The sequence below is a fragment of the Hevea brasiliensis genome, chromosome 6 (genome assembly GCF_030052815.1).
Source record: "Hevea brasiliensis isolate MT/VB/25A 57/8 chromosome 6, ASM3005281v1, whole genome shotgun sequence".
In the NCBI taxonomy this organism is placed as follows: Eukaryota; Viridiplantae; Streptophyta; class Magnoliopsida; order Malpighiales; family Euphorbiaceae; genus Hevea; species Hevea brasiliensis.
In genome coordinates, this window is record NC_079498.1 from 35,356,953 (window position 1) to 35,429,041 (window position 72,089).

At 34.1% G+C, this 72,089-nt stretch overlaps 2 protein-coding genes and 1 pseudogene across 2 annotated transcripts; 1 reads left to right on the forward strand and 2 right to left on the reverse strand.

Annotated features, from left to right (window-relative positions):
- Nucleotides 1–23,904: 23,904 nt before the first annotated feature.
- LOC110640990 (rust resistance kinase Lr10) lies at nucleotides 23,905–52,449 on the reverse strand. The gene is made up of 4 exons (XM_058148544.1): nucleotides 51,703–52,449; nucleotides 25,522–25,551; nucleotides 25,370–25,411; nucleotides 23,905–25,170 (listed from the first exon to the last, which is right to left on the reverse strand). The coding sequence occupies exons 1-4, from the start codon at nucleotides 51,893–51,895 to the stop codon at nucleotides 24,047–24,049; spliced, it is 1,389 nt and encodes a 462-aa protein (XP_058004527.1). The 5' UTR covers nucleotides 51,896–52,449; the 3' UTR covers nucleotides 23,905–24,046.
- Nucleotides 52,450–54,253: 1,804 nt separating this feature from the next.
- Nucleotides 54,254–56,676, forward strand: LOC110640998 (rust resistance kinase Lr10-like). Its single transcript, XM_021792586.2, has 2 exons — nucleotides 54,254–55,048; nucleotides 55,387–56,676. The coding sequence occupies exons 1-2, from the start codon at nucleotides 54,352–54,354 to the stop codon at nucleotides 56,526–56,528; spliced, it is 1,839 nt and encodes a 612-aa protein (XP_021648278.2). The 5' UTR covers nucleotides 54,254–54,351; the 3' UTR covers nucleotides 56,529–56,676.
- Nucleotides 56,677–58,154: 1,478 nt separating this feature from the next.
- Nucleotides 58,155–61,047, reverse strand: LOC110640999 (LEAF RUST 10 DISEASE-RESISTANCE LOCUS RECEPTOR-LIKE PROTEIN KINASE-like 2.4; annotated as a pseudogene).
- Between the last annotated feature and the right edge of the window lie 11,042 nt (nucleotides 61,048–72,089).

Consider the following 72,089-nt stretch of genomic DNA (forward strand, 5'->3'; position numbering starts at 1 on the left):
TGAGGTTTCATACTGGAACACACAACATGAAGTTCTTTTAAATGCTTATGTGGATCCTCACCTGCAAGACCATGAAACTTAGGCAACAAATGGATTAGTCTAGATTTCAACTCAAAAGCAACATTTAAAGCAGGGTATTGAATACACAAAGGCTGTTGGTTTAGATCAGGAGCAGCCAACTCCTTCAAGGTTCTAGCAGCCATGGTTTTGTTTTCAGAATTTGACTCTGAATCCAAATCCGAACTTAGCTCCTTTGGAGATTGGACTCCTTCAGATGTACTCGGAATCTGCTTAGCCTGCTTAGCCAATTTTCTCAACTGTTTAACTGTTTTTTCTACTTCTGGATCAAAGATCAACTCACCAGATTGAGAAGTTCTTGTCATAAACAAAAAGAAATTAAAGTAAAAATAGAAAAATGCCTAAAAACCCTAGAAAATAATCGAATTTGGCCTTAAGAGGGTGGGGCCATAGAATCCTAATGATTGATTGGTCTTGATCAGAGCGTCGTTTCCTTCAAAATAGGTATGGGCCGCCCTCCAAATTCAACCAAAATTCTTTATGAATAGTAACACCGTAAATTTTTTTTTTCAAAAACCTAAAAATAGCAACACTTCACAAACAAAATTAATAACAGAATACACAAAACACAAAATCCAATAAATTCTAGTCCCCGGTAATGGTGCCAAAATTCTTGATGGTTGTTAAATCCACCAGAAATTAAATTAACTGAAACTACCAATTATGAAATATTTTCTGTAGCAAGTGGTAAATCCAGGTCGAACCCTAGAGACTGAATTATTAAATTTCGTGCACTTGTATAATGGAAAATGAAAGAAACAAAGATTGGTTGGGGGGGAGGGGAGGGGTTGTAACACAAAATCCGAAAAAATCAGAAATTTAAGAACTAAATATGAAAATTTCAATTTAAACAAACTTCAATCCAAGGTAATTCGCATTCCAATGCATTGATTTGATCATAGACAAAAGAAAAACAATTATCTCTTATAGAATACTTAACGTAGATTTACCAAATAGCGAGGTAAACCCCTGACTTACCTATACTCATCAATTCGAGCCCATCACTCTTATTGACTCTAATTATTAACTGAGTTGGTATTAAGTAATCCTCATCAAATTAATAACTGCTTTAAGAAAAGGAAGTAGTTAAGCTGAACAACAATTTATGAAACATAAATCATTTAATCCACCCTATTGTTTCTTTAGATTATTATCGAAAACTGGGATTATAATCAATAAAACCTAATTGCTACTCATGTTCAATCTTACACAACAATTACAGATTATGAAGATGAACTAGCAATTGATCTCATTAAATAATTAACTAATATGCCTTTTTAGCAAATCATTCAATAGATCAAAGACGAAGAAATCAGAAAACAATAGATATTCAAAAAGATATAAATTAAATTAAGAACCTGGTCTCACAAATCAAGCAAAAGAACTTGAATCCCTTTAACTGAATTAAAAACTTAGTCACTCATGTTCATGGCTTACAGAAAAATAAAGGAAAAAGAAGAATTCTAAAAGACAAATGAAGAGGCTGCTGAATGGGGATCCTTGAGTCGGCTGCTGCCTCTTCTATTTATAATAAATGGTCTAGGGTTAGGTTTTTAGAGTCTCTGTCAAAAACTACAACTGGAGCAAAATCAGGAAACTGATTGTCGACGGATACACGGCCCGTGTATCACTACATGGCTCAGGGCCATGTAACCGACTGGAGCTGAATGGGCATGTTTTGCATTGGCACAGAAGGTTATATGGGTCTCCAGGATTTACACGGGTTAAGTTACACAGCCCATGTACTTCGTTTCTTCCTCGGTTCTCTGGATTTCTTCTGGCAGAATATTACACGGGTCCATGGTTGTGCTAACACATCCCGTGTACTTTGTATCTACAACGCTTCTCAATCCTTTGACCTTTCCAAGCTTCCTTCCACACTTCTATGTTCTAGGGCTTCACCAAAACCCTGAAAAAATACAGCAAGAGTCAAATTAATGCAAATGCTAATAATTTCTCCATTTAACACAATTATTTCAACAACTCTCTAAACATATGCTTAATAAATAATTATACTTTAATCAGCTGAACTAGGCATAAAGATACCCTAGAAACACTAAAAGTGATGGAAGTAAAATTAATAAATTATGCACTTATCATTGATGAAATCTGTAAAATATTCTTGCCTTAGAAAAACTAAGTAAAATAATTTTAATTAAGATAAGGACGATGTGGAGGACCTCCAGAAATATTTTCATAATTTTTAAAGTGTTAAAAATAATTATTTGGACTATAGAGGAGTTAGAGACCTGAGCTAGAGTTTAGAAGATTGAACCCATATTAGGTTTCTTGTAGGCCTCAGATTAGAGCTATAATTGTTGTACTGGGCCTGAGTCCCTGTGTGTTGTTATTGCGTTTTTCTTGCAGGAGCGTTAGGTCCAATTATAAGGAATATTCTGCCAAAATTTGGGCAAAATCTTAGGAAATTATTTTTTTTTCTTTGATTAAATTAATTAATTAATTATGTCAATAAATAAATTTAATAGAAGTTAGTGTGTCTGTCTAGGTAATTGGTGTCGATCAACCTTTCTTCTCTCTTTAGCTGGACTAGTTATAATGGAGTCGATTAGTCTGTGAGTTTGATATTGATTATTTTTGTAATTTTAATATTAATCATATATATTTGACATGTTCATGCATGTTATAAATATTTAATTATGCACATACATAGTTAGTGTATTAGGGGTATTTTGGATTACTGCATATTTATTTATTGTTATTATTAGTAGTATGCCCTAGAGCATATCATTTAGTATGTATCTTGTACATATTTTATTAATAAAAAGCATTTCCACTTTTTCGTTTACATAATATATTTGTGTGTAATAGAAAAGGTCCATTGATATTTTGTTAAAAATATTATTCTTAAGTTGTTAAGAATATGAGTGACAATATTTCTAGTACAAAGTATCATAAATAGGTTCACAATCGAGGATACTTCATAATAAGGACATGACTTATCCAGAAAGATTGTATTCATATTTGTTCCCAAGTTATTTATATGAGATATAAATAAGATGGAATGGTGAGTCTCATGCCATATAACAAATATGATAGGCACTTATAAATGATAAGTAGGCCGAACCAGTGACACTTATGACAAGCACATGGAGTTTACTCTTATCAATGTTTTGTCATAAATCATATCGTGCATATAATCTTTAGACACGAGATAGCACAGTTATCTTGTATATAGGTAGTTTGAGTTTGATACTGCTTTCATACTTGTACTATGTATGGGTATATGGGCATGTGTTGTCTCCTACTAGTTATATATGGAGGTAGGTGTTGATCAAGATGGAATCTGTTCCTCTAAGTAAATAGAGATAAAATCCTATGTTCATTTAATTGTTCTTGATGTTTTAAGTTCCTGGCCAGGACAGATAGATTTATTCAGAAAAGAGTTTCTGATGAGAAAATCTTTTTAATCAAGAATTGGAATTAAAAGAGAACATAATATTCATAGCAAATGGAGTTTGACATAAACCATGACTCCAGCTTGAGTTGGGATTTTGTAACAGAGAGATTCTAGTGCATGGTAACATATGATTATAGGTTCATTTAAGGTAAACCTTATTACTAATTGGGTGGCCATGGCATGCTATGCTAGGTGTTAACCATGGTCTATGAGGTTCATAAAATGATTTAGAGAAATCATTTATGGTAAGAAAGAGTTCTGATGATATTAAGAGTTGATATCATGTCTCATTGCCAATTAGTGATGAGCCTAGTAAGTCACACACATACACAAGTTATCATCTATTTAAATATGATTTAATTAATTAATTAAAGAGTTTAATTGATTAATTAAATAGGTTTGGTTTGCAATTAAATTGCAAAGTCCCTAGCATGACTTGAAACCAAATCTAGATTATTGGATGTGTAGTATAAATTAAATTTATATTTAAAGTGTTTAAATATGAATTTAATTAATGAGAAATTAATTAATAGAGATTAATTAATTAATTTATATTTGATATAAATTAATTAGAAGAAGAAAAATAATTATTTTGGGTTAAAAACTCAAAATTAAGACACAGGGGCATTTTGGTCATTTCACAGTGTGACACATGGCACCATGAGATGGTGACAAATGGGATTACACATAAGCTTGCCAAATGTTTTTAATCATGTAAGATGATTAATATTAAGATTAAATATAGGTTTGACACTTGGCACATTGTGATTGGGTCACTTAAACCTAGAGCTAATCAAAGGGTGACATGTGGTAAGGGTTTAATGTGTTAACCTAGCTATATAAGTGTTGTTATGAAAAGGAAAAACAACCAGCAGCCACTCCTCTCCTTTGTCACGCCATTTTGAGGTTCGCCATCTATTCTTCTTCATCTCTCATCAATTCAAAGAGATTAGCCATCAATCTCTTGAATTAAGAACACTAGAAATTATTTCTAGTGTCCTGTTTACATCTCTAATCTCTTAAAAGACAGAACTTGAATTTCTAATTAATAGAAAAAGCTTTAGAAGCTGTTCAAGGGCTTCCATAGGTGTTCTTGGTGTGGACAAGCTAGAGGAGCAACATCTGGTGTCTTGAAGACGAATCTCAAAGGCGCAGACACGTTGCAGTGCATCAAGGGGTTAGTGTAATCGTTCTTGATTTAATCTAGGGTTCTAAAATTAATCTGATTAATTTTAAAATCTTAAATGACAAATACAGATCCAAAAACATATTAAAAGAGTTTTAATATGTTGTTTATCATTGAAATCAAATAGATAAAAATAAATCTTGCATGATGCATATGACCCTAGGTGAAATTTTTGAATTCAATGGTATAAACTTGTGTTTTTCACGCTTCCGTTCCTTCAATTGGTATCAGAGCCACTATATTTGCCATTTAGATTGATTTTTATGTGATTTAATTGTGTGTTTGATCATGAGATAAAAAATTTCATTGCTGGTTGCAAAGCCAAGGTGGCGGCACAAATGATGAACACCATGGTGCGCATGGTTGATGCACCACAATGGTGTGCAAAGGTAAATGGATGGTGAATGTGCAATTGTTGTATGATCTAAGATCCATTTTATGTCTAATTAAATTGTTTAATTAGAATTTTTTATCACACAATTAAATTATGATTCAAATCAGAATTTTAAAAATTGTTTGAATGTGATTAAAATCTGAATTTTAAAAGTTGTTTGAATGTGATTCAAATCTAAATTTTTAAAGTTGTTTGAATCATATTTAAATCTGATTTTTTAAAATTGATTGAATAAAATTCAGATCTGATTTTTTAAAAAATGTTTGAATGTGATTCAAATCAGATTTTTTAAAAAAATGTTTGAATGTGATTCAAATCTGAATTTTTAAAGTTGTTTGAATGTGATTCAAATATGAATTTTTAAATTTGTTTTAATGAGATTCAAATCTGGATTTTTAAATTTATTTGAATCATATTCAAATATGGATTTTTAAGTTGAATATGAGATATTCAATTTAATTTAAGTATGTATGTTTTATTTAATAGTTAAATAGTGATATGCATGATGGATGATCATGGACTATAAAAGACCAGTGTGATTGGATTTATTTCTTTTATGTTTCTTTGGGATTGTAAATTAATTAATTTATTTTAATTTATTTTGGGCATGTATTATTAAGTTTGTAATAATTTTTGGGTTGTAATTTCATTTATTTAAGTTCTTGTAAATTCGCCTTGGTATGCTAAGGATTACTATGTAATATTGGATTGCAAGAAGTTTAAGGAGGTCAAGAGCATTGGTGGGACCAGTGGGAGGAATTCAAGATCAAGTATTGATTATGTACTCCTTCAGCAACTCTTGTAAAATGAATGAATGAAATAAACCTAGGAATGCCCTGATTCAATTCTTGGTGGCTCAGAATTGAATCCCTTAGAAAGTCCATGATCATACCATATTTATTGCTTATCCATGAATGCATGAGATGTATGGGAATGTATGCTATTATATGATATATGCATGCTAATTGGATAACGTGCAAAGTGAAACCTTAATAGTAATTAGAATTACCATAAAATCTTCCAAACAAATGATTAAGTTGGAAATATTATAATTAAAGTAATTATAACATAGGCCCTCCATTGGGGCAATTATTTTAAGAAATTTTAAATAGTTGCATAAGATGCAATTAATTTAAGAGATTTTCTTAAGAATAATTATTAAGCATGAGATGTTGTAAATATGTAAATGGTTTAGTGGCCAATATTGGATGTACCTGAGGACATTAAAATTATTTGCATAATTCTGGCTCAATGGGATCAACTTAACTAATGCAAGATAAGTCAATAATGGATGTACGAGATTTTGAGCATTAGGGGCTAGGTAAAGTTGAACCTCACATGAGATGTGATGGGCAAGGAGTTGCTCACTTATAGTTTATTGTAATTCCAATAATGGATGTACCTGAGGATGATCAATAGAATTATAAGAATTCAATCACCCACTAGAAATCCATCCAACTAGGATTTCCGTTTTCTACTTTGGAAGTGTAGGATTCGCTAAGTTAGTGGGAGGACCAATTTGATTAAAAGACCATAATCATTTTGGTTAATTACATGATACATTTACTAATTAATCTGGTTATTTTCTGTAATTAATTTTCTGATAAAAATGAGCACGAACAACCACCACCATCCAATATCCTTGCAAGCATACTTGATCGCAATAGGTTGACAAGAGACCTAATCATGCGATTGGCTAAGAAATTTGAAAATTGTCCTGAACCTTGAACATATAGGATATGTTCTAGATTCAAATGTTCTGGTCCCTTACCTCCAGAGGCCACTCAAGAGGAACATGAAACTTTGGACAAGTGGAAGGAGCATGATATGAGAGCTAAGTGTTACATGCTTGCTTCCATGAGTAATGAGTTCTGAGTAGCATGAAAACATGCAGTGCAAGTGAGATCCTCCTTCACCTACAAGAGTTGTATGGTGAGCCACAGCGAGAATGCTAGGTATGAGATATGTAGGCAGTATTCAGTATGAGGATGTTTGAGGGACATAATGTTGGGGATCATGTCCACAAGATGATTGGTGATTGAGCGGTTGGAACATCTTGACTTCAACATGGATTTCCAACTACAGACGGATTTGATCCTTGATCCTTCACGAGTCTTTTGGAAATTTTGTGACAAATTTCCATATGACTCAACAGAATGCACCTTAGCTGGTTTACTCAACATCTGGTTATTGCCCAAAAGAATATGCCGAGCAATAAAGGAAAAGAGGTAGCTTTGATTGCGTCTTCTTCTGCTGGAAAGTCCAACAAGAAGAAGGGCACTAAGAAAAAGAAACCTCAGATTCCTAGTCCTTCCAAGAAAATAGCTAAGCAGAAAAGGAAGTAAGGCGATGGAGGCAAAGGAAAGTGTTTCCACCGCCAAAAGGATGGGCCTTTGGAAAAGGAACGCCAGTATCTTGTTTCTCTTAAGGACAAGAAGGATACACCTTCGGAAGGTATGTCCATATCTTGTTATTTAGATTCGGATGATACTCATAGTTCATCTGACTTAGGTTTTAGATACTAGTGCGTTCTCACATTTCTAATGATATGCAGGAACTAGCAAATAGTAACAGCTTGCGTTCTCAAGATATTAGAGTCCGGATTGGCAATGGCTCAACTGTTGAAGCTTTAGCCATAGGATCTAAATCTTTTTACATGTTTGGACATGTTTTGTGTTTGGATAATATTTTATATGTACCTGATGCTTTTAAGAACATCATTTCTATATCTAGTTTGACTAGAAATGGCTATGAATTTCAGTTCACAGATGATGTTTGCAATATTTATTTTGGAAATAAATATGTTGGATCGAGTTATATGAATGATGGTCTTTATTATTTGGATAATAATGACAAACACAAATTGAATGCAAGTGATCTAAAAGAATGCAATGCCATGGTGAAAACCAACTCAAGTTCAAAATATATTTGGCACTTAAGGTTATGTCATGTTGCAGAAGATAGGATTGCAAAACTGGAGAAAATGGGGATTCTATCCTCATTGGGCTCTGAGCCTACTTCAACTTGTGAATCTTGCCTTCAGGGCAAAATGACTAGATCACCCTTTGTTGGACAAGGGCTAAGAGCTGAAAATATTTTGGAGCTAATACATAGTGATGTATGTGGTCCATTTAAAGAAATGGCTAGAGGGGGCTTTCATTATTTTATTACCTTTATTGATGATAAATCAAGATTTGGGTATTTGTATTTGATAAAATACAAACATGAATCCTTTGAAAAGTTCAAAGAATTTAAATCTGAAGTAGAAAATCAAACAGGAAAGAGTATTAAAGCTCTTCGATCAGATCGTGGATGTAAATATTTGAATACTGAATTTGATGAATACTTGAGAGAGCATGGCATTGTTTCTCGGTGACTCCTCCGAGAATGCATACGGTGAATAGTGTCTCTGAAAGGAGAAATTATACTGTATTGGATATGGTACGTAGTATGATGAGCTATACTGATATGCCAATCTTCTTTTGGGGATTTGCATTATAATAAGCTTTGTATATTCTTAATAGGATTCCATCAAAATCAGTTTCTTCCACACCTTATGAGATATGGCATGGAAGAAAACCAAGTCTTAAGCATGTTAAGATATGGGATTGTCCGACTTATATCAAAAAGTTGAACAACGATAAATTGGAGACGGATCGGAAAAGGTCGATTTGTTGGATATCCAAAAGATAGTTTTGGATATTATTTTTATTTGCTTACTTCACAAAAGGTTGTGATAAGTAGAGATGCCACATTTCTTGAACAACAGTTTGTTCAAGAAGGAGGCAAAGGAAGGCAAATAGAGTTAGAATTGGAGAATTCTGACCAACCAATAGATCAAATGGATATAGATCCATCTAGTCAACCTATACCCGTTGATGAAACATCTACAGCTGTTCCTCGTAGAACAACCAGGGTATCTCGCCCACCAGTGAGATATGGTTTTCTTCATGAAGAAGAACAAGAGTTGTCTACTCATGAAGAAGTAGATCATGGAGATGATCCACTTACCTATGAAGAAGCTATATCAGATATAGAATCTTCAAAATGGATTGATGCTATGAAATCCGAGATTGATTCCATGTATAAGAATAAAGTTTGGGATCTTGTTGACCCACCTGAAGGTATCGTACCTATAGGGAACAAATGGGTTTTCAAGAAGAAAATTGGTTCTGATGGAAAGGTAGAGACCTATAAGGCAAGGCTAGTAGCTAAAGGGTTTCGCCAAAGGCAAGGAATCGACTATGAGGAGGCTTTCTCACCTATTGCCATGCTTAAATCAATTAGGATTCTATTAGCAATAGCTGCATACTATGATTATGAGATTTGGCAGATGGATGTCAAAACAGCTTTTCTCAATGGATACATTGAAGAAAACATTTTCATGGAACAACCTAGGGGTTTTGAATCCCAAGATAGTTCCAAGGTATGCAAGCTAAAGCGATCCATTTATGGGTTGAAACAAGCTTGAGGAGTTGGAACATCGTTTTGATGAAGCCATTAAATCCTTTGGTTTTATCAAAAATGAGGATGAGCCATGTGTATATAAGAAGGTTAGTGTGAGTGCTATCACTTTCCTTGTCTTATATGTGGATGACATCTTTGATGGGTAATGACACAAGTATGTTGACAACTATAAAGGTATGGTTGTCAAATACATTCTCCATGAAAGACTTAGGGAGGCAACCTATATTCTTGGGATTTGCATCTATAGAGATAGAGCGAAAGAATAATTGGTTTATCCCAAAGTCTATACTTGGAAAAGGTGTTAAAGAGGTTTAACATGCTTGATTCCAAGAGAGGATTGCTACCAGTGAGACATGGTATCCACCTTTCTAAAGAGATGTCTCCAAAGACACCTGAAGAAAGAGATAAGATGGCCAGGATTCCATATGCTTCGACTATTGGAAGTTTAATGTATGCAATGTTGTGTACTAGGCGGATATCGCATATCTTTGTTAGTTTGACTAGCGGTATCAATCCAATCGGGTTTGGAACAACTGGATAGTATCAGAATATCCTTAAGTACTTGAGAAGAACTAAGGATTTATTCTTGATTTATGGAGGTGGAGACTTGCAATTGGATGGTTATACTGATTCTGACTTCCAATCAGATATCAATGATAGAAAGTCTACCTCTGGATATGTGTTCATTTGTAATGGAGGTGCGATCGGTTGGAAGAGTTCTAAGCGAGCACGATGTAAATTCCACTACGAGGCTAAGTATATTGTTGCATCGAATCTTGCAAAGGAAGTTGTTTGGATAAAGAAGTTCGTGATAGAACTTACAGTAGTTCCTTCCATTGAGTTAGCGGTTCCACTACCTTTGTGACAACAATGGAGCGATCATACGAGCTAAGGAACCAAGGTCTCACGGAAATCCAAACACATAGAAAAGCGCTACCACATTATCGAGAAATAGTTGGGCGGCGATGTAGCCATGCGAGAAAATAGCATCGGTGAAAATCCGTGAGATCCATTCACTAAGCCTATGTCACAGACTTAGTTAGACCGACATCTTGAGAAGATAGGTCTAAGATATTGTAATGAATAGCTCTAGTGCTAGTGGGAGATTGTTAGTAGTATGCCCTAGAGCATATCATTTAGTATGTATCTTGTACATATTTTATTAATAAAAGGCATTTCCACTTTTCTGTTTACATAATATATTTATGTGTAATAAAAAAGGTCCATTGATATTTTGCTAGAAATATTATTCTTAAGTTGTTAAGAATATGTGTGATAATATTTCTAGTACAAAGTATCATAAATAGATTCACAATCGAGGATACTTCATAATAAGGACATGACTTATCCAGAAAGGTTGTATTCATATTTGTTCCCAAGTTATTTATATGAGATATAAATAAGATGGAATGGTGAGTCTCATGCCATATAACAAATATGATAGGCACTTATAAATGATAAATAGGCCGAACCAGTGACACTTATATGACAAGAACATGGAGTTTACTCTTGTCAATGTTTTGTCATAAATCATATCAGTGCATATAATCTTTAGACTGAGATATACGATTATCTTGTATATAGGTAGTTTGAGTTTGATCGCTTTCATACTTGTACTGTGTATGGGTATATGGGCATGTGTTGGCTCCTACTAGGTATATGTGGAGGTAGGTGTTGATCAAGATGGAATCTGTTCCTCTAAGTAAATAGAGATAAAATCTTATGTTCATTTAATTGTTCTTGATGTTTCAAGTTCTGGCAGACAGATAAATTTATTTAGAAAAGAGTTTCGATGAGAAAATCTTTTTAATCAAGAACTGGAATTAAAAGAGAACATAATATTCATAGCAAATGGAGTTTGACATAAACATGACTCGGCTTGAGTTGGGATTTTGTAATGAGAGATTCTAGTGCATGGTAACATATGATTATAGGTTCATTTAAGGTAAACCTTATTACTAATTGGGTGGCCATGGCATGCTATGCTAGGTGTTAACCATGGTCTATGAGGTTCATAAAATGATTTAGAGAAATCATTTATGGTAAGAAAGAGTTCTGATGATATTAAGAGTTGATATCATGTCTCATTGCCAATTAGTGATGAGCCTAGTAAGTCACACACATACACAAGTTATCACCTATTTAAATATGATTTAATTAATTAATTAAAGAGTTTAATTAATTAATTAAATAGGTTTGGTTGCAATTAAATTGCAAAGTCCTAGCATGACTTAAAACCAAATCTAGATTATTGGATGTATAGTATAAATTAAATTTATATTTAAAGTGTTTAAATATGAATTTAATTAATGAGAAATTAATTAATAGAGATTAATTAATTAATTTATATTTGATATAAATTAATTAGAAGAAGAAAAATAATTATTTTGGGTTAAGAACTCAAAATTAAGACACATGGGGCATTTTGGTCATTTCACAGTGTGACACGTGGCACCATGAGATGGTGACACATGGGATTACACATAAGCTTGCCAAATGTTTTTAATCATGTAAGATGATTAATATTAAGATTAAATATAGGTTTGACACTTGGCACAATGTGATTGGGTCACTTAAACCTAGAGCTAATCAAAGGGTGACATGTGGCAAGGGTTTAATGTGTTAACCTAGCTATATAAGTGTTGTTATGAAAAGGAAAAACAACCAGTAGCCACTCCTCTCCTTTGTCACGCCATTTTGAGGTTCTCCATCTATTCTTCTTCATCTCTCATCAATTCAAAGAGATTAGCCATCAATCTCTTGAATTAAGAACACTAGAAATTGTTTCTAGTGTCCTGTTTACATCTCTAATCTCTTAAAAGGCAGAACTTGAATTTCTAATTAATAGAAAAAGCTTTAGAAGCTGTTCAAGGGCTGCCATAGGTGTTCTTGGTGTGGACAAGCTAGAGGAGCAACATCTGGTGTCCTGAAGACAAATCTCAAAGCGCGGACATCTTGCGATTGCATCAAGGGGTTAGTGTAATCGTTCTTGATTTAATCTAGGGTTCTAAAATTAATCTGATTAATTTTAAAATCTTAAATGGCAAATACAGATCCAAAAACATATTAAAAGAGTTTTAATATGTTGTTTATCATTGAAATCAAATAGATAAAAATAAATCTTGCATGATGCATGTGACCCTAGGTGAAAATTTTGAATTCAATGGTATAAACTTGTGTTTTTCATGCTTCCGTTCCTTTAGTTATTTGTTTGTGATTGTTGCCCTGAGAATAATTTGGAGTTCTGTGTGTGTGTTGGCATGAGTATGGTGTGGATGTGGACTTGGGTAGGACGGGTAGTCACAGCTGAAGCTTGACTCGCTGGGACTCGATCCTTATATATGGATAAGTCGAGGTGAGTACGGCTTTGAGTTGATCTCGCTGACCTCTGTACTTGGATTATTAAGCGAAAGTCTGGCTTGAGTTGACCTCGTTGGCACGTATTGGATTAAGAGAGTTGTATAAGGGATCAGCTCCCATATATATATATATTGATGTGATACACTAGGTGTGTGAGTAACTCCTAATTAACTTCTCGATTGAATATTGGGTGAATTATTTATTTTATGTGTTGGATGTGCATTTCATGGTAAGATTGTACTAGTTTTAGATAGTTATAGAAATTACATCTATAATCGATATCTAAACTCTCTAAGTCGAATGCTTATTCCTATTTAAATATTTTTTGTAGGTTGTAGGAGGAGCGAATTTATTTCTTGAAGTTTAACCTACATTTTCCACAACAGGTTGTGCTTCTTAGTTAATAATTTATTGTGTCTATTTATTTATTTGTTTAATATCTAAAACTCTGCTGTGACATTGGGTTGTGTATATAATGTATTAATTAATGAAAAACTTAAGATCTTAAATATTTTGCACATGATAGGTATCAGGGTTGAGCTGGGTTCCTCTAGTTTTAGTTTTCTAATAGAAATTGGGTTGAGTTAGCCCCAAATAAATTTATAACATTTTATTTTATTTTTTTTTGTTTGCATGTTGGGCCTTGATTTTAGTCCTAGTTATGGTGTTAGGAATAGTGAGGCTTACTATGGGCTTTGGGGGTTTTATGCCTATCCAGATCCTAGTGCCGGTCCAGCCCATAGAATCGGGTTGTGACAAAGTTGGTATCAGAGCTTAGGCTCTAGATTCATGGGAAAGTGTATACCTAGAGTTGTCATAGGCAGAGTATAAGATTCTGTTTCATTTTCTTTCGTAATTCCTTGTTTCTAGACTCTGCGTTATTTGTTGGGTAGTATAAGAGTACTTCAGTTTAGTGTCTTGATTTTTGTGGAGTTACATGGTGATGTGAACTAGAGTTAGCAAATGTGTTGAGGTTTGCCTTAGGAATATGTACTCCAAGAAATATTGTGTATCCATCATGGTGGAGCTAAATGGTTTGCCTATCTAATGTAAGGCACGAGTGCATAAAGGTAAGTTATGGCAGTGTAGTTGCCCTAAATAGAGGTGAGGGTATCACAACTGGCAATCATCAGTGCATAGCCAAGTCAGAGTAAGTTTATGGTATTAGTGAGTTCAAGAGAGATAAGAGATTTGGAAACCTGGTCTGTTGGGACGTACAGTTGTAACTATGCAATATTCTCAATGCTTGTGCTGTAAGCTGTAGATTACAATACCAACATAAGATTATTGTGTAGAGCTGTGTGCTTCCCCATGGTGTTCCATGATGAGAGCATTTGTAGACGGCCTCTGTTTTGGTATAGTTATGTCAGAACAGAGTTTTATTTCTGTAGAAGAGTTTGAAACTTCTAGTTAGGGGTTTAAAACCCTTGAGCTAGAATGTCAAATGTCACAGTTGGGTGGTAACTAGAGTTAGTGACTCGATTACCCTAGCATGAGCTAGAGTTATATCAGGAGTTGCCATAAGATTAGAGGTTCCAGTATAGTCATAATTAAAAGGTAACACTACAAAGTAAAACCATTTGGTAACTCCGATATGGGGTCTTGGACAACTTTGCCATTATAATGGATATTTTGCCTAAATTTTAGTAAAAATAGTATCTTCGTTGTGTGGCAGCAAGGCACAAAGTATAACTTTGCTTCCCTAAAAAGAGACCGAATACTATGAATAATGTTCATAACCTGTGAATGATGCTTTAAGGGGTTTGTAGTATGATAAGAGAGTAGATAGCCTTGCATAGTTGTGGCAAGGTATTAGATATAGTACCTCTTTTACTGTCAAATGTGTTGCAGAGTATGATAATGTCCTTCAAGAGATACAGCGGATTGCTATTGGTGTTAGTGATTTACTAAATTGCTTCCCGATTAGGATTGTAAGCTGTGATAGAGAATTGTTAGTTCCAGTATCCTAAAGACGACACAAATCTCACTACGAGAATCATAAGTGATAAGATCATGATGTATGTAAAGCTTTTGAGTTAATAATGGGTTTAGGTACCTAGTACCTTAAGTTTGGATACTTAAGTTGACATGAGGAAATATAATCCCAATAAATCTCCACTTCAAAGTAGTAGAGGGTAGTTTGTAGTTTAATGGGCAAGAATAGAAATTACACTGTGAATGTACAATTGCTATTCCTTGAGTTCCTCTTTAGCTTCTTATTGCTTATGACAAGAGTATACTCTAAACAAAATAATATTAAGGCAGTAAGTTAGCGAAGACAAAATTACAGAATGCCAGTTAATAGAGGAAGTGTGGAAATAAATATTTGGACTATTGTTTACAGATGCAACATAACTTGAATGCTAGTGAAAATACTAGCTAGAGTGGTCAAAGGACCAATTCTGAGTAACATTGGGGTGTAGATGACTTGGTAGAGACAATGAAAAGGTACAAGTTCTGACATGGTAGTTAGGTCCAGAAAGAGAATAGAGCTAAAGAATAAAATAGTCAAAATTTGATTTTGTGTAAGCTAAAAGGAGTTGGCTAAAGAACAAACTAAAAAACCCAAATTAGGATAGGATTAGGAAGAATATAGTCAAGATATAGAGGAGGCAAAATGTGGTTCTAGGGAAGGTAAACGAGATAAACAGAAAAGTAAGGATAGAGAGCTTAGAAAAGGACAACATTAGAGAGAACATTTGTTAAGGTATAGAACCTAAAAGTGTAGAACTCAGAGTAGGTTGTAGTTGGTGCAATTTTAGGAGCCATAACATAGAGCTCAAAGTTATAGGATTTGGAATAGGCTTTATCTGTTTTCTATCCCCAAGGTAGAATGAAAGGCAATGGGATAAAGACCTTTTAGATTTTTAATAATATGAGAAAAGTTAGATGAGGTATGCAACCAAAGTAGGTAGTAATCGGAGGGTGTGCAATGGTAACTCGAACTGTCTTATTAGACAAAGAAGCAAAGTCAGTAGGTATTAAGTTTAAAAAAACTCAACTTAATGGATTCAAATATGCTGGATGAGGGAAAAGAATGAGGGATAATGGTGCCAAAGTTGGTTGTTTGAACATTCGAGGACGAATGTTCTTAAGATGGGGAGATTGTAATGCCCTGAAAAATTATAAAATTTGAATAAATTGTAAAATGATTATTTTAATGATATTTTATTTATTTTAAACATATTTTATAAAATTATTTTAAAGTTTCAATTTTAAATTTAAATGATTAGTTTTAAAGTTTAATATTATATTAATTATTAAAGTATTAGTATTATCATGCTTTTATTTATACTTAGATTTTTATTATTATTAAAAAATGCTATTTATAAATATTCCTATATTTTGATATATATTATTTAATTGTATGAACAATTTAAATATAATTGCTAGTTTTATTTTAAGAGAATTTTATTAATATTTACATATCAATAATATTCTCATTAAAATTTTATTGTTCCAAAGTATTTAATCAGAATCATAATTAATTGCAAAGCTATATTATTAATATTATGGAAAATTCTATATCAATTAAGTATGGTTCTAAGAGTTTAAATGTGAGTCCATTATTGTAATCATTTATATCTAAACTCTATTATGAATTTTAAATATTTTATTTAGTATTGAAACATAAATATTTTAATATATTAATTTTTTTAGTTAGATGAAATAATTTAAATATTTAGTAGTGGTATTTAAATTATTAATTAGTTATATTATAAGAAAATTTAATTAAATTTTATTAATTTGTTTTATTAGATTTGGTGATAATAATAATAATAATAATAATAATAATAATAATAATAATAATAATAATAATAATAATAATAACAGAAAGTTGGCCAGGTATGATGCAATTTGCGTCAAGGAAAGAAAAAAAGAAAAATGAAAAGGAAAGTTGAAATTTTTTCTAGTCATAGAACCCCCCCACCCCATTCTCTCTTTCCCTCTCAAGTTAACTCTCTCCCTCCTCGTTTTGCTCTAGCCAACACCACACCCATGGATGGTGACCAATTGGTGAGTGACTAGGGACTTCAAGCGACGCTGGCAAGCCAAGGATCGGTAGTTATAGGTGGCAGTAGTGGTGGTTTTTGTTAGAGAGAGAAAATGGGTCGTAAACTTTGAATGCTCATATCCGGTGATTCCGATGTCTGATTGGAGTGATTCGAGTGGCTACGGACTCCTGGTGAAGAGTACTTTTAGATGAGACCCATCATCCGAATTTGGTAGCCGTTTCCAGTGTTGGCAAAGAGAGAGAAAATAGGCTTTTTTTGAGGGTTCAGATCAGATTTTCGGTGATCTGATTGTCGGATTGGTGATCCAAGACCACCGATGGACTCAGCTCATCGAGACCTTTCAGATGGGACTGACTCCGCTCCGATCGGATACCATTTGAAAAAGGCGATCATTGGACAGTTTAGATTGCTTGGTGAGATTTCTTTTATTTTTTTTGATGCTCGAAAATTTAATATAATTATATAATAATTATTAACAAAATTTGGGTTTTGTTTAGATGCAATCGGATCGGCGATAGCTCACCTACACTAGAGACCGAGTTTCCGGCCCGGTCTGGGTGTCCGATGAGCTATCCCAGAAAGGAGCCATGTTTATAGTCTTTCCTAGCATTTTCAGAAGTTCTAGATGCATTCCGGGCCTCAAAATTTACAAAGGTAGTCCCTAACTCTAATAGTATAGTTTGTTCCTTGTTTAAACTAGTTGATTAAATCTGTAAAATATTCCTGACTTAGAAAAATTAAATAAAATGATTTTAATTAATACAAGGACGATGTGGAGGACCTCAAGGAATGTTATCATAATTTTTGAAGTGTTAAAAATAATTACTTAGATTGTAGAGGAGTCAGATACCCGAGCTGGAGTTCGGAAGATTGGACTTAGATTAGGTTTCTTATAGGCCCTGAACGGGCATTATAATTATTGAGGTGGGCCTGAGGCCCTGTGTATTGCTGTTGCGTTTTTCTTACACGGTGGTTAGGTCCAGTTATAGGGGAGACTTTGCTGAAATTTCGACAAGACCTTAGGAAATTATTTTTGTTTATTTGATTAAATTAATTAATTAATTAATTAATTAATTCTGTCAGTAAATTTAATAGAAGTCAGTGTGTCTGTCTAGATAATCGGTGCCGGCCAGCCTTTCTTCTCCTTTCAGCTAGACCAGCTATAAATGGGTCAACCAGTTTGTGAGTTAGATATTAATTATTTTTTTAATTTTAATAGTAATTATATATATCTGGCATGATCATGTATGTTATAAATATTTAATTATGCACATATATAGTTAATATATTAGGAGTATTTTGGATTGATGCATATTTATTTATTATTATTTATTTGTGATTGCTGCCCTGAGGATAATTTGGAGCTCTGTGTGTGTGTTGGCATGAGTATGTTATGGATGTGGACTTGGGTAGGATGGGAAGTCGCGCTTGAGCTTGACTTGCAGGGACTCGATCCTTATAAATGGATAAGTCGAGGTGAGTACGTCTTTGAGTTGATCTCGCTAACCCCCGCACTTGGATGATTAAGCGAAAGTCTAGCTTGAGCTGACCTCACTGGCAAGTATTGAATTAAGAGAGCTGTATAGGGGATCAACTCTCATATATATATATATGTGTGTGTGTGTGTGTGTGTGTGATACACTGGGTGTATGAGTAGCTCCAAATTAACTTCTGGTATGAATATTGGATGAATTATTTGTTTTATGTGTTGAATGTGCATTTTATGATAGGATTGCACTAGTTTAAGATAATTATAGAAATTGCATCTATAATCAATATCTAAACTCTCTGAGTTAAATGCTAATTTCTGTTCAAATATTTTCCCAAGTTGTAGGAGGAGTGAGTTTATTTCTTCAAGTCTAACCTGCATTTTCCTCCACAGGTTATGCTTCTTAGTTAATAGTTTATTGTGTCTAATTATTTATTTATTTGTTTAATAACTAAAACTTTGCTGTGACATTAAGTTGTGTATATAAAGAATTATTTAATAAAAAATTTAAGATCTTAAATATTTTGTATATGATGGGTATAGAGTTTAGCTAGGCTTCCATAGTTTTAGTTTCCTGATAGAGATCGGGTTGAGTTAGCCCAAAATAAATTTATAGCATTTTATTTTATTTTTTTTTGGTTTGCATGTTGGGCCTTGATTTTGCTTCTGATTATGGTGTTGGAAATAGTGAGGCTTATTACGGATCTCGGGAGCTTTATGCCGGTCTAGGTCCTAGTGCTAGTTCGGCCCATAGAATTGGGTCATGACATTTACGGAGATTGAGTATTTAAAAATTCCATGTATGCCATATATTTGATGGAAAGCCGAGTGCCATGAGAAAGAAATTTATCTTTTTGGCCTATTATATTAACTAAATAACACACCTCAATACTATTCATGCAATGAGTGGCTAATCATTGTGCTTTTTATAAGGTAAACTCAATTCCTCTAAATATCAGACACAAATTTTCCCCCTCATGTATAGAAGATCTTAGGTTTAGAATTAATTTCTTGATTTCATTTTTGTAGAATTCTTCATTTGTTGTGAGATGTGAACATATGATTTATAGATTTATATGTTGGAAATTGTTATTGTTTCTTTAAGGAAAGATGAGTTGCCTAAGAGTTCATGGCTTGTAGCAAGTTCGAAAGGCTGATTATTGGAGTGCAGTATGAGCCATAAAGTAAGTATGAACATGTTAGACTTATTTGGTACATTTTCCACTTAAATAGAGTTTATTATGGTTTTATATATCATAATTAACTTACTCAATTGTTGCTTCTTTAGCATAGAAATAAGTTGGTTGTTATATATTTCTCTCTCTCTCTCTCTCTCTCTCTCTCTCTCTCTCTCTCTCTCTCTCTCTCTCTCTCTCTCTACACCTTTTGGAATTCTTTCCTTTTTGTTCTTTTGTCCTGGAAATTCTTATGCTTAAGTTTCTGTTGCTTGAAGGAGTTGACATATGTTCTTCTGAGTGTATGTCTGCGTGTTATTCTTTTTCCAAGATATGTTGTCCATGTGTCTTTGAGGCATGAGTGGCTATATGTTTTTAAATTCTTATGTGTTTCTTGTACATACTGCACATGCATTGAAGATTTGCAAATAGTAGCTATGCATTGAGAGATAGGGGAGAGAAACAAGTGCCCTGCAGGTAGCAAATTCAGAAAGAAGTATCCATCCTTGAGTATATAAATAAATCTTTTAGGTTTTCTTGGTGCTAAATCACTCATAAATGTTTTTCATGTGCATTGCAGAATTGTGTAAACTATAAAGAAACGAAGTAAACATCCATAACAATAAAATTTACATGGTTTATCCTTTGAACATAGGACTATATCTACGGACATGCTATCTTCCACTGTCGATAAATAAATCATCAATTACAATCTCAAAGCTATTTACCCATCAATCTAATTATACCAAGAGAACTCTCACTAGATATTTGCCTATAATAAATACATTAATTAGTCACTCTTAGTCCCCTCTAGACATAACTAAATATACTTACTATTTTAACTACATTATACACCACAAATGGTGTCATCAATTACATAAGTAAGAGCCCCTATTAATAGGCAAAAATTCCTTCTAAATACTATGTCTTTTCTCCACCTTAGGTCGAAGTCTCTTTCTACGGCACTACATTGGACAATAGTCGTTCATCTTGGATTATGCCCTTTCTTCACCTTAGGTCGGAGTCTCTCTCCCTCCATGGGACTGCAATGGGTAGGAGCCTCTAATCAACGGGCAAAGCTTCTCTTTCCTTGGGAAAGAGTCCCTTTCCAAAGTGGGTGAAAGCCTCTCTATGCAATGGGCAAGAGCCAAATAACCTCTCCATAATATTCCTATTTGTAGTGTTAGTCACTTTAATTCTAATCTAATTAGGAATCCAACAAAATTTAGGAAGAAATCTATAATATGAGTTCTACTTAATATAGGAAATAATCCTCCATCTTATTGAGGAATATTTCTCCAATTCAAATTAGGAAAAGGCCTCTCCAACTCTTACTAGGATTATGAGTCACAAATCAACAGTCTCTACCTTGACTCAAAATCCATTAATAATTGCTTACCTTGAATTCTTAAGTGTCTTTAATTATCAAATCTCTATGCTTGAGCTTGAACCCTTCATATCTTCAACTTTTCAATCTTCATCTTAGATGTAACTTGTTTCTTTTTTCAAAAATCTTCTAGTCATCAAATTTCTTCATTTTCCACTAAGAGCTCCACCATAATTTCAACTCTCCATCGCTTTGAGTTTGCATCACCATTGTTGCACATGTAACTTCTACATGTCGCAGTGACTCCACCTTTAACCAAACTCATTTGGATCACCCTAAAGCTTTGATAGCACTTGTTGTCTATCACAGAAGTGTATAAACTACAAAGAAACAAAGCAAAAATATACAATAACAAAATTTAAGTGGTTTACCATCTCAATATAGGGATACATCCATGGGCATGTCATCTTTCACTATCAATAAATAGATCATCAATTATAAGCTCAAAGTTATCTACCCATCAACCCTATTATACCCAAGAGAATCCTCATGATATACTTGCTCATAGTAAAAATATTAGTTAGCCCCTCTTAATCTTCTCTAGACAGAACCCAATATACTTACTACTTTAACTACATTATAAACCACAAAAGGTGTCCTACTTGACTATTCTATCCCACAAAAGGTGCCCACAGTTTTTGTGGGCATGGTGGCACGGGGAGTTTGTGTTATGTTTTAATTTCACTAAAAAGTTTTGTAAAAGACTAGCTTCCAATTATTAGCGTAGATGCTCCACCTAACCGTCTTCACGGTACACATGTTGCTATACTAAGTTATAATTCATTGTCCCTTCTGAAAAATCTGTTAAGTCAGGAAGAGATAGTGAGATATTAATTAAAACAAATATTTATTGTTCTGCTTGCTAATGCTGCTTTTGTTATATAGAAGTAAGGATGCTGCTAAATATAAGACATTAATGAATTGAAGTGCTGTAATTGGTTATGGAGTAGGATCATTAAGCCCTTTGAGTCGTCTTTTCAATTTTTGCCTTGAACTTGAAAAAAGTTCTTAGGTTAGTTTATTTGGATTGGAGTTATTATTTTTCTACAATTTCACTCTTAATTTTTTGAATCAACATTTCCTCTTGAAAGTTTCCCTCATAACATTTTTTATTATATTGTAGGAAATGTTTGTTACAGCTTACAATTGGCAGCTATTTTTATTTTCTCATTCGTATTATAGAAGCAATTTAATATTTCATCAGTAGTATAACTAGGTTCAAGATTTCAACAATTTATTTTTAGTATATTTCATTGCCTTGTTTTACCAACATGTAGTGGTCTAAGGATAGGCCTGCTTCCTTCTACTTTTGTCATATTTATGGTGTTCGGTTTCCATTTGATTATGTGCATAGATCCTTTGGTGTGAAATTTATTTGTTTGCGATGTCTTAGTCATGTGGGTCTTTAGGTTGAATGCATATTTATTGTCATGTTATTAATCAGTTCGTCTTGTCATGTACTACATTTGTTTACCTGTTTAGTTTGGGTAGATGAAATTTACTTTTTACATGGGCTTGAACACATTATTTGTTGAGTAATGATTTCATGTGAGTGGTTTAACATGAAAGACAATATATAGCAATAGTTAACTGAAAACAGTGTGCATCTTTTTTGCTTTAGATTTTGAATTAATGAAAATAAAGGGAGGAATTCCATACAATATGTTTAAAATACATAGTCCACAAAAAATAAATAAAATTGAATTTTCAATAATTTCTTGTACAATCATACCTATCTATATTTATGAATTATAATTACAAAAAAAAAAATTCGTAAATTTGAAATCAATAAGCGTAAATAATTCAAAATACAAATAAGAAATTGATTGCTTGCAATTGTATACAACAATTTAGGAAATTAAAAAGAAAAAAAAAACCTGTGCAATACGTTGGCAATTGACTAGCTTTACCGAATGGCCCAAAGCTATCCTTTAATCTTTCTATTATAACAGTAAATTAATGCTCTTCATAAAAGGAGGAATTTGCATTCCAATTTCCAAATATAAGTAAGTAGAAGCTAGAGTTAGACGTGCAAATCAAATGAAAAAAAGATTAAAAAAAAAAACAGATTCTAATAATTGTTTGGAAAATATAAAAGCCCCAACGTGGCCACCTATTATGAAAAAAGGGAACAAATAAACAAATAGAGCGCCTCCATACAAGAAAATTGAACCTTGTAAAAATACAAAACTAGACGCTCTTCAATTTCTATCAACAAATAAAAAAAATTACCTGAAAGCTTTGATTACTGACCCCATTATTTGATATGATCAACTAGACAAGAAACATGAATAATAAAAGAAAAAAAATCATGTTAATTCCATTCAAACAGATCGCATTGACAAGCTGAATTGAAAATTATGCTGACCCCTTTTCAGATTCATAGGAAACATGCGGGGAAAAGAAAGGAGAACTCAATTCATAAACATCAGAAGGAGAAATCGTACGTACCTCATTAGGGTGAATAGAATAGATTAATTTTGATGAGCTTTTCTCTTTATAGAACTAACCAATTTACCATTCAACAATATTGCTCAATTTTGATCAATAACTCAAGACTATTTATGGTAAACTTTGATCCTATACCTAATAGGAATCACAACAATGCTTACTCGATTGTTAGACCCTTTGAAATTCACAGAAAACATAATGCACAAAATATTGAAGTTCAAATCCAAATCAACCCTTGTGTTTTGAAGATTGAGAAACTACAATCAATCATCATAATAGATACTAAAATGCATTAGCTGAGCTATTTTGAAAAGAGAGGATGATGAGTACTTAGAATCGAATAAACCCAATGTATATGTTCAAATCCAAAAACTTGGTGAACTCTACGGTGTTATTTTTGTCTTACCAATGTGGCCTGGGTCATTTTGAGAGAACCATAAATATGAATAAAGTAGCCTACAAGTTAAACACACACACACAAGATCACAAACTATCATCATTCATTAAGTCATTAACCTTAGTCTTTAGAGCAAATTAAAATGATAAAACTTGAAGACCAACTCTTTCAAGGTGTGGGGATGTTGGCCTTCCCCTGCGCTCTTCAGAATATTATGTATCAAGTTACTTAACTTGGATTTTCAATCAAGCTACTTGATTCTGTAAAATCACCTAATTTTGATGATAATTCTCCTCCATCTGTAGTCACTGAGCCAATAGGAAATAGAACAGGTCTGGGAGGCAATTCTAGACTTTCCAAATCTCCTTCAAGCATCTCTACAACTTTGTTCATTGGAGGACGATCACATGGTTGCATCTGTATGCACCATAATCCTGTTAAAATCATTTTCCTAGCTATTATGTTTTCCTCCTCTGTTGTGTCTTCTATTGCTAAATTTCCTCTAGAGAGTTGGTCATGAACCCAAAATGGGTAGTAATCTTCACTTAAATGTTCAGCAACTGCATTTACATTCTTCCTTTTGTCTGCCATTTCTAGAATTAACATTCCAAAACTATATACATCTGCTTTGTATGAGAGACGTCCAATGTTTTTGTAGAATAATTCTGGTGCCATATATCCTATTGTTCCCCTTGCAGCTGTAAGAGATGCAATGTTCCCCTTTGTTGGATAAAATTTAGCAAGACCAAAATCTGAAATCTTTGGCGTAAAATTTTCATCAAGAAGAATGTTGTGAGGTTTGATGTCAAAATGAAGGATTTGCATGTCACAACCTTGGTGCAGATATTCAATGCCGTAGGCCACTCCAAGGGAAATCTCACAAAGTTTTTCCCAACTTAAAGAAATAGATCCTTCTTGATGACACATATAATTATTAAGAGACCCATTAGACATGAATTCGTATATAAGAGCTTGCTTTGATCTCTCAGCACAAAAGCCAATTAATTGTACAACATTAGTATGGTGAATCCTCCCAATAGTAGCAACTTCATTGATAAAATCTTGTCCATTAGTTTTAGATTTATTTAGTACCTTTATCGCAGCCAATTTACCGCTACGAAGCTTTCCTTTATACACAGAACCAAAGCCTCCTTCTCCTAACTTTTCCTTGAAACCTCCAGTAATCTTCTTAATGTCTGAGTAGGAATATCTTATTGGCATAAGGTTATTGTGGCTCTGTAAGAATTCTTCAATAGTGTCATACCCTGATAAATGCCTTCTTCGCCATTTATAAGTAAGAAATGCCATTAATAATGGAGTCCCACATGAAGCTCTTGCAGCAAGAAACATTCCTATGTGAATTTAATAGTGGTATTCAAAAGAGACAAACTTATTAGTCAATATTGTCCGCACACACACACACATGTATATATATATATATGGTTTTAGAAGCGTAAGGTTTGTAAGTAGCTATGTTTTCATATGTCTTTTTGTTCGCTCTCTGTATATAGATAAACATGTCCGAAATTAACTAATGAGAAGAGTTCTTACCAACAACAATACCACCAACATGCATGATCTTTGGGAGCCAAACTGCAGCAAATTTAAAGGAAAAAAATGTGAGTATTCTTAAACGTTAAAAATTAAGAAGTAATAATTAATTAAACGTAGATCACATATTAAATAAATGGCAGAGGCCTTACTTCTGAGTCCAAATCCTACGTCAATGGGACCTTCAATCAATTAAGAAAACAATAAAATTAATATTTATAAGAAATATTCATATATTATTAGAGCTTAGCTGCATCAGAAACTTATGTATTAGTTATTAAATTTTTCTTGGTCAAATTCAATTTATGATAGGCCAAGAAGAATAAAGTATCATGATGGAACAAAAATAGATTGTAAACATAAATACATACGCACCATATGTACCAAAACAAATACGACACACTATCACCAAACAATATAATTTCTTGCCACAAACAATTTATCTAATTGGATTGGGTAATAATATAATTTTAAATCAATATTTAAATGCTAATTAACTAAATAAATCTAAGCGTTTATATTTATTATTCATTTAATATTTGTTCCTATTTTATCTAAACCTTTTAATGAATTTAGATAATAAAACTAAAATTTTCAAAATAAAAGAAATTTTATCCAACACCCAAATTTGTTAAATTATAATTTAGTTTTTAAATTTTGGTAAAACCTTACAATTTAGTTTCTATATTTTGAAAATCAAGCAATTTAATCCTTCAAATTTGATAAAACCTACAACTTAGTCCCTTAATTTAAACTTTATATTTAAATAGCATAATAAATATATTATTCTTCCCCAAATTAATTTTTCTTCTTGTCAAGAATTTTGCAAAATTGTTTTGAAATTTTTCTTAAGTTTTCTAATACGTGTTTTTTTTTTAGATTTTAATCAGTGACATTTTGTTTCTTAAAATAAAATAAAAAATTATTGCGCCTCAAAAACAAAGATCGAGTCAGGTTGGGTTTACAGATCATGACTCGACTTGGAGATCGCTTCTTAGAGTTTCGATCTTTGCATTTCCAGCAGGTTCATTTAGGGATGGGCTGGAAGGCTAGTTCCAACTCGATCACAATCTGTGATGACTAGATTAGGGTTCCCATTTTTCTCTCGCAGAAAATATATAGAGTTAAGGGCATTTGGTTTTTTTGCTATAATTAATTGACAATTGGATTGAGGGACTAAGTTATAGATTTTACCAAATTTTAAGTACTAAATTGCTTAGTTTTGAAAATATTGGAACCAAGTAGTGAGTTTTGCCAAACCTTAAGCACTAAATTGAACCTATTAGAATTTGAGAAGAAAATTTGGTATTGGGTAAAATTTTTTTAATTTTGAAAGGTTTAATTTAATTATCAAAAATTAAAAGATTGGATAAAATAGTAGGAAAAGTAAAAGTTTGAATTTTTTTTCATTGGCAAAATTTAAATTATTGAATAAAAAAAATTTAATATTTGATTGATACAATGAAATTTGTTTGACAGAAATGTACTTATGCAATACTAATATGTAATTAGTCATAAAATATAATTTCAAATGGTGCAAATGTGCATTATAAAATGCACATATTTTGTTTTAAGGTAAATTTCATGATTTAGAATTGTATGTATATGCTTACATAGTAAATAAATTAATTTGCATATAAAATACATATATGTGAATTAATTGATAAACAAAACAAAATAAGAGTAAAAAAAAATATATTCAAACATTTAATTAATCGACATAGGAAGCTCGGTCAACTTCATCACTAAGGAAGTATTCGAGAAGCTTGGCCAAAAACAGGAAAGATTGGCAAATGTGACATACCCATTGGTTGGCCTTTAAGATAAGACAGTTCCTATTCTAGAAACCACAAATCTGGTAGTGATCTTGGGTGATAAGGGGTTTAAACGCGAGATCAATACAAAATTCACAGTAGTCAACATCTCGTTATCATACAACATTATCCTTGGTCGTCCACTCCTAAGTAGCAATGGTTATGCATGAAATGCTACCTGCCAAAGGAGGCATAACCATTATCCAAGGAACTTAAAAATCAGTGCAGAAATGCTATTAGAAGTCAACCAAAGTGGTGACAGAAGTTACTTTACCGATAGAGCTTCTGGAGAAACTAAAGAGTCAAATCTCACTACAATCATCCAATTAAGTAATGGAAGTAGAACTGCAAGAAGGGAAGAAAGTCTGCCTTGGCACTGTACTCAATGGGTCAAGTGAAGAGGCAGTGATCCAAACCCTAAGAAAGAGAATGGCAACATTTGCTTGGCTAGCACAAGATGTTAAGTGCATAGACCTTAATATAATTACCCACAGGTTGAGCATGGATCCATAAGTAAAGCTGGTTTAACAAAAGAAGAGGTGCTTCACACCTGAACGCCAGTAGATAATACAGGACGAAGTCAAGAAGTTATAGGAGGTAGGTTTGATTCGAGAAGTCAAGTACCTGACCTGGGTAGCCAACATCATCTTGGTTAAAAAGGTGAATGGCAAATGGTGAATGTGTGTTAAATACACAGTTCTCAACAAAGCCTACCCAAAGGACCACCATCCATTATTGACCATTGACAAGTTAGTCAATGCAATGGCCAAACATGAAGTAGTATCCTTGGTGGATGCAGTGTCTAGATACCATCAAATAAGGATGGATGCAGAGGATGAGGAGAAGACTGCTTTCATGATAGACTCTGGGGTATTCTATTATCGAGCGATGCCATTCGAACTCAAGAATGCAAGGGCAACTTATCAAAGGCTGGTAGATCGAATGTTTAATGACCTGAAGTGTAAAATCATCGAAGTATATGTAGATGATAAGATTATCAATTCCAAGAAGTTGGAGGACCATGCCAAGGATGTAGTTAAGGCTTTTGACATGCTTAACAAAGTTGGGATAAAGATCAACTCGGACAAATGCACCTTCGGCGTGAAAATTGGTAAGTTCCTTGGTTTCATGATATTTGAATGAGAATAGAAACAAATCTGGATAAAATCTGAGTAATAATCGATATGCAGCCACTGAAGAACATAAAAGAGGTCTAACGACTCAACGAGTGAATCACGGCACTTAGGGGATTCATTAGTTGTTTAGCCAGAAAATGCCCGCCTTTCTTCCAAGCATTGAAAGCAAAAAATAACTTCAAGTGAGGAGAAGAATGCCAGGTAGCTTTTGAAAATTTGAAGCAGTTTTTATCATTTGCAGCTTTGCTTAACTTGCCAAAACTGGGCGAGGTATTGTTTTTATATCTTGTAGTGACAAAAGAAATAATAAACTTGATCCTCATTAGAGAAGAAGATGGCAAACAAAGACTAGTGTACTACATGAGTCAAGTATTGAAGGGCTCTAAACTTAACTAACCAATTCTAGAAAAGCTTGCTTACGCAGTTCTATCTTCAGCAAACAAGTTAAAACCATACTTTAAAGCCCACACAATAAAAGTTTGAACAAATTATCCCCTATGGAAAATTTTACATATACTAGAGGCATCTGGACGATTGGCAATATGGTCAATGATCCTCGGGGTGTATGACATTAGATACATCTCGAGGATAGCAAAGGCACATGTGCTCACAAACTTCATGGCTGAACTAACACCAGTACTCACAATCAAGGAGAAAGCAAAGGAGAAATGCAATGTGTGGGCGAATGGAGCATCGAGCTCAACGAGTGCGAGTATGGGCGTAGTCCTTGAAGGGCCATACAGAGCAAAATTAAAGTATGTGGCCAAATTAGCATTCTGAGCAATAAACAACATGACCGAATACGAGGCCATTCTCATGGCCCTGTGCATCATCAAAGAGATAAGAACCCAAAAAGTAAATATCTTCTATGACTTACAATTAGTCATTAACCAAATATAGGGAAATTATCAAGTTAAATACCTGAACTTGAGCAGATAAGAGTTACAAATACAAAGTATGCTATCATAAATCCAAGCATACAATGGAGAAATAAACATTATCTAATTACTAAAGGAGGAGAACCAAGAAGCAGATTCCTTAGCAAAGACAACAGCAATAGGCAAACAACACCTGTCATAGCCCATCTCTTTTGAGGAGATAATAGCACTGACGGTGGATAAGGAGGCACTCTAAATCAACATTGAGGAAATATGGATGACACTTATCTTTTGCTACCTAAACCAAGGTGCACTACTGAATAACCAACTAGAAGCCAAGAAGATAGTCTAGAAATCTGTGAAGTACAACATCATTGATAACTGATTATATAGAAGGTCTTATCTTCAACCATGGCTTAAATGTGCCAGCAGAGAGGATGGACTATTGGTTCTCCTTGAAATCCATGAAGGCTTGTGTGGTAGCCACAAAAGGGCAAGAACGATCACCAAAAAGGCATTTAGGCAAGGGTTTTTCTAGCCTATTGTAGTTCAGGACACTAAGGACTTGGTTCAGAAGTGCAAAAAATGCTAAGGACACAGTAACATCCCTCGACTCCCAGTAGAGAAACTTTTTGCCATCGGTAGCTCATGGCCATTTTACCAGTGGGGCGTAGCATCCTCAGACCTTTCCCAATAGCATCGAGGTCCTACAAATATGCTATCTTCACCATCGATCATTTCACTAGGTGGCTAAAAGCCGAAGCATCTCAATATGTGATGGCTAACTGGGTAATCACCTTTGTCAGATAGAATATCTTTTATAGGTTTGGAGTCCCCAAGGTCATTATCATTGATAATTTTACTAAGTTTGCTAGTAACAAATTTAGAGAACTTTGCACCGAGTAGGGAATTGACCTTAGATTCACTTCAACTTATCACCTGCAAATGAACAGAATGACAAAAGTCACGAATCGAACAATACTTCATGGATTAAAAAGGCAACTAGGCAAAGCTAAAGGAGCTTGGCCTGACCATTTCCTGAGCATTCTATGGGCCTATTAAACTACACTAAGTTCGGCCAATGGAAAAACTCCATTTTCACTCGCTTATGATTCAAAAGCAGTAATTTCTGTGGAGGTTAACATCCCATTAGCCCAAACATAGCACCTCAAAGAAGCTTCATAAGAAGAAGGCCTTTGCTTTAACCTTGACACAATAAAAGAGCTAAGGGAAGTTGCTTTTGTTTGGATGTCTCAATATAGATAAAAGATGATCAATATGTATAATAAGAAAGTTAAAGTTTGAGCATTCCTAGTTTGAGATTTAGTTCTTAAGAGAGATGATGTCATGGGCGGTGTAGTTGAAATTGGGAAGCTAGGATATAATTGGGTCAGACCTTTTATCATTTCAAAGGTTATCCACCCTGGGTTGTATAACATGGACCTTTTATCATTAATGAAAATCGCTATTCCTTTCCTCCAAGGTTATCCGCCAAGACAAATAGCAAAGTCTAGCCTCAAGCATGGAGCATCTGTAATCTTTGCAAATATTATCAATAAGGAGGAATTATTTAGAAATTCTATTTGTCTAAATTATCTAAGGGTGCTTAGCCTATCCATGGCAATAGTCCACTAGGCTAAATTATCTAAGGGTGCCTATCCCATCCACAGTGATAGTCCATCACACTAAATTATCTAAGGGTGCCTAGCCGTTCCATGGCATAGTCCACCAAGCTAAATTATCTGAGTGTGCTTAACCCATCCATGGCGATAGTCCATTAGGCTAAATAAATCAAGGGTGTTAAATCCATGGCGACAACCAGACAGACTACTCATAACCTAAGGGTACTTAGTTTTTAATAGCTAAACGAAGGCTATGACAACTCTAAATTTTTAATAGGGAGATCAGGGCAATCCTAGTCTACCTTCTTAAGTAAACATAGAATCTGAGCAACCTTTCAAAGTAAGTGGTTGAAGATTAAAAACCCAAATAAATAAAATGAGACACCTCAAGTTAATCAAAAATAAAAAATACGTGAAGCTACTTTTATGACTTTTATTTGGCTTGCGGGTACAAACTGTATTACTTATCTTATTGCAATTATTTCATTACTCTGCTCGACCTGTGGATTTGAGTTTTCTTATTACCATTATAATTATTTGCATTATTTTTTGATCCATTTAAGTTATTATTGCCAAACTATAAATACATGTAAAAAATTCATTGCAAGTAACACGTAATGGAGGAAAGGAATAGCGATTTTCATTAACAAGAAGAACAAAATAAGTACAAAGCATCAAATAAAGGGGCCTACATCATCACCTTCACCCCTTTGCTCGCCCGCTTCCTTACCCTCGCCACCACCAAGTTCTGCCAACTAGGAGAAGTTATTTCCCAAATAGCACCTTTGAAGTTTAGTGACAATGTCATTCTGAGCCTTGACATAAATCTTGGCTATCTAGTCATTAGTGGTGGCAAGGTCACCCTCTAACTCTCCGATTTTCTTTCTCAGCTCGGCCTGCACGATCGAGTGTCCTTCCTGAGCAACAGCGAGTTCATCCTCAAGAGTAAAAAACTTTTCCTTTATTTGTTGAAGCTCGATCTTGAAGTTTTGAGCCCTATTCTTCAAAGTAGCTATAGCCTCTACCAGTATTGTAAGCCTCGTCTCTAGAGTGCCGATGCATCTTCGCAATGCTTGGTTCCTTTCCCTCAAAATTTAAGTGCACGACAACTGCTCTAGCTAGAGTGACACTAATCAGAGAGCCAGATCATCATCATGCTCACCTTTTAATTGAGAGTGGTTGAGTGAGAGCATGTACTTCTTCGTAAGCCAGTTGGTGAGCTTTAGGTTGTCTACAACTGACTCATTCGCTAACATTAGCTCAACCATTTGCTTTGGCTACGGAGGGGAAAGAAGAGGACTGGTTTCAATATTCTTAGGCTCAGACTGAGGAGTTGGTTCCTCATGATGTCCCTCACCTGAGGGAGGGGAGGAAAATGGTGCAACAACTCTTGTCCTTTTGGGCACTAGTAGAGTGGCATCATTAGTAGGCAGAGAACATCTAACTTTCTTCTTTTTCCTTATGAGCTGTTCAAGGTTCTATGCTCAATTTGCATCTCTGCGAGAGCAAAACAATTTCAGTAAGTAAAAATAATTATATGATAAGTTAAGTTTTTACCCTCAATAGGGATGTTGTTGTAGTGCTCACCCGCCATGGGGTATTAAGTCATATAAGTCGACTCCCACCATTTAGATTTGGCCTTGATCAAAGTTTTAATCGACACTCTATCCTACCAAATGATTGCCTTAATTTTATTCACCATGGCTTTTTCCTTGGGGTTAAGATAAACCTTTCTCGCCTTTTTGTTTGCCAGGTAATTCTAGCTAGTCTGGATACCTCCCTAGCTTTCATTAGAAGTATCCTCCATAAAGAAAAAATTGTTTTCCTACCTCTTCAATGAGGACGGGAAATCGATGAATAGTCCCATCCCTTTTCGAGCATGGAAGTGCCAATATTCCTCTATCTTACATGTGTTCAGCTAGAAAAAGTTAGAAAAGATCTAGGCAAAGGCATGCAGTCCTTTTCTTCAACATAATGCCTAGAAAGCTGAGAGTAGTCGCCATTAATTGGGGTGCATGCAAGGAATGGATAGCTCATAGTACTTGAGAATTTCGAGGTCCAGAGGATCGAGTGGTAGCTGCAGTCTGGTTTTTAGCTGTTCCTTATAGATAGCTACATAAACAAGGCAAAGAAAAGTGCTGTCTGCCCATCCTTTTCATTCGACGAGTGATATTCGGAATCTCTCCTTATCAATACCATAGTATTTGGAGAAATCGAGCAAATCCCACCCACACAAGGAAAACTACATCTCGAAAACCCTAAACGGTACATTCTACCTAGATGTGCCTACCCCAATGTTCTCAGAAATAGGATGAGCATCAGGAATGTTACAGTAGCATTAACTAGGGTGGATGGATCCATAACTTTCGGAGCTCCCCCATTGTTGACATACTTATATTATATACATATTTTAATATACTTTTTATTGCATTTCATAGGCATTTTGTTAGTTAATTGCATAATTTCTAGTTAGTTTTATAGCATTTTAGGATTTTGAGTTATTATGGCTTAATTTCTTGATTTTTGTGTTTTATCAAGTGATTTCATACAATCCCAAGGCCTTGAGCATAATTGAACAAGTTGGGAAGTAAAAAAGGACAAGTCATGCACTGAGGAGAAAAGCACAGGCCTTACACTAGGGAGTCCTGCCTCGCGTAATAAGCTGCTAGAAGCATGCCAAGAGACAGCACTTACACGAGCTATGTAAAGGGCCCTGTGTAATGGTCCCTGGCTCATGTAATCTTCTGCCCACCCACTTGATGAAGGCTTTCAAGGCTCTAGAAAGTTACATGGCCTGCCCTATGTAATGATACACAGGCCGTGTTAATTGCCTTAGTTCAGACTCTAATTTGACTCTAACTCTATTTCTCTTGACTTGGAAAGACTTCTAAGGCCTTTAAAATTCTAAATTGATGGTTTTTATGCCATATATAAATACAAGAAGTCAAAAACAAACTAGGGATCACATCTTTTACATTCTGCAAAATCTCATATCTAGGTTTCTTTATTCTATTTCTTTAGATGTTTTGTCATTTTTATTTTGTTTTTATGTTGATTGTTAAACTCACAATAAGTGAGTAGTTTTCTTAATTCTAGGATTAAGGGTGTAGCACATTCAATATGCTATGGATTTGCATGAATTTACTTAATAAATTTGGAGATTTGTTCTTTGATTCAATTTCTTGTAATCTTAATGCCTGCCATATGTAGAGCTCCACTTAGTATGATTTTAGATATTAAATGAAGGATTGAAAGGTGAAGATTAATGTTAAAAAATAAAGATATTAAACTTAGGGTTTTTGACTTAGAGATTGGTTGATATGCTATATGGATTTCATAATTAATCAAAGAGCTTAAAGGGTCTTGAGTGCCTTGAGAGAGGACTTAAGATAAATCAGATGAGAGAGTACTGAAGATAACTCAGATGAGAAAGGACTTAAGATAACTCAGGATTAATTTCCTTTAAAGTAACAACTTTCTAATTTATTCAATAAATGAGATTAGATCTGTAATAGGTTGAAGTGTAAGCCCCTAATTCTGGAATTGCTTTTATTAATTGATGACCTTAGTTGAATTGTTTAGCTTTATTTTATTTTATTAGTTTATAATAACTTAGTTTATATTCTCATCACTATAATTGGTAGTCTAGATAGTTATAATTGCTGTTTAGTTTAGTACTCTCCAAATTCCTTATGGAAACGATACTCACTCACTACTATATTACTTGTTAACGATCCGTGTACTTGTGAGATTTTGTACAATAAATTTTTGGTGCCGTTGCCCGGGAACTTTTGTTAATATTAGACACTAGGCAATTTAGCTAATTTGAACATTTTATTTTATTTAATTTTTATTAGTTATTTATTTTTGTTTTCTTTATTCCTATTTCAGGCCTTCTATTTAGTTTATGACTAAAACTGAACCTGAAGATATACTTGAATTAGATCTAGAGATAGACAAAACTCTAAGAACCATTAAGAGAGGGAAGAAGCAATAGGAAGCTGAAACTTCAACCATGGTAAATAATAGGCCAAAGCCCTTAAGGGATGATGGAGCCCCAACTATTTGAGGATTTCAACCAAGTGTTACTAGACATGCAATAGATGCAAATAATTTTGAGCTTAAACTGACATGGCTCTAGATGATTCAACAGACACAATTTGGAGGGTCACCGATGGAAGATCCACATTATCACCTCTAATATTTTCTTGCTTTATGTGACACATTTAAGATGAATGGTGTTTTTAAGGATGCTATTAGACTTAGAGCATTCCCATTCTCTCTTAGAGATAAAGCAAGAAAGTGGTTACTCAACTTGCAAGATCATTCACCAACTCGACAGACCTTTCATAAACATTTTGAATAAGATACTTCCCACTTACAAAGATTGCTAAATTGAGACTCGAGCTTAAAACATTCAAGCAAAAGGACAATGAATCATTCTATGATGCATGGGAAAGGTACAAATATTTTCAAAGGGAGTGCCCACATTATGGCATTCAAGACTAGCTCCTAATTTAGAACTTCTATAGTGGTTTATTACCATCAACAAGGAGCACAGTAGATTTAGCAACTGGTAGAGATCTGATGGAGAAAACAATCATAGAAGCTTTTAAACTTTTGGAGAGAGTTGCAGATCATAATTATGAATGGTCAAATGAGACAGGGGACATAAGGTGAAAGCTAGGGTATTAGAACTTAATGCTCTTAGCATGATCAATGCTCAATTTGATCAACTTTAAAGACGCTTGACAAAATGCAAGCCAATGCATTTTGAACAAGCAATCATTCCTGTGGGCACTATGGAGGACGACACCTAAGCTCTAAATGTAACAATTATGGTGAGCCATGCACAAAACAGATAAACTATGTAAATAACAATGGAAACTTTTATCAGAGGGCAATAAATAATCCTTATTCTAACACTTACAACCCTGGATGGAGGAACCACCCAAATTTCTTATGGTCAAACTCATAGAGCCAATAAAACTAGCCAATCGATAGACAACAAGGATATAGGCCAGCAACACCAGGTTTTCATAAAGAGGTCAGAATATGACTCAACCACCACCACATCCTCAACCTCAATAGCCTAAACCAAAGTTGACTATGGAATTTATGATGGAGAGTTTTCTAGTAGCTCAGCAAAAGCAAAATGAAATGATCAAATAACTAACTTCTAGAATGGATCAATTGGACACACATATTAAAATGCTTAAGAACTAAATTGCTCAGCAAGCCAGTTCTTCAAGTAAAGCTATTGGTAAATTGCCTAATCAACCATAGATGAACTCAAAGGAGTAATGCAAGGCAGTTACCTTAAGGAGTGGTAAGATATTATAAGACCAAAGGCTAGAAACAAATCAGAAGACAAGAGAAGAGGCCTCTGATGAAACTATAACTCAAGCAAAGGGAGAGGAAACATAAGCTAACAAAGGCAAGGAGAAGATGGAGGGAAGAAAAAAAAAGAAAGGAAGGAGCTACCTAAGCCCTACTAGCCACCATTGCCTTTTTCTCAAAGATTCTAAAAGGCTAAACTAGAAAAATAGTTTGAGAAATTTTTAAAAGTTTTATAGAAACTCCACATCAACATTCCCTTCATAGAAGCGATATCTCAGATGTTATCATATGCTAAGTTCTTAAAGGAGATACTGTCAAACAAAAGGAAGCTTGATGACTATGAGACAGTGGCTCTCATAGAGGTATGCAGTGCAATCTTACAAAACAAATTGGCTCGAAATTTAAAGACCCCAAAAGCTTCTCAATACCCTGTTTTATTGGTAATATAAACATTGACAAAGCTCTTTGTGACTTAGGAGTAAGTATTAGTCTAATGTCCCTATTCGTGACTTAGGAGTAAGTATTAGTTTGATGGCCTGATCTATCTATTAGAAGCTGAATGTTAGAGAGCTTAAATCGACTATAATTTCTTTGCAATTAGTGAACTGATATGTGAAATATCCAATAGGAATTCTGGAGAACATCCCTATAAAGGTGGGCAAATTCTTTATAATAGTCAACTTTGTTATTCTGGAGATGGTGGAGGATGTTCAAATTCCATAATTTGGAAAAGACCTTTCTTAGCAACTGTCGGAGCAATCATAGATGTTAAAAATGGGTGTTGACTTTCAAAGTGGGAGAAGAGGAAGTGGAGTTCAACTTATTTCATGCCATGAAATAAAAGAAAGACATGGACAAGTGTTTAAGGGTTGATATAATTGATAAGCTAGTCGAAGAGGAATTTAATAAGAGATATCCAGAAGATCCTCTAGAAGCTTGTATTATGCATAATGGTACTATAAAAGATGAAAACAAGGAAATAATAGCAATTGCATAATCACTAGAAGCTAGCCCACTACTACCATTGGCTCAAGCACTTTAAGTAGAAGAGTCGAGTCAAACTCTAACCATGTCAACATCTAATGATAAGGAGGCAACACTATAGGTAGAACTCAAACCCCATCCTTCCACTCTCAAATATGTATTTCTTGGCTTAAACTCTACTTTTTCTATAATAATCAGTGCTAGTTTAACTGAATAAAAAGAAGAAAAACTGTTGAGGGAATTAAGAGCCCATTGGATGAGCATTGGGTAAAAAATAGAGGACCTAAAAGGAGTTAGCCCTTCCATTTATATGCATAGGATACCTATAGAAGAGAATAGTAAACCCACTATAGAGCATTAGAGGGGACTTAACTTGAACATGAAAGAGATAGTAAAGAAAGAAGTTTTAAAACTATTATATGTTGGAGTAATTAACCCCATTTTTGATAGCAAATAAGTTAGTATGGTACATGTAGTACCTAAGAAAGGTAGGATGATGGTAATAAAAAATGATAATAATGAGCTAATCTCTACTAGGACTATCACCGTTTGGCAAATGTGCATTGACTATAAGAAATTGACTAGTGCTACGTCTTCTGTTCATTGATCAAATGCTTGAGAGACTAGCCAAGCATTCAAATTTCTAATACCTAGATGGGTACTTGGGATTTTTTCAAATCCTAATTCACCTAGTAGACCAAGAAAAGACCATTTTTACTTGCCTCTATGGCACTTTTGCATATAAGAGAATGTCTTTTAGTCTATGTAATGCCCCTGCTACTTTTCAAAGATGTGTGATGGCTATTTTCTTTGACTTTATTAAAAACATAAGAGAGGTTTCTTTTTCTATGGCACTACTTTGATGACTTTTTGACTAATCTTTCTAAAGTGTTACAAAGATGTGAGGAATTAAACTTGGTATTTAATTAGGAGAAATGTTACTTCATGGTTAGAGAAGGCATAATTCTTAGTCATCTAGTCTCAGAAAGAGGCATAGAGGTGGACAAGGCAAAGATCAAAATCATAGAAAATATATCACCTCCAACATTAGTTAAAGGAGTGTGAAGCTTTTTGAGACATGTAGGATTTTAACGAAGATTTATAAAAGACTTTTCCAAAATAGCTAAGCCATTAACCAACTTATTAAATCAGGATGTACCCTTTGATTTTGATGAAAGTTGTCATGCTTCTTTTTGCAGGATAAAGGAAGCATTAATTTCTGCATTAATAATGCAACCTCTAGACTGGGAGCTATCATTTTGAGATCATGTGTGATGTAAGCGACTATGCAGTAGAAGTAATTCTTGGATAAAGAAAAGACAAGAAAGTCCATGCTCTCTACTATGCTAGCAAGATGCTTGGTGATGCACAGATCAACTACATAACTATAGGGAAAGATTTTCTAGCTGTTGTATCTGCAATTGATAAATTTCGATCCTACTTAATTGCATCAAAGTTATTGTATATGCAGACCACATAAATCTTCGGTATCTCTTAAACAAGAAAGAGGCAAAGCCAAGACTAATCTAGTGGATACTTCTCCTACAAGAATTTGAGTTAGAAATTAAAGATAAGAAGGGAGCCGAGAATGTAATAACTGATAATCTCTCTAGGTTGAAGTAAGAAGAAAGGGGGAACATAACTGAGGACACACCAATAGATGACTCTTTTCCAAATAAGCACCTCCTGTCAATAACTCAACTCCCATGATATGCAGACATAGTTAATTATCTTGTATGCAGAGTGCTACCACCAAATATGTTCTACTAATAGAGAAAGAAGTTTTTATTTGACATAAAGGACTATAATTGGGAAGAGCCTATGAGATGTGATGATGGCCTCATTAGAAGATGCATTCTAGAGGAGGAAGTTGAAAGCTTACTCCAACACTATCATTCCTCACCTTATGAAGGACACTTCAGCATAAAAAAAATTACAGCCAAGATAATGTAAGCAAGTTTTTATTAGCCATCCTTATTCAAAGATATAAGAAACTTTGTGCTTATATGCGATTAATGTTAAAAGACTGAAAATATATTAAGAAGGAATGAGATGCCCCTATATGGAATACTTGAAGTAGAGCTTTTTGATGTATGGGGGTTAGACTTTGGTGGTTGCCGAATCCACCAAAATTTAAATTATCTGAAATTACCAGTTATAAAATATTTTCTGTAGTAAGTGGTAAATCCAGGTCGAACCTTAGAGACTGAATTACTAAAATTTCGTGCACTTGTGTAACGAAAAAAGAAAGAAACAAAGATTGGGGGAGGGGGGGGTTGTAACACTAAATCACGTTCAGAAATTAAAGAACTAAATTTAAATATGAAACTCTCAATTTAAACAAACTTCAGTCCAAAGTAATTCACATTCCAATGCATGACTCGATCATAGACAAAAGAAATACAATTATCTCTTATTGAATACTTAATATAGATTTACCAAACAGCGAGGTACAATCTCTAACTTCCCTATACTCATCAATTCGAGCCCAGCACTCTTATTGACTCTAATTATTAACTGAATTGGTATTAAGCAATCCTTATCAAATTAATAACTGCTTTAAGAAAAGGAAGTAGTTAAGCTGAACAACAATTTATAAAGCATAAATCATTTAATTCACCCTATTGTTTCCTTAGGTTATTATCGAAAACTTGGATCATAATCAATAAAACCTAATTACTACTCACATTCAATCTTGCACAACAATTACAGATTATAAAGATGAACTAGCAATTGATCACATCAAATAATTAACTAATAGGCCTTTTTAGCAAATCATTCAATAGATTAAAGTCAATGAAATCAGAAAACAATAGATATTCAAAAAGATATAAATTAAATTAAGAACCTGGTCTCACAAATCATGCAAAAAAACTTGAATCCCTTGAACTGAATTTAAAACTTAACCACTCATATTCATGGTTACTGAAAATTAAGGAAGAAAATTGAAGAAATCTGGAATGTGAATGGAGAACGAAGGTTTGATCTCCCTTGTGTCGGCTGCTGCCTCTTCTATATATAATAAAAGGCCTAGGGTTAGGTTTTTAGAGTCCTTGAGGTGTTAAGAGTCTTTCTCTCTGTTAAAAACTACAAGTGGAGCTAAATTAGGAAACTGATTGTCGACGGATACACGGTCCATGTATCACTACACGGCCTAGGGTCGTGTAACTTACTGGAGCTGAATGGGTATATCTTGCATTGGCACAGAAGGTTACACGGGTCTCCAGGATTTACACGGGTCAAGTTACACGGCCTGTGTACTTTGTTTCTTCCTCAGCTCTCTAGATTTCTTCTAGCAGAATGTTACATGGGTCCGTGGTTGTGCTTACATGACCCGTGTACTTTGTATCAACAATGCTTCTCAATCCTTTGACCTTTCCACGCTTCCTTCCACACTTCTATGCTCTGGAAGAGTCAAATTAATGCAAATGCTAAAAATTTCTTCATTTAACACAATTATTCCATCAACTCTCTAAACATATCTCTAATAGATAATTATACTTTAATCAACTGAATTAGGCATAAAGATACCCTAGAAACACTAAATGTGATGGGAGTAATATTAATAAATTATGCATTTATCAGACTTCATGGGTCCATTCCCTTCTTCACTTGGGAATAAGTATATCCTTGTTAGTATGGATTATGTATCCAAATGGGTAGAACCAATAGCCTCACCAACCAATGATGCTAGAGTGGTCATCAAATTCCTAAAAAAGTAAATCTTTACAAGGTGTTGGACACTAAGAGCCATAATTAGTGATGGGGGAAGTCACTTCTATAATAGACAATTTGAAGCATTACCCAAGAAATATAGAGTGACTCACAAAGTGAAAACACCATATCACCCACAAACAAGTAGGCAAGTGGAGATTTCAAATAGTGAACTAAAAAGGATACTTAAGAAAATAGTGAATCGCTCAAGGAAGGATTAGTCCTTGAAACTTGGTGATGCACTGTGGACCTACCGTACAGCCTTCAAAACACCTATTGGAACTATCCCCTTCTGCTTAGTCTTTAGGAAATCATGTCACCTTCCTATTGAGCTTGAACATAAGGCTTATCAGGCTATTAAAACACTGAACTTTGATTTGAAGAGTGTTAGAAAAAAGAGGCTTTTATAGCTCAATGAATTAGAAGAAATTAAGCAAGATACCTATGAAGATGCATGAATTTACAAAAAAAGGACTAAGAACTAGCTTGACAAGCACATCATAAGAAAAGAGATCAAAGGAGGAGACCTTGTCTTGCTATTCAACTCTAGATTGAAGCTATTCCCTAGAAAGTTAAGATCTAGATGGTTTGGATCTTTTAAAGTCCTATAAGTCTTCCCTCATGGAGTAGTAAAAGTATGGAGTGAGATATCAAGAGCATTCGAAGTCAATGGCCAATTTATAAAGCCATACTTCTCTGAAGAACCTATTGAAAAAGGAGCTACATATTCCTTTCCTAATCCACCTACCCCTTAGAGAGCCAACATTATAGTCAAGCTAAAGACTATAAATAAGCGCTTCTTAGAGGCAACCTAGTTTTTAAATTTTTAATTTCTTTTCTTATTTTATAATTCTTTTCTTTTACTACATACCCCTAACCAAACTCTAAACTTGAATTATTTCAGGTAAAGAAAGGAGAAGCAAGAAGCTAAAAGGAAGATGGACTGGAAAAAAAGGCATAAAACCACGCAAGAGAAGTGAATTTTAATAAGTGAAGTTTCATTACTTGCTAATTCTGTGTTGCATTGACATATGTAGAACCGAATTAGCATGGGAATGGAAGTCAAATTGGGTATAATTGTGCATTTGAAGCAGTGTTATCAAGGCGAAAGGCGATACTAAGGCGACAGGGGGCCTTATGGCCTTAGGCGAGAGGCGAGGCGAGGCCTTTTTAAAGCAAGGTGCCATAGTCTAAATTACCTAAATTATATGTGTGTGTATACTTCTAACATATTAACAAATTAAACAATAAATTAAATAACTAATTAACAAGAATGTCAAGTTAAAGTAATAAGAATAACAATAAATTAACAATATTTATAAAAGTTAAACAACTAATTAACAAGAATATCAAATTAAATTAACAAAAATAAGAACAAATTAACAAAGTGAAAGTAAACAAATTAACAACACCCATATAAATTAAACAACTAATCAATAAGAATATCAAGTTAAAGTAACAAGAATAATAACAAATTAATAAATTAACAAAGTTAAAGTAAAAAAAATTAACAAATTAACATTACCCGTATAATTTAAACAACTAATTACCAACTAATTGACAAATTAAAAACAAAATATTAAGAATAAAAAAGTAAACAAATTAACAATTAAAATAAAAAAAAAAACTGAACAAAATAGAAAATTAACAAGACTACTGCATACCTAATACCCATACAACAAAATTATATAAGAAGGGGAGGAAAAGGAAAAAAAAAAAAAGGTACACAAAACATACCTGCAGACAAAATAGGGAAGAAGAAGAATAATGCCCATACAAAGACATTAGAGGAGGAGAGGAAAAGGGGAAAGGGGTTTCCTGGTGAATAATGCTCATACAAAGACTAGAGGAGGAGAGGAAAAGGAAAAAAAAAAAAAGGTTTCCCAAGTTGTAGCAGCAAGGAATAGGGAAGAAGAAGAAGAAGAAAGAGGGAGAGAGAGAGAGAGAGAGAGAGAGAGAGAGAGTCTTTTGAATGCCACATTGAGACTTGAGAGTGCCGATCTTCCTTTCTTGTGAAAAGCAGGTAGCTTACGGATTTTTCTTTTATTTGGCTTTAAATAATTAAAAAAAATTGTCATTGCATTACAGGCATCGCCTCAGGGGCCTCTCGCTCGCCTCTTTGCTTGGGCTCGCCTCTTTGAAAGGAACCGGGCATTGCCGCGAGGCGTGAGTGGCGCCTCGCCTCGCTTTGGCGCCCTCGAGCGCCTTTAACAACACTGATTTGAAGTGCTATTTTATACAGTTTCCAATAGCTAAGTAGTGAAACACAACCTAACATAATTAGAAGGATCGTAAGAACTTGAAAAACTTTAGTCCAGAAAGTTACACAGGGCACCCCGTGCATCAAAGTACACCCCATGTAACTTAGTCAGCTTAAAAGTAGAAAGGCAAAAACACTCAAGCATGCATACCCCATGCAACCATAGATAAAATGGCAAATTGAAAACATAGGTCTAGAAAGTTACAAAGGGTTACCTGTGCATCCTTCATGGGATGTGTAACTAGTCGAGGCCAAAAGAAAAAAAAAATCAAGGGACAAAGAGTTACATGGGGGGATCAGTGTGACGTTACATGGCCCTATGTAAATGTCATTGATTATTTTTAAATTTGCACTGTTTCACCTGAAAAGTTACACCCACTTACCAATCAACCTCTAACCCTTATTTAAACATCACATCCCTTCCCAAAACACATAAACACATTTCTCTCTCTCACACAAAACTCTCTCAAATCCCTTTCCCTCACAAAACTCTCTTCTAAACTCTAATTTCAAGAAACTGATTTCCTCTCTAGTGGCTCTCTAGCAAAATGGGTAGCCCATCGCCCCTCATCCTCCCACATAAGAGATGATCTCCCTCCCCTACATTAAGCCCAAGAACTTGACAAACCCATGGGGAGGAGGGAGAACAACCATGACAACCACTAAAAGCACCACCATGCTAAGACTTTAAAATGGCTTGGCCATTCAAAGATGCAAACCACAAAGCCTTCTCCCTTCAACTTTCAGCTTGCAAGATTACCCCAATAAAGTATCTTGATAGTGATCTTTTAGGACAACTGGGGTTAAAGGCGCAAGTGGATGCATACTTGCACAACATAAGATAGAAGTGCTTTATGACTATTTAGTTCCCCATATATAGGGACCTAACATTAGAGTTTTTAGGAAGTTTCCAAGCAAACCTTTGGGCCATGGATAGAGTTGATAGCTGATGGATAGAGTTTCTACTTTTGGGAGTTAATCGGGCCTTGAACATGGACGAGTTCAATGCCATTTTTGGTTTCAACAGTGATGGCCTACAAGAGATTCCCATCAATAGGTAGGTTTACAATAACATCACTAGGTATGTGTACAACAACATCACCTTTTGGTGGACAATAGCACCAAATGCACTGAAGTACATCCGAGTTGCTCCAAATCTTCAAGGCTCACAAACTCAGCACAATGATATCTCCATCGCTTTGTAACACACATCATCATGGGACGAGGAGACAGTTTGGGCATGGTGAATGCCAATGAGCTATTTTTCCTATGGTGTATGATACATGGCTACAAATGTAGCAAAAGGTATTTCCTATGCCAACGCTTTAGGAGGATCTCGCACTAGACCGTAAGACATATAATGAATGGCAGCCTCATCATCACCATATCAATGCATTGTGGCTTTATACCTATGCATGTACAGTTGTGTCCTATCATAGGGATGATGAGGATGGACACAACTGTATGCATCTCTATGGGGATCTATAGGAGAGTAGGAGATTGGCACCTTATCATGGATAAACATGAAAATGTGATACATAGAGCACAGCTATAAGAGTGAGGAGAGTTATTAAGAGCAGAGCAATAACCTGCACAGGAGCAGCAGCTTGCAGAGCAGTAGTAATAACCTGAAGAGCAACAACAACAACATGAGGGACCAGAACTGGTACTCCCTGCCTTACCAATTAGAGTCCCACCCTGCACACCACCTTTCATTGATCCTATCCTTGCATACTTATAGAGGATGGAACATACCTTCACCAAGCAATTCAGAGACTTAGAGGATAGCCTTCAGGAAGCACACAACAAGCTTGATATGCTCTGGAGAAATAGGAAGAGAGTGGACATTCCTCACCTTTGAAGACATTCTAGACTAGGATAACCAGATTAGGATACTTTTTGGATTTTATACACATTAGTTTATTTTGCTTATTCTCTTTACTATGCCTTATCAATTCTACATATAGCTTGCATATTATATTATATTGCCATTGAGAACAATGTCAAGTGTGAGTTTGCGTGTGTGTGCAATTTCTGGTAATTTTTTTGCATTTTAGTTAATTTTGGCATTTACATTTGCATTACCTTTTTATGCCTCCATTACACTTGTATATCAAAATTCCAAAAATTTTTCAAAATTTTTTTTCAAACTATCCTTAGAAATATGACTAAAACTTCAATTAGCAAATAATTGTTCTCTCATGGGTTAATGGATTGAATGCATCGGATAGGCTAAAGGTTTTAATGACTTGTTTGTGAAAAATTTATCTTCCAAGTGGAGCAAGACTAATTAAACCAATTCATAATTATTAGTTTGTCATATTGAATTTATAAAGCTAGGAGAAAATTCTTAGAATATGAACAAGCTTAGGTATACCTCACCAACCTTAGAACATATTTTTTTGATCTATCGAGGCGAAATCCTAGTATAAACTTGAGAAAGAGATGATTTAGGTATTCCTTGTTATTAACCTTATTAAAGCCTTAGCCAGCCTTAATCTAAATTATCTCTTGTGGCCAATTTGAGCTTATATTTTACCCTTATATGTTCTTTGCTAACCCATAATATTAACCTAGCCCTTAGCTTAAACACTTATCCTAACCCTATGAGAAGAGTCAAAATCAAAGTGAAAAGCACATTAGGTACATATAGAGATGAGGAAAGGAGTGAATGTAGACTTGGCACAAGTATGCTATAAAAAAGAGAGAGAGAGAGAAAATAGAGAAGAAGTGCACTTCCAAACTAGTAAAATGTTTGAGTTTATGGGTACGCACCAAAATGGGACAAAAGGCATAAACAAAAGTCAATTTAAATGCAAAAGTCCTATTAAAACACCAAACGGAAGCATACTTAGCACCAATATTCAAAATGTAAAAGGCTCCTTTTCTCCATGTGTAAAGAGGAAAGTCACAATTTAGTGTGCATTAATTTTTTGCAAGATGTTTCTTCTTATTTTTTGGATTCCTTAAGTCCTTTTTCATTAGTAGACACATTTATCACCCTCTAGCCCACTACAACCTTATAAAAAACCTTTTGATCTTTTGAAAAGTGTATGCTATATTAGTAGAGATAGAAAATGGGATATGCCTATGGTTTAGGGATATACTCCTTCATCTTATATATAATCATTTGTAATAGAGGCATTTCAAGTTAGTGATTATTTCTTAAATCTATCTTAGTGAGACAATTTCTTTGTGACTTATTAATCGTCTTGTAATTGGAATGATTGGTTGAGGAGATGGATTTCTAACAAGCACTCATTAATTCTTTTATGCAATGAAGGAAGGGAGTTAGAATGTGTTGTTGAGAGTTTAATTGCATGTCAAATTGAGTTTTTGGTTATAATTCTAGGAAAGCAAAGAACCCTAATGAGTTTTTAAACTTCAATTTGCTTGAGGGCAAACAAATGTTTGAGTTTAGTGGTATTTGATACACTTGTATTATATAAGTATCTTAAGGTACCTTTTATATGAGGCAAAAAAGGCAGTTAGTCAAGCAAGAGCATAGGCCTTTGAAATGTTATATGAGAAACTTAGAACTAAAGAAGGGGAGAAAGATATTTATAGATTAGCAAGGAGGAGAGAAAGGAAATGTCAAGATCTCAATCAAGTTAGGTGCATTAAGGATAAAGAAGGAAAAGTGTTGGTGAAAGATGAAGACATTAAAGAAAGATGGAGAAATTATTTTAATGATCTCTTTAATAATAGTCAAAATGCTAATAGCGTGAATATAGATTATAGAACAATAGAAAAGAATGTGAATTATACTAGAAGGATTAGATCTTTAGAAGTAAAGGAAGCACTTAAGAGAATGAAAGTGGGTAAAGCCTGTGGACCCGATGAAATACCAATTGAAGTGTGGAAGTGTTTGGGAGATATGGGAGTGGCATGGTTAACTAAATTATTTAATAAGATTCTAAACTCAAAGAAAATGCCTGATGAATGGAGGAAGAGTATTTTAGTACCTATTTTTAAAAATAAGGGAGACATACAGAGTTGCTCAAACTATAAGAGAATTAAACTCATGAGCCATACTATGAAGTTGTGGGAGAGAGTTGTGGAGCATCGACTATGTCATGATACTTCTATCTCTCTCAATCAATTTAGTTTCATGCCCGGTCGTTCAACTATGGAAGCGATCTTTCTCATTAGAAGCTTGATGGAGAAATATAGAGATGTGAAGAAAAATCTACACATGGTTTTTATTGATTTGGAGAAGGCTTATGATAGTGTTCCAAGAAATGTCTTATGGAATGTGTTAGAACAAAAGAGGGTATCTATTAGGTACATACAAGTGTTGAAAGATATGTATGAAGAAGCAACTACTATTGTGCACATAGTGGGAGGGGACACAAGAGATTTTTCGATCTCAATTGGATTACACCAAGGATCAGCCATAAGCCCTTATCTTTTTACATTAGTTTTAGATGAATTGACGAAACATATACAAGAGAGTATTCCTTGGTGCATGATGTTTGTGGATGATATTGTTCTGATAGATAAGACACGAGAAGGAGTCAATAGAAAGCTAGAACTTTGGAGAAATACTCTAGAGTCAAAGGGTTTTAAGTTAAGTAGAACGAAGATAGAATACATGCATTGTAAATTCAGTGAAGGCCAAACTGGTGATAGGGAAGGAGTTAGTTTAAATGGAGTGGTAATATCCCAAAGTAATCACTTTAAATATCTAGGCTCAATCCTTCAAGTAGATGGGGGATGTGAGAAGGATGTTAGTCATAGGATTAAAGCCGAATGGTTAAAGTGGAGACGTGCCATGGGAGTTTTATGTGATCGTAAGATCCCCAATAAGTTGAAAGGAAAATTTTACCGTACAGCCATACGACAGGCTATGTTATATGGTAGTGAGTGTTAGGCACTGAAAGAGTCATATGCATCTAAGATAAGAGTTGCAGAGATGAGAATGTTAAGGTGGATGAGTGGCCATACTAGACTAGATAAAGTCCGTAATGAGAGTATTAGAGAAAAGGTAGGAGTGGTGCTAATTGAAGATAAGTTGAGAGAAGGGAGATTGAGGTGGTTTGGTGATGTGAAGCGTAGACATATGGAGGCTCCAGTTAGACAAGTAGAGCACAGTAGGTTAGAGGATAGAAAGAAAAAAAGGGGTAGACCTAAATTGACTTGGAGGAGAGTAGTACAATATGACCTAGAAGCATTACACATTTATGAGGATTTAACCCAAAATCATTTAGAGTGGAGAAAGCGAATTCATATAGCCGACCCCAAATTTTTGGGATAAAGGCTTAGTTGAGTTGAGTTGAGTTGAGTTTTGTTAATTAATTGCATAATTTCTAGTTAGTTTCATTGCATTTTAGGATTTTGAGTTACTTTGGCTTAATTTCTTTATTTTTGTGTTTTATTAGGTGATTTCATACAGTCCTAAGGCCTAGAGCACAATTGGATAAGTTAGAAAGTTAAAAAGGATAGGTCATGCATTGAGGAGAAAAGCACAGGGCATGCACTGGGGAGTCCTGCCCAATGTAACAAGCTGCCAGGAGTGTGCCAAGAGAAAACACTTACACAAGCCATCTAAAGGTCCCCTTGTGTAATCTTTTGTCACCCTAATTAATGAAGGTTTCAAGGCTCCAAAAAGTTACACGGCTTACCATATGTAATGATTCATGGGTCATGTAAATTGCCCAGCTCAGTCTCCAATTTGGCTTTAACTCTATTTCACTCGACTCAAAAAGACTTCTAAGTCCTCCAAGACTCTGAATTAAGGGTTTTATGCTAAATATAAATACAAGAAGTCAAAAACAAGGTAGAGATCTTATCTTTAACATTCTAATTTAGATTTTCAATAAGTTGGATAGATTTGTACCAAGATTCTTAAGAGACATTTACAATTGAAGTTCCAAAAGTTCAAAGTTGTAGAATCTCTTATCTGGGTTTCTTTGTTCTATTTCTTTAGATGTTTTGTCATTGTTATTTTATTTTTATGTTGATTGTTAAACTCACCACGAGTGAGTAGTTTTCTTAATTATAGGATTAGGGATGTAACACATTCAATTTTGTTATGGATTTACATTGATTTTATTTAATAAATTAGGAGATTTTTTTTTATTTAACTTTTTGTGATCTTAATGCATGCTATGTGTAGAGCTCCACTTAGTTATGATTTTATATATTAATTGAATGACTGAAAAGTGAAGATTAATATTTGAAAATCAAGATATTAAACTGAAGGTTTTTGACCCAGAGATAGGCTGATATTCTATGTGGAGTTCATAATTAATCAAAAAGCTTAAAGGGTTTTAATTCAGATTGATCGCCATGAAAGTAGGGTTTAGGTTAATTAAGATACACCTTGAGTGCTTGAGAGAGGACTTAAAATAACTCAGGATTAATTTCCTTCAAAGTAATAACATTCCATTTTATTGAATGAATGAGATTAGATCTGTAATAGGTTGAAGTGTGAGCCCCTAATTCTGGAATTACTTTTATTAATTGATTACCTTAGTTGAATTGTTTAGCTTCCCTTTATTTTATTGGTTTAGAATAACTTAGTTTATATTCTTATCATTGTAATTGGTAGTCTAGATGGTTATAATTGCTGTTTAGTTTAGTATTAACCAAATTTTTTGTGGAAACGATACTCACTCGCTATTATGTTACTTGTTAATGATCTATATACTTATGTGATTTTGCACAACAGTCGTCATTATCCCAACTATTAGTTTCAGAAAAAAGATTGTGGGTGCTTGTATCAGGGCAGTACATGATCACAGGCGATTGGGGAGTGGCACTTGGACCTCGACCCTCACTCAAATCACTCATTTTTAGAAGAAATTTGAAGAAAGGTAAGAAAAACAAAATAAAATGCAAGATTACCTTAAAGCTGGAGATGACTGGAATTCACTGGAAAAGTAAAATGACAGTCAGTGAATTGTAATGAGATAGGTATGCAAAAGTGATAAAGGGAAGAAAAATGTGGTTTTTATAGCGGAAAGAGGTGTAATAAATGTGATTTCGAAATTCAGACCCGCATAATTATGCCATCGAAACATCCTTGCACTTTTTCAAAGAATGTTATAATGACAGCACTCTCCAATCAAAGCAGCACAGTATAGAAGACGTGCCTGACAGTTGTCCACGAGTAATGATTCATTAAGTCCCAGGACTACATGTGACGAAGACACACTACATGAGGCAACTAGATGAACAGTAGCACACGAACCTAAAAATTCGTATCCATTGGAGGGGGGACTAATCATACTACTCACCTAAAATTGAGTCAACGCTTGGTACGAAGGATCCAACGTGGCATTCAAGTGTCTATGCTTAGTCAATGGGTCAAACTGAGCGAGAGACAACTCAACCATCTAGACTGGATAAGATCAAGTCATGCAGGGGATAGCTCAGTTTGGACCAAACTAGATAATAAGAGGATGGTAAGAAAAGCAGTAGTAACGCTCACCTGCTAAGTGGAGAATCATACATATTGAGCAGTGATGTGCCAAGTCAAGATTAAGTGTTTATTTGTAGGAAACAATCTCGGGATATCAACCCCAACTTCCAAGATTATAACAGAGAGCTACAACGCTTATCTCAAATGAGCTTATAAATATTAGAAGGTGCCATTAATCAGATATAAAAACTCCACTAATTTTACTACTCTTCATTTCTCAAATTTCATTCACACATTCTTCGCTTTCAAACTCTAAATTGATCGTCGGAGTGGTTGCCTAAAAGACTACTGACCTCACATTTTCTTGGTTTACAGGCTTACATGGCTCCAGGATTGGTTTTCAAATACGTACTCATGTAAGCATCAATTGGCAATCGATAGTTTTTTTTTTATGAAAGTTCTATTTTTTTTAATTTAATTAATTTAACAACTGATTTAGTTAACAGTTGCTATTTGCAATCAGCCTCATTGCAACTGATTGAATTGATTGCTAAATCGGTTGTTAAATTAATTAACAATCGATTTTAATGGATTAACAACTGAAATCTTTTTTTTTTTTTTTTGAGTTTATGGTAAACCAACTCTAACCAAGAATTTTCTTGAAAATTGTTATGAGAAAATTAATCCATGGAAGTGTTGCGTACCTTTCCATCTTACACAATGAACATGGTGGCTGTTGACCTACCTCAAGAATTAATTTATAATTTATCTTAATTAATTAAGACTTTATGTATTGCATACGGATTTTTGTGTGAACGTGAGACTAATTAGTTACTTGACAAAAATAAAAGGATAAACTATAATTTAATCACTGAAATTTGCTTAAACTTATAACTTAGTTTCTGCAGTTTTAAAATAAAGTAATTTAGTCTTTAATGTTTTAATAAATCTATAAATTAGTTTCTATCATTAGAATTTTAATTGAATTACTATTAATACTAGTAAAAATAATCAAAATATTATTAACTCTATTTTCAATCTAAAAATAATTTAGTTTCTGAAATTTATTTTATAGATAATTTATTTTTTGAAAACTAAAATATTCTAGTGGACTAAATTATAATTTACCTAAAATAAAAATAAAAATAACAATAAAAATAAAGAATCATTGTCCAATAAAATCAATGTAACAAAATTAATCGATGAAAGTTTTGCGTACCTTTCCATTTTATGCAATGAACATGATTGCTGTTGTTCTCCAGGTAGCAACCATTTGGACAATTAACACAGTGGAGGCCATCGAACCATGAAAGCTGGAACCCAAATGCCAGATCTTTGTGAATTTCAATGAAGGACACCTTCCTTGCAGCAAATGGAAACAGAGTGATCATCTCCACGCTGCACGAGTCCATCAAATCAGATGCCTGTACGCTGCCTATAGCCACATATGAATAGTTCCCTCCACTGATGCAGGGCGCGGTGTTCGCATAAGTAAAAGGAAAATTCACTGCTGGATTTCTGCACTTGATGAACGTAATCGTGTCCGATAAAAAGAACCTCAATACTCCTGGGTACAACCATTTGTAATTGTAATACGAGTATGGATCTCCCCATTTGAAGGGGTAATAAGTCAAGGGAAAACGAGGAATGAGGAACAATCATCTTGATGGACGCCAGCATCCACCAGTCGAATTGTGAAGTTATGATAATTGATGGCCTGCACATGGTATTTTCCCCCATATAGATATAACACCGTCGAATTATTTTCACAAGACAGGTTATATCTAAGGTCTCCGCAGTTGATTGGATCAGTGTCGAGTCGGAAGGGATAACTAATGTTGCGGATGTTGCCGCAGGCTGAAGGCGCACAGGGGTTTGTTTCCGCAGCACTGCAACTTAGGGAAACTAACAGGAAAAGAAAGATGACACTTTCTCTAATCATGGGAGATTTTGTGTTTAGAACTTCAAATTTGTCTTATGTGTTGCAGACTCTCTCGATCTAGACAAAATGATATGCTTCCTATCCAGAGTGATTTCTTATTCTCCTAGAATGCAATGGACAAATTTATCCTCGTTCTGGATAAAATTTACTTTATATACCCACTGTTTAAATAAAGTTCTTAGATATGTTTTTCTAGTCGGAATATAATATACTGAAATTTTAACCGATAGCCTTTCTTTTTTAATAGAATTCATTCATTTCTGAAATTTAGAAGGATGTCATCTCTTGGTGAATACACAAGTTGAGTTATGGTTTTGATCAACTCACTTTAAAAAAAAAAAATCCAATTTCGACAGAAACAAGAATTATTTGAAAATATTTTTAACTGTAAAAAAATTGTAAATCCATAATTATATTTTATAGTAAAATACACATTTTTCATCCACATCTATCATCTCTTTCAACTCTACAGGTGTCCTTAAAAAAAAAAAAAAAAAAAGCCCTACAGATGTCTTTTGTCTTGGCATGAAAATGTTATTCTACACAGGCTCTACAGCCATTGGGTTGTTGACCACCATTGATAAGTCAAGCCATCGCCTACCTTTTCTTGAGATACTGTGAATTCATGACTTTAAAGACCAGCCACCATTTGACTGCAATAATGAAATTGAATTATGATGCGAGAGTATTGATCAATCAGAAAATATATATATATAATTCAAAGTTTGATTGAAAAAATTACAAAGTTTGAAAATTATTAAAAATTATTAAATTAAAAAAAGTGAATACATTAGCTTTTTTAGTAATTTCATTGTATTAATTAAATTATGAAGTCTAAAATTATTTATTTATTAAGTAATTACTCTGCTACTATTATACGATAATAAAGAATTTCATCTTCACATCTTTGTATTATTTTCAACAATTTCGACTTCACATCTTTAATAATTTTAACCATTCACCCATTGAAAAATAAATAAATAAACTGACTCAACTGTTGAAATCGACCACATCCACAAAATCTCTGCCCTTCATTTCGCTTAGTGATGGCTTTCTTCACAGGTGTTGGACGCGTGCAACAATACTTCAAACACTACTCCATTCTTTGCTTTTCTCGGTTTCTTCTGATTGTGTCATTTTTTGATTTTGATAACTCATTTTAGTTTTGCTTTAGGAAAAGGTACAAGATTGTGGGGAAGCATATTGTGATGGAGGGAGTTAGGGATTTTGGTAAGTATAAAGTAAACGTAAAAACACTTATAATATATATTTTTTTCTTTTTTATTTTAAATATTCAAAATAAATGATAAAATTTTGTATATATTAAAATTTCATGCACGTCAACATTATTAAACATCATTTAGATAAAATCTCCTATTTGTTAATGACACTTAAGTTCAATATATTTTTTTTATCATAAACTTAACCTCAAGATTCGATGTGAAAATGCGAAAAATCACATGGTAATTTTCTTTTTAATAATTTCTCCTAGTATGAAACACTTGAATTGATATATATTTATGAGATCTAAATTCACAATTTATATATATTTCATCTTATTTCTATTTAACTTAAAACCTTACTTCTAAAAATAATTTTCCATAATTCTAACTTTTAATTAACTCTTTCATTAATTGTATCTATTAAAATAAAATAATCTCCAAATAACAGGTAGGTGTCGATAGAGTGTTTGGAAGGGTGGGAAAGAATAATTTTTTTTCTAGGTAATTGGTCTTTAGACCGTATCCTGATTAATAATATTATATAATCATATAAATAATAGGAAGACATGTACCATTACTCAAGTGAGAGAGAAAATTGCAAGTCAATGAATACCTGTTTTGTCCTTTAGGATAAAGCAAAACAATTGAATGGTTCCAGACATGTACCATTACTCAAGGCATTGCTGAATATTTTTCATTTGAAATGGCTAATTGTTTGCTTTGCTACTTGTTCTTCATTATTCTCCTTGTAGATCATGGATTAGGCTTTAATGAATGCAACATATCAAGATGTGGGAGCTTCGGACCACCAGTCCGATTTCCCTTCCGAATCAGAGGCAAACAACCACCCCACTGTGGCTATCCTCAACCTGGGTTTCATCTTTCTTGCTCGGAGAATAATGAAACTGTGCTGGAGCTGCCTAATTCATGGAAACTTTTCGTCCAAGAAATTGATTATAAATCTCAAGTGATTTATGCAAAAGATTCAGGAGGTTGCCTTCCAAGACGGCTTATTTTGAACTTGAATCTATCCGTTTCTCCCTTCGAGATAATGAATAGAAAGAAGAACATCACCTTATTCAAATGCCCATCAAGGAAAATGAAAGATTTGTTTAATAACATATGGCAGATCCCTTGCCTCAGTGATCTACACTATGATGTCCTTGCCATTTTGTCAGACTGGTCCATTGTTGATCCCGACATAGTATATTGCACCAAGATACATGACTATTCAGAAGTTGCGTCCATTGATAGTGTGGAGTACCAGGAGTACATTCTTCTATTGAATTGGTACAATCCAACATGTAAATTTTGTGAAGCAAAAGGCAAGTACTGTAGATTGAAGATGAACACCATTGATTCTGAAACTGAATGCTACGGAAGTATCAAGCCAACTAAAGGTACATCCGTTGTTTTATGTTCGTTCTATGTTATTCCCATTTGCTTGGAATGCTTTTATAAATGGATATATCTATCGCTGGCTAGATAATTATAACTAATTTGAAATCCTGCAATAAATTTATGGAGAGACTGAAATATTTTCAAGATCGCATTCAGTATGTTCACCATTAATCAACCTAACGATGACTGATTAATTCATAGGCATCTAATAGTATTGATTTTGCATTACAAGTCTGTGAGGTTTCTTCATTTAGAACTGAACTTGCAATCAGAAGTCATATACATAGACAAACTTGGTCAAAACTTAAGAATCTAAAAAACAATTATCCTTTTGCAGGGGCTTCAACAAAGATTATAGCAACAGGTGTAATCCTAGGCACAGTCCTCCTTGTAGCAACAGCCATTCTACTCTACCGTAGATATAATTTCAATAAAATGGAAAAAGAATATCAGTCCAAGATTGAAAATTTTTTGGACGACTACAAATCTTTCAAGCCTACTAGATATTCCTATGCTGATATTAAGAGGATGACTAACCAATTTAAAGACGAATTGGGCCAAGGAGCTTATGGAACTGTGTTTAGAGGAAAGCTATCTGATGAAATTCTAGTTGCGGTTAAGGTCCTCAACAATTCCAAAGGAAATGGAGAGGAGTTCGTTAATGAAGTTGGAACAATAGGCAAAATCCACCATGTCAATGTGGTTCGGTTGATTGGATTCTGCGCTGATGGGTTTAGACGAGCTTTAGTTTACGAGTACTTGCCAAATGATTCACTGCAGAAATTCATATCTTCAGCAGATGACAAGAACCATTTCCTTGGCTGGAAAAGGCTGCAAGATATAGCACTTGGCATTGCTAAAGGAATTGAGTATCTTCATCAGGGGTGTGATCAGAGAATCCTCCACTTTGATATCAAACCGCATAACATCCTGCTTGATCACGACTTCAATCCAAAAATCTCTGATTTTGGTCTGGCTAAGTTTTGTGCTAAGGATCAAAGTGCTGTGTCCATGACAACAGCTAGGGGCACCATTGGCTACATCGCACCTGAAGTGTTCTCAAGGAACTTTAGGAATGTTTCGTACAAGGCAGATGTTTATAGCTTTGGAATGTTAGTATTAGAAATGGTTGGAGGAAGGAAAATTATTGATGTAACTGAGGAAAATGATGAGCAAATATACTTCCCAGAATGGATTTATAATCTTTTGGAAGAAGGAGAAGACCTTAGGTTCCAAATTGAGGAAGTAGGAGATGCTAAAATTGCGAAGAAACTAGCAATTGTTGGACTCTGGTGCATTCAGTGGAACCCAGTCGATCGCCCCTCCATAAAAGTTGCTATTCATATGTTGGAAGGTGAAGGAGAGAATCTAACAATACCTCCTAATCCATTTAACTCTGCCGTTCGGACAAGAAACATTGCAAGAATTTCAAGAAAACGACCCCCCTTAGAGTTGGATGTCGTCTCAGAAACAGAGTAGAAATCATAACATGTACCTTACAGTTACTTCTTAGCATATTTGCCCAGAAATGTATAAATGTGGACATTAGTTTGTGAACAATTCTTGCCTGGTTTTCAAATATGTAATGTATTGTACTCCAAAATTGATTCCAAGAACACTTTTGAAAGTCTTCTTTAGCTTCTTTTACCAAGTATTATTCTCTGGTCCAATCAAATTACACTAACTGAACTTCCAATTTGAACTTGAAAGCAATGGTAGTGGATGTTGAACAGTGAAAGCACGAAGCCAAAAGCAAGCTCGCTGTATATCTCTACAAAAGACGTATTCTGTACTCCATCTTCAGCAACATAAGTATGAGCTCTATGCTGCAGAAGCCCATCAAATCTCCACGTGAAGAGCATAATTCACTGGGTTTGCTTGCTTAATAAAATTCATCGTCTCTGATATTTTCTTGGCAAAAAAATGTCTCTTAACTTTATACATTGTTGGTCTTTAGTTTTCCGCACCTTAATCAGAAATGAAATTTTGTGAAGGGCATAGTAGAAAAATTGTGTTCTTAATTTTGATAGTTAGTAAACTCAGATCAATTTCATTCTGCTGGATCAGCTTTCATTACTGAATTTCTTTTGGTCTTTTCATTTGGAGTACTATTCTTCACATGCAACTGCTCAGTGATCTTCCTGTAAATGAAAGAAGCAGATGTAAATTCCAGAAATCTTAAGAGTCTAGTCTGCAAAACAAGCTACTTTACTAGTGGTTGTTCAAGACTTCTCTCACTCTACCATCAACCTTCCTGCTTTCGGTAGCGGTAACTAGCTAATCGTGAGAGGAAATTGTGGGAATGGAATTCAAGCAACCATCTTATGAGTAGTTATTCTTTGGTTAACTCATTCTGATCACTTAGCTTATGATTGAATTCATTGGCTGCTTTATCTATTCACATACTAAAGGTCATAACTGTTACTGAAGGCATGTGTTAAGAAGTTTGCTACGCTTTATCAACTAACTTCGATGATGATTCTCTTCTATCCTCTAGTCATTGAATCAGCAGGAAATAGAACAGGCCTGAGAAGCATATGTTCTTTTAGCCCCACATATAAAATCTTTAGTAAAAGGCTAAAAGCTATTCTTTACTCTTTCTATTGTAACAGTATTTAATGCTTTCACAGGGGGTGCAATTTGCATTCCGACTTCCAAATAGAAATCAGCAGAAGCTAGAGTTAGAAGTGTAAATCAAATGAAAAGAAAAAATAAAACAAAACATATTAAAAGATTCTAATAATTGTTTGGTAAATATAAAACCCAAGAAATAAATAAATAAATAGAGCACCTTCATACAAGAAAATCAAACCTTACACAAATACAAAATCAAACGCACTTCAATTTCTCTCAACAAACCAAAAAAATAACCCAGAAGTTTTGATTATTGACCCATTACCATTCAAAAATATTGCTTTTTGATTTTGATCAATAACTCAACACTATTTATAAACAAACTTTCATCCTATACATAATAAGATAGTAAAATAGTGCTCGTATAAAATCTCTTGAAAAATTATCCTATTTAAAAATGGATTAGTAGGACAACATCTACAGCTAATAATATTTCTTATAGTCAGACCCTTCTGAAATTTACAGAAAACATAACATAAAGTGTCAAAGTTCATAACCAAATCAACCCCTGCATTTTGAAAGATGAGAAACTACAATCAATTATCATTATGGATACTAATAAAGCACTAGCTAGGAGAGGATGATCAGTGTTGAGAATAGAATCAACCACAAATATGAATATGGCAGCTTACACTCTCAAGTTAAAAACACGCATACACACAAAATCATTGCAAACTATCATCATTCATCAAGTCATTAACTTTAGTCTTTAGAGTAGTTTGAAATGATAAAACTTGAAAACCAACTCTTTCAATGAGTGGGGATGTTGGCCTTCCCCTGCTCTCAGCAGAATATTACGAATCATGTCACTTGACTTGGATTTTCAATCAAGCTACTTGATTCTGTAAAACCAACTAAATTTGATGATGATTCTCCTCCATCCTTAGTCACCGAGTCTACAGGAAATAGCACAGGCCTGGGAGGCAATTGTAGGCTTTCCAAAGGTCCTTCAAGCATCTCTATAACTTTGTTCATTGGAGGACGATCACAGGGTTGCATCTGTATGCAATGTAATCCTATTAAAATCATTTTCCTAGCTATTATATTTTCCTCCTCTGTTGTGTCTTCTATTGCTAATTTTCCACCAGAGAGTTGGTCATGAACCCAAAACGGATAGTAATCTTCACTTAAATGTTCAGCAAATGCATTCACATTCTTCCTTTTGTCTGCCATTTCTAGCACCAACATTCCAAAGCTATATACATCTGCTTTGTATGAGACACGTCCAATGTTTTTGTATAATAATTCCGGTGCCATATATCCTACTGTTCCCCTTGCAGCCGTAAGAGATGCCATGTTCCCCTTGGTTGGATAAAATTTCGCAAGCCCAAAATCTGAAATCTTTGGTGTGAAATTTTCATCAAGAAGAATGTTATGAGGTTTGATGTCAAAATGAAGGATTTGCATGTCACAACCTTCATGTAGATATTCAATGCCATGGGCCACTCCAAGGGAAATCTCATAAAGTTCTTCCCAACTCAAAGAAATAGATCCTTCTTTATGAAACATATAATTATTAAGAGACCCATTGGACATGAATTCATATATAAGAGCCTGCTTTGATCTCTCAACACAAAAGCCAATTAACTGTACAACATTAGTATGGTGAATCCTCCCAATAGTAGCAACTTCATTGATAAAATCTTGTCCATTAGCTTTAGATTTATTCAATACCTTTATTGCAGCAAATTTACCGCTACGAAGCTTTCCTTTATACACAGAACCAAAGCCCCCTTCACCTAACTTTTCCTTGAAACCTCTGGTTATCTTCTTAATGTCCGAGTAAGAATATCTTATTGGCATAAGGTTATTGTGGCTTTGTAAGAATTCTTCAATAGTGTCATAGCCCGATAGATGCCTTCTTCGCCATTTATAAGTAAGAAATGCAATAACCAATAGAGCCCCAAATGAAGCTCTTGCAGCAAAAAACTTTCCTGTGTGAAGTTTATGGTGGCATTTAAGAGAGACAAACTCATTAAATAAACAAGGTTTTAGAAGCGTAAAGTTTACAAGTTAGCTATGTTTTCATATGTTTTCTTTTTGACTCTCTACATATAAATAAATATATCTGAAATTAATTAACGAGAGGAGTTCTTACCAACATTAGGCATTATCTTTGGGAGCCAAACTGCAGAAAATTTATAGAAAAACAGTGATGTTGGTATTCTTAAAAGTTAAAAGAAGAAATAGTTAATTAAACATGATCACATATTGTATAAATGGAAAGAGAGGCCTTACTTCTGAGTCCATATCCTACGTCAATATCACCTTCAATTATTTAAGAAAACAATAAAATTAGTATTTATAAGAAATATTCATCTATTAGTAGAGCTTAGCTGCATCAGAAACTTATGTAATAAGTATTAGATTTTTTTTGGCTAAATCCAATTTATGATAGGCCAAAAAATAAAATATCTTATTTGGTTGAATAAAAAATAAAAATATAGTATTTGTTTGATACAATAAACTTTTTTTTTTTTTGAAAGAAGTGTATTTGTTCAATACTAACATGTATTTAGTCATAAAAAGACAAGCCAATTAATCGATAAAAGTGTTGCGTACTTTTCCAGCCTATGCAATGAACATGGTTGCTGCTGTTATCCAGGTAGCACCAATCTGGACAATGAAGACAGTAGAGGCCATCGAACCATGAAAGCTCGAACCCAAATGCCAGATCTTTGTGAATTTCAATGAAGGACAGATTCCTCTCCCAGAAATCAAAATAATAATCGTCTGTTGGAATTCCAACAAAAGTCATCATCTCGATGCTGCACAAGTCCATTAATTCAGATGCCGACACGCCGCCTATAACCACATATGAATAGTTGACTCCATTGATGCAAGGTGCAGTGTCCACATAAAAAGAAGAATTCACTGGATTTGGGCACTTGATGAACACAATCGCCGACGATAAAGGGGATTCCCATACTCCTTGGTTCAACCATTTATAACGATTGTCCGAGTATGGATCTTTCAGTTTGAAGTGGTAACTAGTCAAAGCAAAATGAGGAATGGAGGAACAATCATCTTGATGAATGCCAGCATCCACCACTCGGATTGTGAAGTTATTGTAATTGATGGACTGCACATGATATTTTCCTCCGTATAGATTTAACACCGTCAAATTATTTTCACAAGACAGGTTATATCTAAGGTCTCCACAGTTGATTGAATCAGTTTCGAGTCGGAAAGGGTAACTAATGTTACGGATATTGCCGCAGGCTGAAGGTGCACAGCTGTTTGTTTCCGCAGCATTGCAACTTTGGGAAAATAACAGGAAAAGAAAGATGACACTTTCTCTAATCATGGGAGAATTCGTGTGTGTTTAGAACTTCAGATTTGTCTTCTGTGTTTTAGACATAGGGACTAGACAAAATAATATGTATAATGCAACGTTTCACACCTAAAAAAAAAATTCTTTGCATTAAATTTTTAAAATGTCCCATGACACATCAATTCCCTTAAAACACCCAAATTAAAAAATCAATAGGTGTTTGGCATAAAAAATTCGACACTGTTATCTCTTAAGTGAGGTCGAGTATTCAATCCAATTGATTAGTTTCCATGGATGGAGATAATACCTATTGCGAACACTTCACCCTTAAGTGGTCTGACCTAATGATGTCCATTGGAAGCGTTTCACCCCTTAGTAGACTGGCCCGGCGCGAACAAGATTAGTTCTAATCCATTGGACTAGGGATACTTGTATAATATGTAAAATAATAATAATAATAATAATAATAATAATAAATAGCATGAACACCAATTGTATTGATATAGCAATATGCTAAATAGGATTCAAAGGGTATCTTAATTCTACTTTAACAAGAGAAGTGTATCATGGCACATTTATATGATTTGAGGTGTATGCTATGGGACGTTTATAAAAATTGAAATACCATGAGATTTTTTTAGTAAAATTTACAGATGAACTTATATATTCAATCAAATGGTAGAATGTTACAATATAATGGACAAATTTATCCTCGTTTTGGATAAAATTTACTTTTGTATACCCGTATGTGTGAATATATAAAAATAAAAATAAAATAAAATAAAATTTTAAAGGTCAGATAGTATACACTTCATAATTTTAACTGTAAAAAGTCTAAATCCATAATAATTATTATTATTTTTTTAATAGAGATGTGGACTCGTAACTGTCAAGGGTAAAGCCACTTTTGGCTCAAAGTTAAAATAATAACAATGATGAATTACAATTACCGAAGTATGGCGGTACATGCATGTGAAAGGAAGGTAGTGGAAATTGAGTCTGGACCCACATCTTCTTTCTTTATCTGATAAACTTTTGTCCGAGAAATAAATTCTTTGTAAAATGGTTGCTTAACCATGTTGAAAACAGAGTGCTATATTAGCTATATAAGTCGGTTATTTTAGCCACCGTAACCGACTCATATATATATAGAACTCTTGTATTTGTGAAAAATAGATATGAGAGGTGTGAAGTGCGTGAGTAGAAAGGAAATCTTACAGAAAAATATTGTCTTCTCATATTGTAATCTCTTCCACATATAGTGAAAAGTTTCTTCTACTGTGTGTCTATTTCTATCTTTTTTTCTTCAACTCTGTTATTATTGTCAGATATATTTCCTGTATCCAAATAACAAGATCAGTTTATATATATCTTCAGTCCTCAACAGTGGTATCAGAGCCAAAGGTTGTAGATATTGTAAACTGATTTTGGGTTGGGGAGCAGGTCTGTGTCAATACCATGGCAGCCAAGTATGAGATTGAGAAATTCAACGGGAGTAATTTCTCCCTATGGAAATTGAAGATAAGGGCAATTTTGAGGAAGGACAATTGTTTAGCGGCAATTGAGGACAGACCCACGAGGATAGCGATGAGATGGAAAGAGATGGATGACAATGCAATGCTAATCTACATCTAGCAATGGCAGATACAGTTTTATCAAGTGTTGCAGAAAAGAAGACAGCAAAAGAAATTTGGGACACGCTCACCGGATTGTACGAGGCAAAGTCACTTCACAACAAGATCTTCTTAAAGAGGAGACTTTATACTCTTCGAATGAGTGAATCCACATCAGTAACGGATCACATCAACAATCTTAATACGTTATTTTCTCAACTTACAGCGTTGGAATATCATATAGCAGAAAATGAACGTGCAGAGCTTCTACTTCAAAGTCTACCCGATTCATATGATCAACTCATCATCAATTTGACAAATAATATTCTCACGGACTATCTAGTCTTCAATGATGTTGCAGCTGCTGTTTTGGAAGAGGAGTCCAGGCGCAAAAATAAAGAAGATAAATTGTTCACTTCGCAACAAACAGAGGCATTATTGATGATGAGAGGGAGATCAATGGAACGTGGTTCTAGTGGGAGTCAAAACCATAGCAGATCGAAGTCACGAAGCAAGAAAAATTTTAAATGCTACCATTGTGGCAAAAGAGGGCATGTGAAAAAGGATTGTTGGCATTATAAGAAGACTGTAGAAAAAGCTCCTGAAGCAAAAACTTCTCAAGGATGTGTTGCAAGTACCTTAGATGATGGAGAAATTCTGTACAGCGAAGCAGCAATAAGTTCTAAAGGTGGAAAACAGCTCACTGATATTTGGATAATGGATACGGGAGCAACTTGGCACATGACTCCACGACGAGACTGGTTTTGCACTTATGAATCTATCTCGGAAGGATCTGTGTTCATGGGAAATGACAATACCTTAGAAATTGCTGGAGTTGGTACTATCAAATTAAAAATGTATGATGGTACTATTCAAACAGTTGAAGGAGTACGACATGTGAAGGGCTTGAAGAAAAATCTATTGTCTCTTGGGCAATTAGATAACCTCGGATATAAGACTCATATTGTAGATGGGATCTTGAAGGTTGTAAAAGATGCTCTGGTGGTGATGAAGGCAGAAAAAATCACAGCTAATCTATTTGTGCTTTTAGGAGATACATTGCAGAAAGTAGATGCATCGATTCTGTGATTAGCCAAGAATCAGAAACAACGATGATGTGGCATTACAAACTAGGCCATATGTCAGAACGTGGTTTGAAGATTCTTGCTGAACGTAATTTGCTTTCTGGACTCAAATCGGTAAGCTTACCTTTCTGTGAGAAATGTGTTTTAAGCAAGCAGAATAGATTAAAGTTTAATAGATCTACTGCTAGAAGCAAACACATTCTAGACTTAATTCATTCTGATGTATGGGAATCACTAGAAATATCCTTAGGAGGTGCAAAGTATTTTGTGTCATTCATTGATGATTACTCCAGGAGATTATGGGTGTGCCCAATCAAGAAGAAGTCAGATGTGTTTCCAATATTCAAAGACTGCAAGGCACAAGTAGAACTTGAAATTGGGAAAAGGATCAAATGCTTAAGGACAGATAATGATGGAGAATACACAGATGGTAATTTTCTGGCATTTTGCAAGCAAGAGGGTATTCAAAGGCAATTTACAGTTGCATATACACCTCAGCAAAATGGAATAGCAGAGCGGATGAACAAAACTCTCCTGGAAAGAACAAGAGCTATGTTGAGAACAGCAGGTCTAGCCAAGTCTTTCTGGGCAGAAGCAGTCAAAACTGCCTGTTATGTGATAAATGGGTCACCATCAACTGCAATTGAATTAAAGACACCAATGGAGATATGGAGCGGTAAGCCAGCAGATTATTCTTCACTACAACTATTTGGGTGTCCTGCATATGTAATGTATAATTCTCAAGAAAGAACAAAACTGGATCTGAAATCCAGAAAATGCATATTCTTGGGGTATGCTGACGGTATTAAGGGGTATCGCCTGTGGGATCCCACTGCTCACAAGGTTATAGTCAGCAGAGATGTAATATTTGTAGAAAATGAACTGCAAAGTGATCAAGAAAATGACAGCACTTCTAAAAAGACTACTACAGTTCAAATAGAGGAAAAATCTGAAAATTCTTCTGAAGCAGAATCAGAGCACGAAGAACAAGAACCAAATGAGGCCAATGATGTTCGACGATCAACACGTCAAACAAGGAAACCAACATGGCACTCAGACTATGTTATGGCAAGCCATGATGCATATTGTCTTCTAACAGAAGATGGAGAGCCATCAACCTGTCAGGAGGCTATAAAGAGCCCATATGCTTCTCTGTGGATGACAGCAATGCAAGAAGAAATGGAAGCTTTACATAGAAATAAGACTTGGGAACTTGTTCCACTCCCACAAGGAAGGAAGGCCATTGGTAATAAGTGGGTCTACAAGATCAAGCAAGATGGTAATGATCAGGTAGAACGATATCGTGCAAGATTGGTGGTTAAAGGATATGCTCAGAAAGAAGGTATTGACTTCACTGAGATCTTCTCTCCAGTTGTTAGACTTGCTACTATCAGAGTAGTCCTTACTATGTGTGTTGTATTAGATCTGCATCTAGAACAATTGGATGTAAAGACAGCATTTTTTCATGGTGAACTTGAAGAAGAGATATACATGCTCCAACCAGAAGGTTTCGAGGAACAAGGAAAAGAAAACTTGGTTTGCAGGTTAACCAAATCTCTATACGGTCTAAAGCAGGCGCCAAGGTGTTGGTATAAGAGATTTGATTCCTTCATTATTAGCCTTGGATACAACAGATTGAATTCAGACCATTGTACGTATTACAAAAGGTTTGGTGATAATGATTTTATCATTCTACTGTTGTACGTGGATGACATGTTAGTAGTAGGCCCCAACAAAGATCAAGTCCAAGAATTGAAGGCACAGTTGGCTAGGGAATTCGATATGAAGGATTTGGGACCAGCAAACAAGATTTTAGGGATGCAAATTAACCGAGACAGAAAAAATAGAAAGATTTGGCTTTCTCAGAAGAATTATCTGAGGAAAGTCTTGCGGCGCTTCAACATGCAAGATTGTAAGCCAATTTCTACCCCACTTTCTGTTAATTATAAATTATCCTCAAGTATGTGTCCTAGCAATGAAACAGAGAGGATGGAAATGTCTCGAGTGCCGTATGCATCAGCAGTGGGAAGCCTTATGTATGCAATGATCTGCACAAGGCCAGATATTGCTCAAGCAATTGGCATGGTTAGTCGTTTTATGGCAGATCCTGGTAAAGAGCATTGGAATACTGTTAAGAGGATCCTAAGATATATTAAAGGAACCTCAGATGCTGTGTTATGTTTTGGAGGATCAGAATTAATTGTCAGAGGCTATGTTGATTCAGATTTTGCAGGTGATCTTGATAAAAGAAAATCCACTACAGGCTATGTGTTCACACTTGCTGGAGGAGCTGTAAGCTGGCTATCTAAGTTACAGGCTGTTGTAGCTTTGTCTACTACAGAAGCTGAATACATGGCAACTACAGAAGCATGCAAGGAAGCAATTTGGATTCAAAGGTTAATGGAAGAACTCGGGCACACTCAACAGAAAATTTCAGTATATTGTGACAATCAGAGTGCCTTGCACATTGCAAGGAATCCAGCCTTTCATTCAAGGACAAAACACATAGGAGTACAATATCATTTTGTTCGAGAAGTAGTGGAAGAAGGAATTGTGGATATGCAGAAGATTCACACCAAAGACAACCTAGCAGATGTAATGACAAAGCCAGTCAACGATAATAAGTTCAAATGGTGTAGATCCTTCTATGGCCTATTGGAAACATAAGCAGCATGGATTTGGCAAGAGGAGAAAGTTTTTTGAAAGCTCACCAAAAGTGACTTTAAGTGGGAGATTGTCAAGGGTAAAGCCACTTTTGGCTCAAAGTTAAAATAATAATGATGATAAATTACAAGTACCGAAGTATGGCGGTATATGCATGTGAAAGGAAGGTAGTGGAAATTGAATCTGGACCCACATCTTCTTTCTTTATCTGATAAACTTTTTGTCCAGCAAATAAATTGCTGTAAAATGGTTGCTTAACCATGTTGAAAACAGAGTGCTATATTAGCTGTATAAGTCGGTTATTTTAGCCACCGTAACCGACTCATATATATATAGAACTCTTGTATTTGTGTAAAAATATATATGAGAAGTGTGAAGTGTGTGAGTAGAAAGGAAATCTTACAGAAAAATATTGTCTTCTCATATTGTAATCTCTTCCACATATAGTGAAAAGTTTCTTCTACTGTGTGTCTATTTCTATCTTCTTTTTCTTCAACTCTGTTATTGTTGTCAGATATATTTCCTGTATCCAAATAACAAGATCAGTTTATATATATCTTCAGTCCTCAACAGTAACTAATAAAATAATCATTTTTCATCGACATCTATCATCTCTTTAACTCCCTAGCTTGAAAAAATGTTATTCTAGACAGACTCTACTGCCATTAACGGGTTTTTGAGCACCATCGATACGTCAAGTCCATGGAAATCTATCCACTCTTTAACACTAGAGGTGTCTGTGTCTTAGCATGAAAATGTTGTTCTAGACAGACTCTACTGCCATTGGGTTGTTGACCACCATTGATAAGTCAAGACATTGCCGACCTTTGGTTAGATGGAAAATTCTTGCGTAAATTCAATTTATGATGAATCGGTTGTAAGCAAAAAAAATCCTTATTAGCTAGTGTGAATGCATGACTTTTAAGTAGTGTGAATACATGACTTTAAATGAAACTTGCCAGTGTGGCTGATAGCGATGGGGAGATTGAATTATTATGCGAGATTATTGATCAATCAGAATATATAATTCAAATTTGATTGCTTAGAATCGGAACAAAGTTTGATAATTGAGAAAAGATTATTAAATTAATAGTAATAAATAAAATTCAAAAAATTAAAATATTTAACGTGGATATTATTGAATGCCGTCTTGGTGAATTCTCCTATTTGCTACGATGTTAGAGTATTTTTTTTTTATGACAAATTTAACCTTAAGATTCTATGTGAAAATGTACAAAATCACAGAATAACTTTTTTATAATTTCTTGTAGTATCAAAACACTTGAATTGATTACATTTTAGTATTAAAACTCTATTCAATGAGAACTAAATTCACAAGTTATATATTTCACCTTACTTTTATATAACCTAAAACCTTACTCTTGAAAATCATTCTCCATGGTTAGATTAAATCTCACTAATTTTATCTCTTAAAATAAAAATCCCCAAATAACATTCAGATGTTTGTCGTAAACAACCAGAGGAGTGGAAAGAATAATTTTATTTTTTGATGTGCGAATAATTTTTTTTTTTTTTTTAGTAATTGGTCTTGAGACCATATCCATCAAAGTCTATCTATTCAATGTATAAAAAAAAATATAAATAAAAATATAATAAGTTTTTTAAGTTTAGCGCTTCAATTATCCTAAAAAAGAAATCTATCATTTTCAAAAAATTAGAAAATTAAATCCCAATTGAATGAGCAAACTGAAACTTAGTCAACATAAAGATTAATTCTATCATTTTCAGAATTTATTAAATCAAAGAAAAGAAAAGTAAGAATAGGAAAACTTAGAAAATAAAGACATCAAAATCTAGTCAATATAATATTTATTTACTATATGTAAATTTTAATTTTAAATTTATTTTTAAATATGGTGCTATAGTAATTCATCGTATACTAATAATAATCGATTAATTTTATTATATGTAAATGAGTATTAAATATACTCCGTGCACCACGAAAGTGTATAAACCAATATATATATATATATATATATATATATATATAACACCAATATTTATATGGTTAACCCTCTCAATATAGGGTTACATCAATAAGCATATGTTATGTTCCACTAACTTAAATAATAAATCAATAATTATGAACTTAGGGGGTGTTTGGTTCACCTGTTGGGTACAACTGATAGCTGATAGACATCTAAATAGGTGAACTAGAGTATTTGGTAAGTTAAAAAAAAACAAAAATGACAGCTGATAGCTAGCTGATATGGTACCCATCAGCTGCAGTTTATATTAGTTTTATTTTTAGAGCTGTTTCTTATCAACTGATAGCTAATTTGATTTTATTTTTTATTTTGACCATATTGTTCTTTTTATTTAACCCAAAAATTAATATTATTAATACTTTTATATTTTTCATTTATAATTTTAACATTTTAATTAATGCATTTCAACTTTGTTAAAATATTTTTTATTAATAACATAAAATATAAAATATTTATTTATATTTGAAAATTTTTGGAGAAAGAGAATCCATATAGTTGATCTTAAATTTTTTAGATAAAAATTTAGTTGAGTTGAGTATTTATATCTAAAAACTTAAAATTGATTATAAGTTTTTTCTTTATTAATAATAATAATTACTTTATTATTTTATCTATATTTATAATATTATTTAATTATTTTTTTAAAAAAATTAATTATTTTCTTATTTCAATAATGAAATAGACGGTATAATATAATAGATTAATGATTATATATTTATTTTAATAATATAATAAATGATATAATATATTAATTTAATAATTATATATTTAATTTAATAATAAAATAAATAATATAATATAATATAATAAATTTATAATTTTATATTTATTTCAATAATAAAATAAATTATATAATATATATCCTTATTAGTCATTTCACACATCAACAGCAACAGCTAAATATAGTTTTACCAAACACTTAACATAAATCAGCTATCATCAACTACCAGCTATCAGCTAATAGTAACAGTTAACAGTTATCAGTTGTATTCAACAGTTAAACTAAACATGCCCTTAAAGTTATCTATCTATTAATCAATTTACACCCAAAAGAACTCATAACAAATTGCTCATAGTAAATACATTAGTTAGTATCTTTCAGTCTCCTTTAGACGGGTAAGGGGTGTCACAATGCAGACATAGTTAATTATCTTGTATGCAGAGTGCTACCACCAAATATGTTCTACTAATAGAGAAAAGAAGTTTTTATTTGACATAAAGGACTATAATTGGGAAGAGCCTATAAGATATGATGATGGCCTCATTAGAAGATGCATTCTAGAGGAGGAAGTTGAAAGCTTACTTCAACACTATCATTCCTCACCTTATGAAGGACACTTCAGCATAACAAAAATTATAGCCAAGATAATGTAAGCAAGTTTTTATTAGCCATCCTTATTCAAAGATATAAGAAACTTTGTTCTTATATGCGATTAATGTTAAAAGACTGAAAATATATTAAGAAGGAATGAGATGCCCCTACATGGAATACTTGAAGTAGAGCTTTTTGATGTATGGGGGTTAGACTTTAGTGGTTGTCGAATCTACCAAAATTTAAATTATCTGAAATTACCAGCTATAGAATATTTTCTGCAGTAAGTGGTAAATCTAGATCGAACCTTAGAGACTGCATTACTAAAATTTCGTGCACTTGTGTAATGGAAAAAGAAAGAAACAAAGATTGGGGGGGGGTTGTAACACTAAATCACGTTCAGAAATTAAAGAACTAAATTTAAATATGAAACTCTCAATTTAAACAAACTTCAGTCCAAGATAATTCACATTTTAATGCATGACTCGATCATAGACAAAATAAATACAATTATCTCTTATTGAATACTTAACGTAGATTTACCAAACAGTGAGGTACAATCCCTAACTTCTCTATACTCATCAATTCGAGCCCAGCACTCTTATTGACTCTAATTATTAACTGAATTGGTATTAAGCAATCCTCATCAAATTAATAACTGCTTTAAGAAAAGGAAGTAGTTAAGCTGAACAACAATTTATAAAGCATAAATCATTTAATTCACCTTATTATTTTCTTAGGTTATTATCGAAAACTTGGATCATAATAAATAAAACCTAATTGCTATTCACGTTCAATCTTACACAATAATTACAGATTATAAAGATAAACTAGCAATTGATCACATCAAATAATTAACTAATAGGCCTTTTTAGCAAATCATTCAATAGATCAAAGTCAATGAAATAAGAAAATAATAGATATTCAAAAAGATATAAATTAAATTAAGAACCGAGTCTCACAAATCATGCAAAAGAACTTAAATCCCTTGAACTGAATTAAAAACTTAGCCACTCATGTTCATCGCTACAGAAAATTAAAGAAGAAAATTGAAGAAATCTAGAATGTGAATGGAGAATGAAGGTCTAATCTCCCTTGTGTCGGCTGCTGCCTCTTCTATATATAATAAAAGGCCTAGGGTTAGGTTTTTAGAGTCCTTGAGGTGTTAAGAGTCTTTCTCTCTATCAAAAATTGCAACTGGAGCTAAATTAGGGAACTAATTATCGATGGATACACGGCCCGTGTATCACTACACGGCTCAGGGCCCTGTAACTTACTGGAGCTGAATGGGTATATCTTGCATTGGCATAGGACGTTACACGAGTCTCTAGGATTTACATGGGTCAAGTTACACGGCCCGTGTACTTTGTTTCTTCCTCGGCTCTCTGGATTTCTTCTAGCAGAATGTTACATGAGTCCGTGGTTGTGCTTACACGACCCGTGTACTTTGTATCAACAATGCTTCTCAATCCTTTGACCTTTCCACGCTTCCTTCCACACTTCTATGCTTTGGAAGAGTCAAATTAATGCAAATGCTAAAAATTTCTCCATTTAACACAATTATTCCAACAACTCTCCAAACACATGCTTAATAGATAATTATACTTTAATCAACTGAATTAGGCATAAAGATACCCTAGAAACACTAAATGTGATGGGAGTAACATTAATAAATTATGCACTTATAAGACTTCATGGGTCCATTCCCTTCTTCACTTGGGAATAAGTATATCCTTGTTAGTATGGATTATGTATCCAAATGGGTAGAAGCAATAGCCTCACCAACCAATGATGCTAGAGTGGTCATCAAATTCCTAAAAAAGTAAATCTTTACAAGGTGTTGGACACTAAGATCCATAATTAGTGATGGGGGAAGTCACTTCTGTAATAGCCAATTTGAAGCATTACTCAAGAAATATAAAGTGACTCACAAAGTGAGAACACCATATCACCCACAAATAAGTAGGCAAGTAGAGATTTCAAATAGTGAACTAAAAAGGATACTTAAGAAAATAGTGAATCGCTCAAGGAAGGATTAGTCCTTGAAACTTGGTGATGCACTGTGGGCCTACCGTACAGCCTTCAAAACACCTATTGGAACTCTCCCCTTCTGCTTAGTCTTTAGGAAATCATGTCACCTTCCTATTGAGCTTGAACATAAGGCTTATTAGGCTATTAAAACACTAAACTTTGATTTGAAGAGTGTTAGAAAGAAGAGGCTTTTATAGATCAATGAATTAGAAGAAATTAAGTAAGACACCTATGAAGATATACGAATTTACAAAAAAAGGACTAAGAACTAGCTTGACAAGCACATCACAAGAAAAGAGATCAAAGGAGGAGACCTTGTCTTGCTATTCAACTCTAGATTGAAGCTATTCCCTAGAAAGTTAAGATCTAGATGGTTTGGATCTTTTAAAGTCCTTGATGCATGCATTTTAGATCATCA

Excerpts from the sequence above, each read along its gene's own strand:
- LOC110640990 (XM_058148544.1), bottom strand. The coding sequence starts at position 51,895 with ATGGACTCGTGCAGCGTGGAGATGATCACTCTGTTTCCATTTGCTGCA. Across the intron at positions 25,412-25,521 it reads CGTAGGATTTGGACTCAGAA|TTTGGCTCCCAAAGATCATG; the intron begins GTAAGGCCTCTG and ends AATTTGCTGCAG. Across the intron at positions 25,171-25,369 it reads TGTTGGTGGTATTGTTGTTG|GAATGTTTCTTGCTGCAAGA; the intron begins GTAAGAACTCTT and ends AAATTCACATAG.
- LOC110640998 (XM_021792586.2), top strand. The coding sequence starts at position 54,352 with ATGGCTAATTGTTTGCTTTGCTACTTGTTCTTCATTATTCTCCTTGTA. Across the intron at positions 55,049-55,386 it reads AAGTATCAAGCCAACTAAAG|GGGCTTCAACAAAGATTATA; the intron begins GTACATCCGTTG and ends ATCCTTTTGCAG.